General features: G+C 40.1%; 2 protein-coding genes and 1 long non-coding RNA gene across 3 annotated transcripts; 2 read left to right on the top strand and 1 right to left on the bottom strand.

Moving 5' to 3' along the window:
- Positions 1-597: 597 nt before the first annotated feature.
- TMEM151B (transmembrane protein 151B) lies at positions 598-21,151 on the bottom strand. The gene is made up of 2 exons (XM_087883090.1): positions 20,337-21,151; positions 598-3,841 (listed from the first exon to the last, which is right to left on the bottom strand). The coding sequence occupies exons 1-2, from the start codon at positions 20,430-20,432 to the stop codon at positions 2,405-2,407; spliced, it is 1,533 nt and encodes a 510-aa protein (XP_087739216.1). The 5' UTR covers positions 20,433-21,151; the 3' UTR covers positions 598-2,404.
- LOC117671844 (uncharacterized) lies at positions 20,733-36,512 on the top strand. Its single transcript, XR_004593025.3, has 3 exons — positions 20,733-20,839; positions 30,269-30,394; positions 35,401-36,512. It is a non-coding gene; the product is annotated as an uncharacterized LOC117671844 (long non-coding RNA).
- A 4,810-nt stretch (positions 36,513-41,322) lies between these two features.
- NFKBIE (NFKB inhibitor epsilon) lies at positions 41,323-71,846 on the top strand. The gene is made up of 6 exons (XM_034428067.3): positions 41,323-41,919; positions 64,087-64,189; positions 65,144-65,372; positions 65,485-65,573; positions 67,510-67,758; positions 70,083-71,846. Exons 1-6 carry the CDS (start codon positions 41,531-41,533, stop codon positions 70,149-70,151), a joined length of 1,128 nt encoding a protein of 375 aa, XP_034283958.2. The 5' UTR covers positions 41,323-41,530; the 3' UTR covers positions 70,152-71,846.
- Positions 71,847-72,089: the final 243 nt, after the last annotated feature.

Raw genomic sequence — 72,089 nt, 5'->3', positions numbered from 1 at the left:
TATAGACAGGGCTAGATGTAAAGCTGAGTTCTGTTATTTAAGACACAAAAATCTATTACTCGTACAAACTGTGATATGTAATACTGGCTCTCATAATAAAACCCTCAAACTTAGTATGTGTAAGATAGATAACATCCCTGAAAAAATTAGCATAGCATCCTAGTTATAATGTCCAGCTTTCTTTTTCCTCCTACTCTCAACTTTGTTACTTAATATTCAGATTGTAATATAGTTGTGAATAACTTGAATGTTTATTATTTTACCACATTTTAATTAGTCCTGGGAAAAATATTACTCTACTACTGTGTTTCCCCGAAAATAAGACATCTCTTGATAATAAGCCCAATTGGGCTTTTGAGCACATGCGCTAAAATAAGCCCCCCTTGAAAATAAGCCCCCCTCCCCAAAAATATTTAAATGCATGCGCAGCTGGTCCCCGCCATTTCCTCTGGTTAGGGTTAGGGAGACAGCTGGAAATAAGGTAAGATGGCAAGAGGAGCCCCGTCTTGCTCCATGCACCCCAAAATAATAAGATCTCCTCAAAAATAAGGGCAAGTGCTTATTTCGGGGTTCAAAAAAATATAAAATAGGGTCTTATTTTTGGTGAAACATGGTATGAATTAAGGTTCCTGAAACTTCGGATTTTAGACTAGTATTCTAAGCCACAGCAACAGTGGTTTAGAAACCTGAACCAGGATTCCAGCCAACATGGCCATCGGAGGTTCTGGGATTTGTAGCTGAATGTCACCAATAGGAAATGCTGATCTGTTCTGAGAAAGTGAGCTTTTGTAGAGAAATGTATTTATTATTGAATTTAGTAAATTATAGAGCACTTATGACCAAGATCACAGGCCTTGCTGTCCATCTTTCTTCCGTAAGATTTTTCCCCCAAAGAATAAATCACACACAATAAAATCGAAGAAAGATGGTGATAGTGTGGATTTTGACTTCCCAAGTTTCCTAGATATCATAACCATTATTGAGAACTCTTGTTTTTGGGGTCCCCATATATGGAGAACATCAAAGTTGAGGAAAACTGCATTAATCAAATCTTAGGTGTCACATTTTGTAGTGTCAAAACTGCAATGTGAGGAGTTGCAGTTTGCAAGATCAAAAACAAAAACAGGCATGTCAGAATAGACGTTCATACCACAAACTCCTAGCTCTGAAAAATCATCAGACTGGATGAAAAGAGAAATTCCACATATGATGCTCTATCCTAATATGGCACAAGTCAAACACATATATCCAATAGTCTGGGGGTATATATGTTTGATACTCCATCAAGGTATATACTTGGGAATGGATGAAGTGAGGGGGTCCTATAATAGGCCAATGACCATGTGCTCTTCACAAAGGAGCAGAAAACTGCTAGGCCCAACTGTTGGAATATCACTTACATATGGATTACCTCCCTTCATATTCCAAAGAACATCAGGAAGCAGAAAATGGATTCGATTTGCAGTAAAATTTACACAAATATCCATCAGTGTCACACTAATGAGTTTATCATTAAAAAAAACTGCAGCTGAACCTCTTAGATCCTTCCTCATCATCAAATTTCTTACCTGAGAAACTTCATGACAACTAATTTCCTCTCATTTAGGATCTCTTAGGACTCCCAGTCATCTCCACAACTTCTTGACATGCTTAAAATATACATGGTAGTTTCAGTGCCTTACTTTAAATATTGGGGCTTCTCTTGGATTTGAATTCAAAACTGCATTATATCAAAGTCCAGGTTTTCCTTGCTAATTTTCTTTTCTTTCTATTACCAGAAAAGAGTAAGTACTGTGAACATTTTAAACTTTACCCACAAGTTACTGATTCTGACATGTGAAACATCAGAAATTCTTAAGAACTCAGGGTCCCCAGAGCTGAGGACAATGTAACAGTCGAGGCATGGTCTAGAAAAAAGGAAGGACTGTAGCTTTTCTTTCAGGTTCCTTTGCTTGGAGAATCAGTGCAGTTACTTGTCTTGCTTGAGAGGAAAAGCTACACTGTCATGGATTCTTCTGATGAAATACAACTCTAAAAAAGTGAGTCAGGGATTGATCCAGCGAGATACTGTCAAGTTGACCTGGGCAGTTGAAGGTGGAACAGGAAAGAAAAAGCCCTAGTTATCTCCTCACCCACCCACCCAACCTTTATTTGTTTGTTTTTTTGCTTGTGGTTGTCAATCTGCAATTCTGTGCCATGGATCTGATGTTGGTGTTGATTGCTCCATATCAAATTTATTACATGAAGTCAAAAGCTATGGACTTGTTCAAGGGAAAATGTGAGGGAGGAATACTTTCAGACTCACGAAGATAGGTTAATGCCAGTATTTCTCTGCTAAACCGTCTCCTGCCTAACCCATCAGATCTGTGAGTCAGGGCACTTCCCTTAAGTGGTTTTCACACCTTTAGAGTGAGGTCTCCACACAGGATCCATTCCGATGGAGGTGGCGGTGATCATGGTTGAGGCAGCCCTCATTTCGATGTACAATAAGGACAGGGAAATAGAGGGCATCTTGGTAAGGAGGAGGTTCCTCCTCCTCCATGGTGACTTGGCTGGACAGGCGAGTCTGCTCCGTTGGACAGCTTTGCTCATTTAAGCTCTCGCTCCGACTTTGCCAAAGGCAGCTGCGCCGGGAGCCATACAGGCGGCCCAGAGAGAAGCGACTGCTGCTAAAGGGGATTCTGGGGCTGCCATTGCAGATGCTGAGAGCACTACGGGAGAAGATGGAAGAGCTACTTATAGTCCTATGGCATTGTTCACAGTTTTGCCTATAACTGCCATAATGGCAGGAGGAATAAGTAGTGCAACCAGACAGGCCTACCAAATCCATAAGGACAGCCTCTGAGTAGCTAGGCACCAATTGCTGGTTGGAGCGGATATGCCACTCTAGTTCTGTACTATCCACTGTGTTGACTCGAGGCATCCGTCGGCAGAAAGGACGCTCTTCAGCTGGTGTTACTGCCACATAGTCAAATCCAAAGAGTTTTTCTACATGGTAGTGGACATAAGAAGTGCGATACTCATTCAAGACTCTCAAGGGCCAGGACAAAGTCAAGAGAGCAGCCACCCAGAAAACATAGTGAGAAATATACCAAGGTAAATTGTCTGGGTCTGAGAAAGCCACCATGTACTCTTTGAAGTCCACATTCTTAAGATGCATGCCTTCCCTTGCCTCCATATAGTCATCTAGTCCCTCGTTCTCTGTGAAGAAACGGGCCCTCTGAGTTAGATAGGAGTTCTCAGATTCTACATTGGCAAAGCTGAAGCACTTGGTGAAGCGAAGCCGAGTAGCTGGGAAACTCTCCAAGTCTATTAGGTCCTTTGAAATGTCCTTCGCCCCACAGTTAGAATAATCAAATTCTGCTTCTGCCACATGGGTGTTGACTCTCTCATGGTAGACCTGGGTGGTAGTATAAGCGTCCCCATTGCGATAGCGGGTGACCTGACGTGTCCTTCTGACATAATGATAGCTGATGGCTTTCCACCAGATGCAAGGTGTGGCCTGCTGCATCCTTTGGACACGTTCATGCACACTGTCTACATCCACCTTGTACTGGAGCTCATTGCGAGTGTAGCAGTGCCAACACTCCACCAGGTAGACCACATAAAGCATCACCAAGAAGGCCAAAGGAATATAGATATAGCCATTAGAGCAAGGGCTATCATGGTACATCATGGACTTTCCCTTATAAGCACTATCAAATGTCAACCGGGTCACCTTTGTTACGTGGCACCAAGTCATTGCTCCCATGCAGCCATACATTAGGAAGGAGAGCACCAGGCACTTCCAGTGTGACTCTCTACAGAGCGACTTGCTGAGCGACTGCTTCACTGGCCGTTGCTGCTTTGCATGATGAGGAGACATCGTGGATATTGTGGATTTGAGGGGGGAGAGAGCAGAGAGAAAACAGAAAAAAAATAATTACTATATAGTGAAAGAAAGGGAAACAGAGAGAGCTGCATAACTGTCTTAATTAGCATTAACTACAGAATTAGTCACAGATGGGCATTCTCAGAGTCATGAATAGTGGTACTCAGGATAAATCCTCTCAGCTTGCAGGCATGAGGAACAGGAGAACTGAAGTTATATATGCATAATTGTTTCCCAGAACTCACATTCAAATTACTATAGCATCCTCAAATTACTACAGTAGAAGATTGTAACAATCCTCTCCCAAGCTCTGAGGAAATGAATTATTGGGACATGTTGATATGATCTTCCAGATCTGCCATCACCCTCTTTCAGTTTAAATGGAGAAGTTTTGTGATTCGTTTATTAAATATATTACATCTCACAGGAAGATGGAAAGGATTACCCCATTCTCCCTCTTTCCTAGTCACACTTCTGCCTTTACGGACATTTTTTCCTACCATTTTATTTCTAAAATATGAATATGCTCTGACAATTTGCAGTCATTTTTTGCTATAATTGTGAGACAATGGACCTTTCTCTTGTGTAACTATTTTCTGTCTTCACATTGAAAAGGTTCAAGAGAGGTTCAATACAAACTATTGGTATTTATCAAATAAGTTTATGGAGTAAGCCTAATTAAAGTCTTTTGCCTTTCTAGGTTTATGTATCCCAGGGGAATATAAAGAAATAAATATAAAGAAACAGTAAAGCCTCAACTACTTCTAAGGGGAAAATGGCAGATTTCAATCCTTCTTAATTTCCTTTGGTAAATAGACAAGAAATTGTACAATTCTGTTCCACTGAGGACTACAGTACTCTTTACAGGAGTAACCTGTCCAGGGCCATTTCTGGCACCTCATTTTCTCTCTCTTAGTCTAATGCAGGAGTGAGTAATCCTGATCCATGGAGCTGCATGCATTTTATAAACCTCTTTTTGAAGTTCTGATGGTGTTATAAAAATCTAGGGATGAGGCACCAAGTACTGAAATTGGGTGTCAGCCCTGGAGGCCATCTTTTACTTTGGATCTTCAGGGCTGCCACACTTGGTAGATGGGCATGCTGTGGGAAACAGGAGGGGGGGTGGATGGAGACAGGGTGAGATGTAAAGCCATAACAACATTCTTTTCTCTGGGAGTCAAGGACGTTCAGCCTGCACCTGGAGAAGTGTGACTGGGAAGCAACTCCAGTTGGGACAGGGACATGATTGGACCATGTGGTGGACACATGGGTGCAGGGGAAGGAACTTTGATTTGGGTGGGGAAAACCCGGAGGCCTTTCAGATTCGGGTTTTCCCAGATGTGCCAATATGACATCTCTAATAAAATGGAACTTGAGGAGAATGCCTGCCTTGGAGTTTTACTTCTGCTGGGGGTGTTACTTAGAACCCTAACACTGGGTTTTGTGCAATGTAATAGTTTATGTAGCTACACTCAGCTTGTTTAGCCTTACAATAGTAGACAAGGTTATCAATTTCTAAATTTTTAAAGTTTTATCTCCTTATATGATGTAAATGTATATGATGTACATATGGCTAGAAAAACTTGGCAACCCATGAAGTGTTGTTTACTGTCGCATTTATGGAAAAACATGATTTTCTTTTGTCTGACACAATTATTTGGGCTTCCTGGTTATAAACTGAATTTTTAATTCTTTTTTTGCATGTAAGCAGTAGGTTCAGAGATGAGTGAATGTAATTTATGGCTATACAGCCAGAAACAAAAACAAAAAAAAGCAAGACAGGTTTAGAAAATATTTCTGTCTATTTCCATGTCTCATTTATAGGAATGTGGGTGGCAAATACATGAAAAAGGATTTTGGAGTCTTTATCCATAGATTCATAAACACACGTTTACTGTAAATGACTTCTTTGTTAAAGCTAATAATCCTGCCCTATCTTTCTAGGATTCAGTATGTGACAGCAATGTAAAACAGTAAGGGGTTTATAATAAACAAAATAACATTTGTGAACATAGTCCCAGACAAAAAAAGGTTAAAACAAAGGGGAGACTTGAGAAGATTGTACTCTGAGGCTGAGCATAGATGGGAGTGCTCCATCTTCCTAGTTTAGAAGTCTGGATAAAAGGAAGCCGAGGCTCTCCACTTCACAAGGATTCAACTTCTATAGAAACAGGTGAATCTATCTAGGCAGGAAATCAGCAATAGGTTAATTGTTTTCTGTATGGTGTTAAGTCTACTTTTATTTTGGTACAAGCTAGAAAAATCGGGGTTTATAGTGATCTTGAATCATAGCTCAAGTAAGTGCAAGAAGATATATATTGTATATATTTTTACAATCTCCTTGCGATCACTAAAATTAATTTGGAATGCTCTATCTCATCTCTTTATAGATCAGAGTAGCACCATCTTTTGATCTGCCCATAACTTTGTATTTTCTTTTGAAATTCTTATTCTTAAATTCCTTTTCAGTTGCTGTTTCACATGGTCACTTGTTTAAATTACCTCTTCCAATATTGAAAGCTTTTTTCACTATTTAAGGTTTTTAAAAAATGTTTACATTTGGTTTATTACTTCGGAACTTAAGCTACCTTAAAGAGGCAGAAAAGCTGAATTCTCTAATTACATGGCTTTATGTTACATATCGCTATCTCATTTTTACATTTTTTTGTGTTTGTAACTCTTAATTATAAATATGGCAGCACAGGTTATGAGGACCCCATCAGGGGTTGAACGCCAAGTGAGATGGTGGTTGAGTGGGACAACTCACCATGGTCAACTCTCCACATCATGGTCAACTCACCACGGCCAACTCGCCACGGTCAATTCAGTGGGACAACACGACATAGCCAACTTGCCACTGGAAACTCGTGAGACGATTCAACAATTCAATTTAATTATTTAAAATTATTAAAAAATTATTTTTATTTTTGTCATTCACATTTATTTTCTCCATTCTTTCTTTAATGATTCTATTCCACTATTTATTTATTTTTTGATATTAGTGTAATTTTTGTCTCACAGTGAGTTGGCCGCAGCAGGAAATGGAAGCTGGGTGTGAAGAGTATTTGGGGAGAGAATGTCTGAAACCCTTAGTCCTCCGCCCTAAGGGCTCAACTGTCCACTACAAAGACATTTATAGAAAACATTTTCTATCTATTCCCCTGTCTTATTTCTAATATGAGGGTGGCAAATACTGTATGAAAAACACAAGTTTAGGGTCTTTCTCATACCCTACAGATTCTCATACAGATTCATATCCTAAAATCTTTCATTTAACTTAATGATCTTCTTGATTTATAATGATTCCTCCATATTTCACTGGCCATATTTATCTTGGGTTAATATGCAATATGAATGTACAATAATTAGGAAAATGCTTAAAAGTAAGCATCCTAACAGTCGTACAAGTAGTGCATATGCGTTGATAACAGCATTACAGATGACTAAAATGGAAATGAATTACAAGCCACAGTTTTTCTTTAGCTTGGATGGTGCGAGTTCTATTTTTGTATTTCTCACATTTTCTGAGTGTGATTATAGACATAGGAACATTGCTTTATAAATCTGCCACATTACCAGTTTGCAAGATGCAGCATCCTGGTCTAGTTGTTAACCACAAGATTTTTAACAAGATTCCTCCACAAGCTATTTGCCTTCAATTTTTAAGTAAAAAGATTCAAAGCATAATTTATATATTTGCTTTTACAGCTATCGCTTCCCATCAAATGTGTGAAGTGTCACAAGACCTTTTAAACTGTGATCTTACAAACCAAGCAGTGCCACTAAATCAGCCTCAAGGAAAAATAGTTAAAATAACTCTGAAAGCATAAGGCCATGTTTGACACCAGAAAGGGACGAACTAAGGATGAAGACCTCTTTTTAAGACTGTAGCTCTGCAGTACCATAATCCATCAGAAAGAATGAAAACAATCTGAACACATAAAGTGGAATGAGGAAAATGCATTGAAGTTTGTGATATGCATTTCTATCTCTTGGTTCAAACTGAGGATGATAGGAACCTTGTAAGACAAATGGGGACACACATTTTCAGATTGCATGCAAGACAGAAGATTGCTAGAACTGTGCAATCTTACAAGATTGCTAGTAAGTGCTGTGCAATAACTGGCATTTCTTCATTTAGACAATTCTTGTCTTTCCCTAGCTAAAAGTAATTTAGATATTTATGAAAGTGAACTAAGAGAAGGTTGCTGTTTTCCAGAAATACCCAAAACACTCAGGTTTAAATTTCTGCAGTTCAGAATATCTTAGAGAAATGTTCTCCTTCTGTTGGTCAAGCATTACTTCACCTAGGCCCAAATTATGAATCTGAAAGGACATTCAAGTGCTATGAAGTTTCAGTAACCACCTAAAAAACACATCTGTGCTTGGAGGGTTGGGGACTATGGATTGCTTTGTATGACCAGCTTAATATATTCAAATGTATCATGTACTAACCAAGCTATTATCTTGCTAGATTTGGATTAGGGAAACTGGGGGTCCAATCATCGCTCAATGATGAAGCTTAGAGGCTTATCTTGGACTAGTAACTATTTCTTCTAATGTGGAAGATATCTAGCACATTTTAACCAGTCAAATTGTCAGGTATCAGGGCTATCATTAATCCTTACAATAATGGCATCTTGGGCTGAGTTAATTATGTCTCTAAGCAACATCATTTTTTTTAGGAAGCAAGCATCTATCTCCATGGTTGATGGAGACTTGTGTCATATCAGAAAGTATACTGAAGGAGAACGAAACAGATGGGGAAGGCTACACAACACTTTACACGAGTGGCTGAACAGATCTTTGCTCAGCATTGACGTCTAGCTCAGGCTACCCTCAGCAGCACCTCTATCCTTTTTTAAATACCTAGAGAGGCTTTCCCCATCTTTTATTTCATTATAATGGGGTTCTAAAATAGTGATGCAGACGTCTTTCAATATAATGAGATAACATCATTTGGTTTTTCTATCCTTCATTCTCTTTTCCTGCATTTCTGAGACTATTGCCTACTCTTTAATTTTGGATTCCCAGTTGAATTTTAAGAAAAGCATTGGAGAACGTGCAGATGTGCATAAATTATGGTTAAGATAGGCAGCTGCATATTTCTCAGAACTTTGGTATCAATCCTCCCTGCTTCCCAATAACAATCATTATTATCCTTGTTCACCCAGGTGGCAATATTGAAGATATTTTCTTACGTTTTAGGTTCTTGTTATGTTAAGTAGGGACTTAACATAACAAAGACTTAACATAACAATATAAGTCCCTATAAGGGACTTATAGGGACACGGTGGCTCAGTGGCTAAGATGCTGAGCTTGTCAATCGAAAGGTCGGCAGTTCAGCGGTTCGAATACCTAGTGCCGCGTAATGGGGCTTCTGCCAACCTAGCAATTCGAAAGCACATAAAAAATGCAAGTAGAAAAATAGGGACCACCTTTGGTGGGAAGGTAACAGTGTTCCGTGTGCTTTTGGCATTTAGTCATGCCAGCCACATGACCACGGAGACATCTTTGGACAGCGCTGGCTCTTCGCCTTTGAAACGGAGATGAGCACCGTCCCCTAGAGTCGGGAACGACTAGCATGGGCTTTGACATGGACACTACTGAGTGATATGAACCAAACTTGCAATTTAATAGGTAAAAACTATTTTTTAATATGGTGAAGATGAAGTCTGACTTATTTTTCAAAAAGCTACTTTAATGCAAATATGTTTTTATCCTAATCTCCACTGCACATATTTATGCCTGTATCCACTGCCATGGATCCATCTTAAGGACACGAATCCAAGGAAGATGACCATGTAAAGATGGTCAAGGCCAACTTTCACAACTTTGAGGCCCACCCACAAACCCAAACTACTATCCAGCAACCTTTACACTGAGGTGTTTTTTTCTAGAATTTTCTTCTTTTCTTGCTGGAACTAACCCATTTCCAACTTAAAACTTTCTTTTCCTGGCTTTTCTCATCAAACTTAATTAGGTCCCCTACTGTTTTGGAGAGCTATTCCTGCCGACAGAGAAACAGATTCTCACCCTTTTTCACATACTTAATTTCTAATATTTTGTTAAGTTAGAAACACATTTCATTAGCAGTATTTGTTGGCATTCCAGTATAATGTTTCTGCATTTTTAAGATGTCATGAAAAGGAGCTTTCTTAGAAATAGTCTAGATAGTAGTAAGCAATTTCTTTCAAATAGCCCTGTTTGTTCACTCTAAGCTCAAATGGTGAAGTCAAACAGAAAAAAAATTCTGTCTAAATATGATTAAGAACTAGAACAGTATCTATTACAGTCTCTGGAGTTGGGCAGTAAAGAACTGGGAGCTGTGATTTCACATTGTTGTGTATAATAAACATCAAATAATAACATATGCCTCTCCTAGGTCCTTAGGAAGGATTTGATATGCGGATAAAAATCCCAGTCCAGCTATCTGACTGACTGTGTGACCAACCATAATTCCAAAGAAAACCAAGAATACAAAAAGTATCTGGTCAAGAAATATCCAAAAACAAGGAAGATCAAGGAAGCCCTGAATGTAATAAAGCATCAAATAACAGCTACAGCCAAGAAGTTCATTTGAGACACAAAGCTCAAATTGCACGCTATAGGCAGAATCTTCAATTTCAGTTGAATCAGAAACATTTCTACTGATCCAACAAGAATTTTGTCAGATGTGTTCTAAGCTCAGCTATGGAACAACCCACAGAAGTCCAACAAGAATAACAATAGCACTTAGACTTATATATCACTTCATAGTGCTTTATCATCCTCTCTAAACATTTTACAGAGTCAGCATATTGTCCCCAACAATCTGGGTCCTCATTTTACTGACCTTGGAAGGTTGGAAGGCTGAGTCAACCTTGAGCCGGTGAGGATCGAACTCCTGGCAGTCAGCAGAATTAGCCTGCAATACTGCATTCTAACCAATGTGCTCTAGAATCCAGCTTGGTTAAAATGGATAAGATTAAAAATAATAAACTGAAAGAACTTGTAATAACAGCAGAAATGGTGGGAAAAAGTCAAGAAACATCAAGAATTGGTCAGCACCATGCATTGCATGGTTTTAGGTTGGAATATCTGACTGGTTGGCACCCATTCATTACCAAGCAGTTTAACAACATGCTGCAAGATTAATTAACATCTAGTAAAATCTAACTGATACTAAAAGAGAAAAGGGCCAGCACCAGGCATCTCCAAGCCAATTAACTGCTTACCAACAACTTTCAAATTGCTAACTGGTATAATAGCTGATGCAGTCCAGCAGCATCTAATTGAAAACAAGCTCTTTTTACCTGCACAGAAAGAAAACTACCTAAATACTGGTAGCAGAGGAGCAAAAGATTAGCTCCTAATTGACAAAATTTGTTTGGAAAACTGCAAGAGAAGAAAGATCAATTTGAATATGAGCTTGGATTGATTACAAGAAGGCATTTGCCTCCTGCCACATGATTGAATAAAGTCCCTAGAAATAACAGGAGTCAATAGAAACATCAGAAGATATTTGTGCAAATATCAATAGCACAATGGAAGATATAGTTGTCAGTCAATGGTGATAGCCAGGGAGATGTTAATATCAAGAGATGACTCTTTCAAGGAGGCTCACTGTGGCCACTACTGTTTGTCATTGCACTGATTCCTCCATCAACAGAATTGAAGAAGTCAGGCCATGGCTATAAAACATCAAAAACATCTGGCAGGCTATCCCACCGTCTTTTACATGGACAATCTGAAGCTGTATGTAAGAACAGCATCTGAAATTTACTTACCAAATAGTATAGGTGGGTGTGAAATGTTGCAAATACACCAAACAGTTGAAGAAGAAAAAAGGGCATTTGAAGAATATCAGAAGTAGAGTGAAGAAGATGCACTGAAGCTAGTAAACCATGAAGGCTGACTGAGTAGCAAAGAGGCCAAACTGCCTATAAGAAAGACCAAATGAAGAATAGAAGAGACATAGCAAGACAAAATATTACATGGCAATACAGGGGGGAAAAAACATCAGGCAAAGCAGATCTGGCAAAGTCTAACAGCAGGAAAATTGAAGAAGGAGACAGAAGGGTTAATTCTGACTACACCAGACCAAATCTTAAGAACAAATACATACAAAGCCAGAATTGAGAAGACAGCAATAGGCAGTAAATGCCACAAATTTCTGCAAAATAACTGAAGAAACAGTGGACTACCTGGTTAACTGCTGTAAGATGATCGCACAAACTGATTAAAAAAACAATGGCATGGCAAAGTAGCAATGATGCTGCATTGGAATACCAGCAAGAAATGCCCTATGCCTGGAAGCAAGCACTGGCAGGACAACAAAGTAGACAAATAACAGAAAATAAAGCAGCTAAGATACCCTGGGACTCTGGAATTCAGACAGACACTTGCCACATAATAGCCCAGACTTAACAATTGTCGATAAGAAAAAAGTCTAGATAGTGGCCATGGCAGTACCTGAAGACAACAGAATAGGAGAGGGAGAATTGGAGAAGATAACAAAATACATCTGCAAATAGAAATAGAATGACTGCAGCAAAAGAAAGCAAATATAGTACCAAAAGTAATAGAGATCTTGGGTGAAAAAAAAGTGACATGACCAGTTTTCACCCTTAACGATGGTTGTAGCATCCCCATGGTCATATGATCAAAATTCAGACGCTTGGCAACTGACTCATATTTATGACGGTTGCAGTGTCCTGGGGTCACATGATCTTTTGTGACCTGACGAGCAGTTTGATTGATTTAACAACTACAGTGATTCAGGAGTGGGTTCTAAATTTTTTTACTACCGGTTCTGTGGGCGTGGCTTATTTTGTGGGTGTGGCTTGGTGGGGGGGGTAATGTGACTGGGTGGGCATGGTCAACTTTTTTTTTTTTTTTTTTACTTTTAAAAGCATTTTTTCTACAACCTTAAGAGGTTGCAGAAAAAAAATGCTTTTAGAAGCCTCTGACGATCAGGGAACTCAGCTGGGATCGCCAGAGGCTTTTAAAGGCTTTTTTTTTTCTACAGCCTCTTCGCCTGAAGAGGTTGTAGAAAAAATGCTTTTAAAAGTTAAAAAAAGAAAGCCTCTGATGAGGTGGGCAGGGTAAGTGAGTGGTGACCAGGCCGGGGACCGGTTCGGGGGCGTGGCCAGCCAATGTTATTACCGGTTCTCTGAACTACTACAAAATTTTTACTACCGGTTCTGCAAACCGATGCGAACTGGGAGCAACCCACCACGGCAGTGATTCACTTAGCAACTGTGACAAACATAGTAAAATGAGACAAACTCACTTAACAAATGTTTCCCTTAGCAACAGAAATTTGGGGCTCAATTTTGGTCATAAGTCAAGGACTACCTGTACATTTGCTTGCTGAAGCTACAAAAACATTTTGTTTCTTCCTTTCAGTGATAAAATCTCCAACAGAAAAAAATAATTGCTTCCCCTTTTCCTTCAACCAGAAAAATGTTACATTTTCAGAAAACTTATAAAGTTTGGTCTCTCCTATCAGAAGCTAAGGACGTTGTATTGCATATTCCATAGTCTCAAATAGTGTTAACTTACTACAAAGTTATTAGTGCTTCTAACTGCAGAAGAGATGAGTTTCTAAGCATCTGTTGAGACAGTAACATATGCTTCTCTCAAAGATTGTCAGTTCTATTCATGGCATAATTTGCACTGGAGAAATTAAAAGTGCACCAGGAGAGATACAATATTGGTGGATTCATTATAGACACAGCATGTGGAACTGCTTTTCTTAAGTGGCATTTGATGTTATTCTCATTTTCTTATCTGAAAATGTTGCCAATGAAATTTTTATCTAGGCAGCCATCAAGCATTGAATCTTACTCAAAGACCCAAGAAAAGAGGTGGAAGAATAATAATGATAATCTGTTTATTAAACAGGACAAAATCATGCAAAAAGAGAATTAAAAACATTGTTAAAGGAAACCAATAAGCTCTATTACAGAATGCATGCAAAAGTCCAACTTCATTCTTTGGCAACTCCAGAACAATAGTATAGATAATACAGAGCCAAGTGGACTAATATCTTGATTTGGTATTAGGTGGTTTCCTAAATCCCAATTTTTAAATCATAACTCATTAAAATTTGCAGCACTTGGTTTTACCTTGATAACATCTCAGCACTAGAAGGAATTTTGGGGGGAAAATAGCTGAATTTCTTATTAGCCTAAGAAAAGACTTACAAAAAAGCAAAATCAGTGTTATCACTATACAGTATGAAGTTTGTTAATCACTAGGAAAAGGATATAATGAATTAGCAATTTGAGCTTATTTGTTTTGATCTGGTGCGTACAAATAATATGATTAAGATACACTAGTAATCCTTCTGCAGTATTTATCTGACTTAAGCAATAACATTGAGGTTCCTGAAAAAATCAAAGTCATTTATAACAATTGGCAATACAAAGTATGTATCTCCCTAGGCAGGCAAAGTGACAGGAGCTACTTGTCAGGATCATTTTTCTGCTTCCCAGTTTCCTGAAATTATTTTTCTCCTTAATTTTTTTCGCACAAGAGACTAAAAGCCCTAGTTACTATCTACATTCAGTTAAGCAGGTTCTTCTGTAAAGTCTAATGAAAATGAGAACACTTATAAACAGAAGATCAATTTTCTCATTGTGCAGTACGGAAGCAATGCAAGTGATTACAACAGTAACTTCTCAATTTATTTATTATTCTTAGCCTTCTGCGTACAGTCATGAACTCAATATAGCTTTAATTCCAATATTATTATGGTTTCTACCCCCATGTTGCTCCAACTAGAAGACAGGCCTAAAGAACTCAAAGGTGTATGAGTATGATATAAAAGAGCTAATATGCCGCTGTACCTGGATAAATGATTGACTTGATAAAGCAAGGCTAAATATATAGTTGACCTGGTTACATTAAGAACAACCATATTTTGATTATATTCCAGTTTTCTTTGCATAGGCTGGCTTTAAAAAATCTTGGAAAAACACATACACACCACAGGGACGCAAATAATAAAAAAAAGAGCATTGGTCCTGTTTGGCTCAGAGTCACTATAGATGGGTTGGTGGGAGGTTTACCTGTGTGGGAGGGGGGATAAGGTGAAAAGTGGGGGAGGCTTGCCCATAGAAGCCTTGTTTAGGCTAACCACAATCACAATATGGTTCACTGGAAGGACAGTTTTACCCAAAATAGTTGCAGGGCTCTTAAAACTCATCTACCCAAAAGCTGAATGGGCTTTTGTGTCTGCACATTAACTCCATCCTTGACCAGATGTGTTATCTGTGGTAATAAAGCTCTGACCTTATCCTAATCCCTCCATACCAAGATAATTATCTTCTGTCCCAAAATCTGTTCTCAATATAACGGAAGTCAATCAGCACTTGAGCTATATTTTCTTGTGCTATCTTACATTTAAGGAGCCCTGGTGGTACAGTGGTTAGAGTGCAGTACTGCAGGCTACTTCTGCTGACTGCCAGCTGACTGCAATTTGGCAGTTCAAATCTCACCAGGCTCAAGGTTGACTCAGCCTTCCATCCTTCCGAGGTTGATAAAATGAGGACCCAAATTGTTGGGGCCAATAGGCTGACTCTGTAAACTGCTTAGAGAGGGCTGTAAAGCACTGTAAAGCAGTATATAAGTCTAAGTGCTATTGCTCTTAAGTAAGCACACATTCCTTTTCTCCTCTTTATAGAAACTGAAACTGGTGCCTTTGAGAAGCCTAGCTCTTTCTCCTAAACAAATTCTTTTCTTTTATATCAGCATGACCCAAATTTATATCCATGCTGTCAGACTATATGCTGTTTTCCACAGGGAAAACATGACAAAACAAAACATTATACTATTTTCTCATAGTCCAACCATGATGCCAGTTTGAAACACACTAAGAATTATAAACCTGCTGTATGTTGTTCATAAACTGCAAATCCAGAGAGGTTTAAATCCAAAACTTCACCAGTCATTGAATTCCTATAGAACATGAAATATCCTCCACTAGGAATCTATCCATGGGTGGTTGGATTTTGTGGTGGTAGAATAAGTCAAAAAGAAGTTGGATGTAGTAGTTAAATATAATTAAGGCATCAAATTAGAAGCCCGGAGACTGTGAATTGTAGTCCTGCCTTAGTCTCTCCCTTAACCATAGGAAGCAGGAAAGTGCAAACCACTTCTGATATCTTGCCAAGAAGCCTGTAGGCTTGGCAATTGCCAGGGCAATTTTCTCCTTTGAAGATTTGATAGAGTCACATATTTTTGGTCAAGATCTTGCTTCAGCCCAGGGTAAGCATAAATGTATCATTACAAAATGATCCCACAATTTGAAAATGGTTTTCATCTATTTACATTTTTTGGTCTGAATTGATTTACATAGACACACACACAAATGTATTTAAATATAATTTTATGGTGAAGAGGAAGCAGTGTTCTTATCTGCAGGGTCTCATAACTTCTAACCCAATCCTATGCAAAATACATGGACGCATAAATTAGTTAAATGGACACCCAAGTCTACATGAAATCATACTATTAAAATGAAAGGGTGAAAAAGATATAGTCAACTTCTAGTGGTTGCTTCTCATCTTAACTAATGCAATATTTTTCCTCTTTTTTTTTCTTTTCCTTCTGTACAATCATGTCCAATTGTCAAAGACTACTTAGAAAAATCCCAGCAGTTTTTTTTGACAAGATTTTTCAAAAGTAGTTGCTGTTGTCTTCTGTCTAGGGCTGAGGAAAAGTGATTATCCAGCTGGCCTTGTGCCTAAGGGAGGACTAGAACTTATGGCCTCCTGGTTTTTAGTCTGATGCCTTACATGTCAAACTCATTCATTTCTCTCATTACTCAAAACACAAGCTATTTTGTCTAATTTTCTAAGTTGGTTTTCTATCTTTCCAAGAGTTCAGCACATTCATCCTTGTTTGGAAAACCCCCCAGAACTTTATTCCACTTTTATCTTTCTGTACGCATTTATGATGTTATGTTCTTGCCAGTAACTATCATTCTCTAATTCTGTCACTTCAGATAATGTGAAATCTCTTGCTCTGCCATTTATTCATTTTTCCCAACTTCCCCTTTTCCTTAAATGGCATGCTAGGACACCTACAAGTTATTCATATGCTTATTTTTCTGAATCCCAACTCAAAATGTTTAATTCTTGTGAAGATTCTGACTGGCTTCACACAATGCATTACTGTAAGCTAGAATTTGTATTGAATAGAATAGAATAGAATAGAATAGAATAGAATAGAATAGAATAGAATAGAATAGAATAGAATAGAATAGAATTTTTATCGGCCAAGTGTGATTGGACACACAAATTTGTCTTGGTACATATGCTCTCAGTGTACATAAAAGAAAGATACATTCATCAAGATTTTTTTTTAAATCAATGATTTTTTATCATTTCTGCTTTTTATCCCCTTTTTTCTTGATATTTTATCTGTCAATATTTTACAGAGCTTACCGGTTAAGTTATATTGAAAAGATACTCATTGATGCTACTGAATAAATAATAACTGAATGCTACTGAATAATAATAACAACAGTCAGTCCTAATTAGGAGTTAGGGACTTAGGAGCAAAATTTTGTAGGGTAGTTATCTGAATGGAAGACTTTGTTCAATTCTTGATCTTTGTTCTGAAGGATGAACTGAGCAGTAAGCAGAATTAGACTCTTATGCGTGAAACAGCAACACATTCAGGTAGTCCTCAACGTACAACAGTTCATCTAGTGACCATTCAAAGTGAAAAAAGTAACTTATGACCATTTTTCACATTTGCAACCACTGCAGCATCCCCACGGTTCAATTTGGGTTCAATTGTGGTCATAAGTCAAGAACTACTTGTACATGATCGAAATTAAGACAGTTGGCAACCGTTTCATATTTATGATGGCTGCAGTGTCACAAGGTCATATGATCACCTATTGTGACCTTCTGACAAGCGAAGTCAATGGGGAAGCCAGATTCTCTTAACAATCGTGTGACTAATAACTGCAGTGATTCACTTAACAACTATGGCAAGAAAAGTCATAAAATGGGGCAAAACTCACTTAACAAATGTTTTGCTTAGCAACAAAAAATTTGGGTTCAATTGTGGTCATAAATCAAGAACTACTCGTACATGTACCGGTATATCTAAATGAAAGATTTGAGATTTTGAAATCAGAATTCAAAAATTCAGAAGAACATGATACAGAAAAAAAAAGTCATAGAGACTGGTGAGGGGCAGATGGGTATAAATCATTATTCCAGCAGGAGATGCTTTGGGACTGTAGCTCTGAGATTATCCAACCAGTAGGGAGGAAAAAATGGTCTGTAAACCAATCTTTATTAGCCAAATAATTACTTATACAATGTGGACTTCTAATCTGATTTTTCCTAGTACCTGTCCATGTGTGCTGAGAGCTCATGGGAGCTAAATTCTAAAACATCTGATTAGCACAGATTGGGGATTAGATGAAAAAAATCCTTTGATAATTTATGTTCAAAATTCTCATAAAGTTGAATTTATATAAGTAAGGAAACCAACTTGCACTCACAGAATTCTCTTGTGCCATGAGAAGATGCTTTCCAGATAATCCCTCAAAATTCTTTATTCTTTTTCATTTTTAGAGTGAAGTCTGAAGTGGATTTAAATGATTTCATACTTTACATACTGTATCTCCATTTCCTTCCTTGTTTTGTACTTTGTTTTTGTCACAGGAGTAGAAAACTATTTAGAATTATCCATAAATGTATAAGGGAAAAACTAGTTAAGAGCACTATAACTAAGACTATAAAAGAGTCATAAGAATGTTTCAAGAATGTTGAAAGTCAATGTCACTTTTCCCCAAAAATGAGGTGACTACATAGCACTAACTAGGTCATCAGTAAACTACATAGCACTAACTGGCCCCATGTACGAGTGGGTGTACCTAAGTGTGTACAGACATACAAGAGATGTCACAACTAACTGTGCTATAGAGAAAAGCATATGCCAAAGATAGCTTCTGTATGTGCTTCTTTCCTATACTTCACTAAATGAAGGAATGTTGAAATTTATGTCATTTGGAGCTGATCCCTTGCAGCCAGATTCTGTGTCAGGTTTGCCAAAAAGCATCCGCTGCATCTGCTATTTCCATCTGCAACCTATCTTGTTACAATCTTATCCTGATGCTCCGAAAGAAAGGAAAAGTTCACAGCAAAAAAACAAGAAAGAGTCTCAGTGCCAGAGCACATGCCTTGCACGTAAAAGGTCCCGGATGCAACCCAAATGTCTCAGAAGATGTAATCAGAAAAACCTCATTGCAAAAGCCTCGTTGCCTTTATCCAAAACTAATGCATGGATCCATTCAAGACAGCCATCTCCTTTTTACTTTCTAGCTACTCATTCTTCTTCCTGGGTTTACCTTATCCTCAAGGTTTATTCATCCTATAATGAACGTTGTGGCTTCCATTTAGCATTTATATTAACACTGAGCTTTTGCTGAAAAAGTATCACATCTTGCTCAAAGATTGTTAAGAGTTGGGCACTGCAGTCAACATTAACTGAAGCGAGTCGCCAATATCTGTGACAAAATAAGGGAACAGCAAAATGCCTTAATTCCTTCCACATGTAAATGTGGAACTACTGGTATAAACAACAATGAAATATGCTGTGAAGCCATTTTCCACCGTATGCCTCCTCCTCTACTTTGTTTTGTTGCCATGAAACTCACTATCCTTGGATGCTTCATTTGTCCTCAGGAAGAAACCATTACCTCACAGCCGATTTTAGAGGTTGACTCCTTTAACGAATTTCAGCCACCTTTTCTAAAACAGAATATGTAATGCTGGAACTGCACTGTTTTACCCCAAATCATAGGAGGCACGGTTTTCCCTTAGATGGATTTATCCAGCCTCATTAAATCCTATTACTTGGTTCAAGATCAATCCGACGAAAATATCCGGTTTCCTCTTTAGGGATGCGTTGTAGATATGGAAACCTCCCTTTCAGCAGCTCACAAACAGATAACTTAAATCGGTGATGCCATTCTCAAAAGACACAAAGGGGCAGGATTCTACGGTCATTGTTATTAGACCGGTTTATAGACGAAATGAATACTTCGGTCCATAAGTAGAGGATCCCCGGGGGCATAACATTCAAGGCAACTTACGACAGAATTGGAGAGAAAGGCGAGAAGAATCACCTTGTTTCTCCCGGGCGTTTTCGGGGGTCTACATGGGGAAACCGAGACGTCCCGCTACGGCCGCACTGGTATGTCCGCTGCAGAAGGAGCGGACCGGGAGGCACGGAGGGCAACAGTGCAAGCGGTAGATTGCGTACCTGTGTGTGCGCAAAACACCCGGCCCAGTTACCGGCGGGGTTGCAAAGCAACCCCTCTGTCGGAGCGGAGGGAAGCACAAGGCGATGCAACGAGCGTGGTCATGCAAAACCGTCACATGCAAATGGTTAACAACGTGTTTTGCTCCGGGCCGCCCGGCGAGAGCAGGCACCTCCGCTCCGTCCTCACCTCCTCTCGGACTCCCTCCGCCTCCTCCTGAGGCACTGAGGTGCTGCTGCCTCTTTCGCTGCTGCTGGCCGCGGCCGCCGAGGCTGGGGGGGACATGGCGCCGACCGGGGGGCCTCTCGGATGGGCGACCAGCAGGCACGGCGGCGGCGCATTATCCCGCCAAGGCGAGCCGACGAGCGCCACCCGAACGGCTGCGTCGGGGCCGGCAGCCCGGCGGCGAAAAGGCGGCAGCCTTCGGCGCCTCCATCAATCCGGGGGCTCTTCGGCTGCTGCGGCGAGGGCTTGCCCGCTCCGCGAGGAAAAGCGACGCGGCGTTTGCGGCGGGTCCAAGATCAGCGCCTGCCCCGCGGACTCGCCGGCTTCGCGCCTGAGGGACTCTCGGCGGAGCCTAAGCGAAAGCTCACGCAGCCCGCCGGCCGTGCACGCACCGCACGGGGATGGGCAAAGGGCGGGAAAAGGGGCGGGAAATGAAGGCGCTGGTGCGAGGCGAGGCAGCTGCTCAGGTGAAACCGGGGGTCGCGAGGTTCGGAGGGGGGGGAAAGGCAAAGGGCGGAGGGAAGGTGGCGAGGAAGGGGCGCCTCAGCGTCCTCGCGCCTCTCTTCCTCTCCTAATCCAGGCGCGAGTGACCTTGAGGCTCCTGAGGCTCCAGTCTCAGCTTGCCTCTCTCGCCCCCTTTGTCTGCCCGGCTCTCTGGGCGGTAGGCGAGGAGAGAAGCAGCCACAGCCAGTCGTTCGCGCTCGCTTCTTTAGCTCCCTCCTCCTCCTCCTCCTCGGCCCTCGCACCTCCCTCTCCCCTCATTCACAGCCTGGGAAGAGTCGAGCCTCTTTCTAGGCGCGCCAAAGCACTGAAAGGCTTTTCACGCGGGCCGAGGCACGAGCGAGTAGGGATGGGATGGGGGGGGGCAGTCCAGATTACTTTGCGAGACCACAAAGCCCCACCGCGTGGGACAAGCCTGAGTGGGCTCGATAGATCTTGGCGCATCCCTGTTTTCTTCAGTTCGCCTTCACTGCAGCCAAGTTTTAAATAATGCGTGGCTCCGGTTTTAAAAGAGGGCAGCCCGATTTCCTGCGCACGCACACACGCAAGTATTTCGGAAAGACTTTCCGAAGGAGTTTTATGGATGGGTACCAAAGCCTAATGCATGGCCTGTCTTATAGAATTAGCTCACTTGCTAAATCGGCTAGCCAACTCGCTGCGGACAATTAGAGTTCTTGTCAAAATAGATGAAAGGATGAGTCCCAAAGGCTCCATTAGTGGCCAAAATGAATAGCCACCCTGCCAGATGTATGTATAGACGCCGAAGCGGAATCTAGTTCTGAAAACTGTGAATCTCAAGCATCAGAGATTGTGTTTCAAAGATGCATGCAAAATGCCAGCAAAAGGTTCCTTTCAGCTGAAAAGGGTGGAGGGGAAGGGACTGTGTGGCTCTTTCTGCCTAGTTTTGAATCCCTATAGAAAGATTATACGTTTTTATTTGAAAAGTAAAGCGTGTAGCTTTTACAAACCCAGCAATAAGTTTGAAAGCTATGAGCAGGAAAACATTTTTGGAGTGGAAGTTGCATTTAGTGGTATGCAGCATGGCAGAAAAACCAAATGCATACATAGAACACTATTTAAAGAAATGCATATTTAATTGGCAACTCTATATTCTGCCTTCAGTAGTGATCAGCCAGATGCTTCTGAATCATAACAAAACATAGAAATCTTAGTGGCCAGGACAACACACTCCCTATCCCTCCCTCTCCTCCTCCTCCTCCTCCTCCTCATCCAACATTACTTATGAACCTTAATATATGGTATGTAAGCTTATGATATGTATTTGGTCTATTCCATTATAGATGCTTTCATTTGTTCATTTAACCCTTGAAGCTATCCACAGGCATATACAACTGAGGAAATTGAAATTAAATTTTTCGAATTGTTTTTCTAAATTTTCATAAAACTAGAACGCATGCCTCCAATATCAGTGGCAAGTAAAGAGCAATTTGCAAAGGTTACAACTGAAAGATACAAGAATGGGAGCACAATCCCTGAGGACTATTGAAACAAACCATCCAAACAAAAGGGAATCTACAGCAGATCTTTCCAAGCTGGACAGCAAGAGAAGATCTCAGCCAGAAAATTACTCTGAGGGAGCAATAACTTACTGAATACAAAAACAGAGCAGCATGCAACATGGTTCTGTTCTGTTCAGAAAAATAATTGGGTGTAGATTGTGCTTATTCTCTGCCAACAAGAAAATAGAAAGGCAGCACTCTAGGGAACTCCCAGAAGTGCAATAATTCAGTTCAGGGCACTTGGGAGAAAGAGCACGTGGGGAAAGATGCAGAAAAACAGATGGGCCATAGTTCACAGCATGATGCAGACAGAATTTCCTACTTGAATTTAAGATTAGCACCAAATCCTCAGAGCTCCCAGGATCTGATGCATCCACACCTGGACTCCCTTGCTGGAGGTCTGAAAGAAAAGTATTAGCTTAGTCCTGCCTGCAAAATGTCTGGTTCTCTCTGCTAGGTAATTCCATCAGGAATATCCCAGACCTAGAGTTGTTGGTTGGGGAATTCTGGGAGTTGAAGTCTACACCTCTTAAAGTTGTCGGGTTGAGATACTGCTCCAAACTCTTGTAGTTGAACTGTGGGTAGATAGCTGCTTGGGTATTTTCTTGCGGCTGTTTTGAGGTTGGTCACCAGGTTCTGTGGTATAAATGTTAATGTTATTTGCATTTGGGATAAGGAGGAGACATGATTTATCTCCTTGATGCATTTCTACATATTGATTTAAATGGAATTAGAATATGCTACATCTACTTTTTTTACAGAAAGGCCATATCAACGAGTTTTGTGAATTTGAATGCCTCCGTTAGGCTCTCCATCCTTAAAATTCCCTATTCAGAGCTCCTGTATTCTAATTCTGAGTATTCAAAATTTCAAGAATGGGGCATTTTCTAAGTCAGTAAAACAGTTTCCTATGTGGCTGCTCAACATTTGATTTTTCATTGTAAGCTTATATCCCAAAATGAGTAAGAATTGTTCTTTATTTTCATTTGTAATGGCTTGGCCCTCATATGTTGACAAATAACAGTTGTGTGTCTGCAAAGGTTAGTTTAGTCATGTCCCATTGAACACAAGAGGCGAGTAGAAATTAAGTGGAGATATTCTGTTTTAGAACTCCACTCAACCCTGAACGCTATTTGAATTCTGGATGACAATGTATTTCTTGAAGTTTCTTATTCAATCCTAGGGCATATCTAAATAGCCAGTCTAATGTGCTGTACTCTTTGAGGCAGCACAAAGATACCAGCATAAATATGCTCTGTGTATAAAGCCAATCTCAACTTTGCTTTGTTAAGGAGGCTGGTGAGTAGTGCTGTCTTAATAGTTTACTACAGGGCAAGATAAGATGCAGCACTTGCTAGATTTTCCTGCCAATGAGAAAAGCATCCATCAATTGTTCTCCCTGATTTGAAATGGGACTGTTGGGGATACAGGGAATTCAAGTAATGTTGGAATAGCAACGTGGGATTTAGCTGGAGAAATTACTTTGAAATAATCACAATTGTGTAATTTAATTTGATTAGAGTTACTTAGGATGTGGGTCAGAGGTGGGTTTCAGCAGGTTCTGACCAGTTCTGGAGAACCGGTAGTGGAAATTTTGAGTAGTTCGGAGAACCAGTAGTAAAAATTCTGACTGGCCCCGCCCCCATCTATTTTCTGCCTCCCAAGTCCCAGCTGATCAGGAGGAAATGGGGATTTTGCAGTAACCTTCCCCTGGAGTGTGGAGGGAATGGAGATTTTACAGTATCCTTCCCTGCCACACCCACCAAGCCACGCCCATCAAGCCATGCCACGCCCACCAAGCCACACCCACAGAACCGGTAGTAAAAAAATTTGAAACCCACCACTGGTGTGATACCTTCCAACAGTTCCTTCCAAGAAAAATTGTTTTTTTTTTTAAATGTACTGTTCAGCTTGCCCATTTCTCTTAAAAGGGATGCAAAGATGGTATTTCATCCCATTTCTCTAACTCCCAACTCTCTAACAAGTTGGTGTCTTTATTTCTCCCTGCTTTTACAACCTCTGTAGCAGAATATTTCTTTCAAAAGACTCTTTCATGAAAGAGAATTGTGAATCAGAAGGACTCCCAGATAAGGAGCTTTTAGTGCTATGGGTCAAAAAGTGTTATGAGCCAGCCTACTTTTTTCCATCCTCAGTGGATTTTCCAAGGTGAGTAGTAGTACATAATAGAGATGAGGGAATGAATGGAAAACAGCAACCTCTAACTGTCTTGTAATATTAAGTGAGTGAGATTGGGTAATTTCACAACAACAGCTTTTTATGATTGTGAGTTCCTTCCCTTTTCATATCTCAAGTCCAACAACATCAGCCACAAATTAGCACAAGCTTTTTGTAAGGAGCACTCTGCATTATCATTTCAAGGTTGTCATGGATAGCTGACAACTTCTCCTCTCCTCCAATCAGTATTTTTACAGAAACCCAAGAAGGAATTTTATAATTGACAAATACCAGCTCATTTTATGAGATTCTTAGCTGGTTCTAACAAACACATCCTTCTTGCTTTCCCTCATTGGACAAAAGGACTGTCGGCATTTTTACTGTGATCTACTTTATAAGAAATCTCACCATTAAAAGGAAGGTGGAGCTGGATTTCATTCCCAGTGTTTCCATGGGAACAATGGCAAGCTGGAGAAGCTTGTAGCAGATTTCTCAGTTTGCCACAGTGCCCCTTTCCTTCACCTAGAGAGACATAGCCTATGTCCTTTTGGGGTTGAGAGAATGAGGGAGGGGCTCTCTCCTTAATTGAAATGCATGCAACCTGAACTTGAAACACAAGAAGAATGTGGAAAATTCTTTTCCCTAGAATAAACATATTTTAAATTACATAAATATATGATGAAATGATTTTTGCAGAAGTGTTTTATTTTCAATGCCTATGCCTGAAAGCAAAGACAAATATATTTTTATAGCTACTTGATATGTGAATATTGTTGTAGTGTGAGGAAAGTGCTTATTCCTTTTCTGCTTCTTGTGGCTGGGCATTCTCTATATTGCAAACATTACAACTGTAGGATTGAACTCATTTTCCCCAGGATACACCCCGTGGCACTGCTTTGAGCAACAGAATATAGAAACAACCCAGAGAAAATAAGCTCCTGTATTGACACAACACTTAAAGGACAGAATAAAATCCCTTTCAATATCCAAGTGTCTTTGCTTCCCCTCTATTACAGGCATGGGATCTGTGAGCCATATGCAAACCATTGAATTCATCTTTCTGTCCCAGACCTCCCAATAGGATTATATTCCTGAAATGCAAAATGGTTATTGTAATAACTCTTTATAATTACAATTTAATCTGCAAAAGAAAGGTGTTCAGCCTCTGGGTAATGGGAAAAGCTATATTTCCTGGGGGGCCCAGTGCCACCCTTTTTGTAAAAAGTAAATTTCAGAGTTTCCTATATCATAGTTCATTGTGTCCACGTATTTACATTTGTTTTGTTCCTTCAGACATAATGTCTTTCTTAGAGGTGGGGCAGCAGTGACTCTGGCTCCAATATTACGTGAATGTTTATTAAGATAGTAATAAAATGTTGATATTCATGATAAGAAATAGAATCAGATAGAACAGGAATGCCACTTAGCAAATAAATCTTACTGTTGGTTTCATACCTTTGTGTGTCTCAAATTTTATACTAAGATTGTTGCATGGTTTCCTTAGTAACCATCTCATACATGTTATAGAGTTACATGTTCAAGTGCCTACTTTAATTGATGCATTATTGCTGAAGTGAATTTGCCAGTCTAAAGCCATTTGTTAGATCATTATGCAAACAAGCACTCAAAATATAATTGCAACTTGAGTTTTGTAGATATGGATCTTTATTTGTTGGCAGCAATAATTTTATAATAGCTGGTCAACTTCTTGAGTTGCAGATCAGGGCATACCCAGCATATAAGAATATCTGTATATGTAATAGAATCTACACAATTAAAGCTACAGGGAAATCAAATCATTGCTGTTGCTGCTGGTTCCAAGTAATAATTAATGCTAGCAGGGGAATAACAAAACTGGGGAGACAAATTACATTGCACACTGCAAGCACCAAGTACTAGAAGGGCTGCTCTGTTTCAAATTTGCCATCAGTGACTGGTACCTAAGGTTTTGTGTGTGGGGGGGGGGAGAACTTGGAGCTTAGATTCAGAGTTCTATTATCTGCTTCCGACTTTCCTCCTCAACATTGTGGTAGAGGAAATCCTGGGCTCCAATTGGGCTTCCAACTGTGTTCAGTCCAATTTAGCCCAGAATTTTCCCTTTGTTGTTGTTGTTAGTTACAAAGTCATGTCTGACCCATCGTGACCCCATGGACAACGTTCCTCCAGGACTTCCTGTCCTCTACCATCCTCTGGATTCTATTTAAGCTCACGCCTACTGCTTCAGTGACTCCATCCAGCCACCTCATTCTCTGTCGTCCCGTTCTTCATTTGCCCTCAATTTTTCCCAACATTAGGCTCTTCTCCAGTGAGTCCTTCCTTCTCATTAGGTGGCCAAAGTATTTGAGTTTCATCTTCAGGATCTGGCCTTCTAAAGAGCAGTCAGGGTTGATCTCCTCTAGGACTGACCAGTTTGATTGCCTTGCAGTCCAAGGGACTCGCAGGAGTCTTCTCCAGGATCATAGTTCAAAGGCCTTAATTCTTTGGCACTCAGCCTTTCTTATGGTCCAACTTTCACAGCCATACATTGCAACTGGGAAAACCATAGCCTTGACTATACACACTTTTGTTGGCAGGGTGATGTCTCTGCTCTTTAGAATGCTGTCTAGATTTGCTATAGCTTTCCTCCTCAAGAGCAAGCATCTTTTAATTTCTTGGCTGCAGTCCCCATCTGCGGTGATCTTGAAGCCCAGGAAAATAAAATCTGTCACTACCTCCATTTCTTCCCCATCTATTTGCCAGGAATTGAGAGGGCTGGATGCCATGATCTTAGTTTTCTTAATGTTGAGTTTCCCCTATTTGAACCCAACTCTGATCCTTTCTGCTGTATTACCCTCATCTTATACTTAAGATGGCTTAACAATGCTGGAAAGATGATGAAATTACTTTCTACCTCTTGGGTCATTTTCATATTTTATACAGCTTTCACAATTAATCAAAGCTACAATAATGTCACCAAAATGGGAGGAACAAAAATCTACAAACATTTTATTACCAGGATGGTGGATCATTTATAACTTTTATGGATTCTCCTGGAAAAGTTACAATAGGCTGCCACCTGTCAATCTAGCTCTCCTAACACATCCTAATATATTACCTGTTTACCAATGACTTCTTCCGCTAGCTCAGCTCTAAGAAAAATAGAAAAAAAGGTCCTTTGGAACTTCCTGCCCCCAAATCTTGAAAAACAGAACTTAACAAACCTAAAGAAGGGGAAATTGTGCAAGTGTAAAGGCTTGCACAGAGAGAAAGCTTTAAGGAAAAATGTCTTTATTAAACCGATGGAGCCAAATATGTAAATATAAAATGGAGTAGGAGCTTATTGGGAAAGAGGAAAACAGAACAGCAAGAAAGGACAACAGTGATAAATACATAATTTCAAATGAAACCAATGCAGCTTTGCCTCTTGTCTAATATTTGGGGCTTTAGCGCATGTTCAAAGTTGAGGATAGTAGGAGAAAAATAATCTAGCCTCCTTGAAAATTGCTAAGCAGACCCTTTGGTATCCTCTTCTGTACACTCTCCTCAGTTTTATAGAGTACAAATAATAAATAAAATCCAGCTTCTTTGAGGAAATTATTTACTCCTTTGCTCAATCAAGCGAAGTGTTCTATTTATTTTATTTATTATAACATTTATAGTCCACCCTAATTCATGGCTAGCTAGCAAATCAGAAAATTATATAGTGTCTGGATCCATTTTCCTAATGATCCTCGGTTTGATGGTAAAAATATGTCTAGCTTCATAAATTATGCTGTTATGTTAGAATGGATAATGGAAGAAGTTTATTTGGGAATCAGAAGATTAATTTCTTCAATAAGGCTAAGGTTAGTGAGGCTGGAATATGTTATTTAAACATATCTCAGCCTCCCAAGTGACCCATTAAGCATCCATTAATTCAGAAAGGGAAAGAAAGTATCCTAGAGTTTAAGCCCTAGAGTTCAGATATATAAGTCTGTGGCATGTTGGCATGGTAGTGGGAAATCAATTGTTGTATTTCAGGCTTCTTTCTTGTATACAATAAAGTTTCTACTCTTTCCAAGATGTATATAGAAGTTTTCAAGAGCATAACTAAGTGTATGGAGACATGTAATTTACTGCTTAGCTTGGGTGTGATGATTGACACTTCTATTCAGTAACCTGGCTCTTTCTGATAACTCTGTAATTGGCTGGATCAAATATATAGTAAATAAACATAGTGTCATGAAGAACGCTAACGAGATCTTTTGAAATCTTACATTTACACTATGGCCATACTGTATAAGGTTGTAATTTACTGTATTGAAATGGAACAGCCTAAAGACAATACAATAATCTGAATTTGATATCAGTAAATTCAGTAGAAGGCTTGGGGAACACAACCCAACTTTCACTAAAAGAGAGGCTATGCAACAGGATAGAGAATATAAGTACTGTCTGCTATCCCATTATGTAATTTTGCAGTCATACAAATTAATGATAGTCTGAGTCTGGCAAATAATTTGAAGGAAATCTCTCACAGGCAGAGGAAACTGAAATGGAGTAAGAAATTGATAGCATTACAGTTGCAATTCAGAGTGGGAAGAAAATACCTAACAAGCAAAGATAGTCTTAGAAACTCTCAGATTACTAAAAAAAATCAGGTTCCAGGATGATTTATCACCCAGCTTGTTCACCTGCCTTGCCTGTGAAGCTGTTCTTAATCTACTACATATGTGGAAGAAGGAAGAAAGTCCTTTAAAGTAACCAGGTTCTAGCTTTTAACATCACCTGTATTGTACCTGACTGTCCCCTCAAATTTTTAAAGATTAATAAAAAAGCAAATAGGAACTTGCTATATTAAAAGTAGGCTCTAACATTTATTTTCAGGAATGTCTCTGGGTTCATAAAGATATAACTGGAAGTAGAAGCATCTTTGGAGGCTAGTTTATCTTCTGATAAATGGGTTATTTGTAAATAATCTTGGTCATAATAGCAACTATTTTATAAGCAAGCACATTTCCCATACCAGCCATTTTGTGAGTGAGTTTACTACATGCTTCAAAATCAAAATGCGTCATCAGCCCTACTGCTTACCTTTGGACTAGGCCAGCTAGAATAATATTTACTTACCATAGTCTACTTGCAATCAAATAAAATCAAGTAAAAGTCCTAAAAGATTATTTCAGACAGCAGTATAAGGAAGGGGGGAGGGTGGGTGGGAGGGTGGGACGGAGGAAGGAAGGAAGGAAAGAAGGAAGGAAGGAAGGAAGGAAGGAAGGAAGGAAGGAAGGAAGGAAGGAAGGAAGGAAGGAAGGAAGGATATAGCGGACAGAATCCATTGAAGCATGAGGCCTCCTTCCACTTCCCAATGGGGCCAATTCATAAATATTCCATGATATTGTGGTCAGCAAAGAAGATACAATTTGGAGAATACAAACATCAGCTCCAGGAACAGCTGGTTACCTGGGTAACATAATCCAACTCATTACTTATTCATGGAGTTTGATGCTAGGTTCAGCTTTGGAGCTTCTGTCCAACCCAATCTCTTCTATACCTCTAGAGTTAGCAGCTTGTCATCTTCACAGCTTCTAATTCCATGTCAACTATTATTGCAAGAAGCAGATGTGCTTCTCCCTTTTTTCCCTTCTGAAACTGCTTCTTGGTCCATTTATGAATGTTTTATACTTCCCCAACCTTTACTGAAATTCAGAATCATTACTAAAAACTCCCTATTTGATTTAGGAAAGAAGAAATCATATGAAGCATTTGGGAACAGCAGCTGAAGATGGGACATAACTTCTAAAAAATGAACTTATCAAGTGGTAGAGCCACAGCTGTGTCATAATGATGCCTTTGCTTTTAGAGAAGGTAAGTATAGTGCACCAAAAAATAACGTAGAGTTTGGGATCCCCTGTTCTGTTAGCTGCATTGGTTGCCACTGTGCTTTTGGATGCAATTCAGGAACAACTGTTCTTCTTCCCAATTACCTCTACCAACTCATTAGGTTCAGCAAGAAGGATCCACTTCAAGACTCAACTATTACAGAGTGCCATCTGGTGGTGCCCAAAAAAGAGCCTTTCTATCATGACACATGCCCTTTGGAACATAATTCCCTCAAGGATTAAATTGCCCCTAATCAGCCCTCTTTAAGGCCCTAAGTAAAAGTAAAGATTCCTCCCACACCTGTCCAGTCATATCCAACTCTAAGGAGCAGTATTCACCTCCATTTCTTAGCTGAGGGAGCCAGCATTGTCTAAAGACACTTCCATGAACATGTGGCCAGCATGTCTCTACACCAAGGTTCACAGAACACTGTTACTTTCCCAACAAAGTGGTACATATTTATCTACTTGCATTTACATGCTTTCGAACTGCTAGGTTAGCAGGAGCTGTGGCAAGTAACAGCAGCTCACCTCACTGCAGGTCTCAACCCAGTTGACAAACTCAGTGTCTTTAACCCTGGAGCCATCAAGATATTGTTTTGCCATCTGGCCTGGGGATCCAGGTGTGTACCTCACCCTCTGCCACAGTTGTGCTCGTGTGTGGGTGATTTTCTACCTCAACTGTGAATTATGTTTTTTTCTTGTTTTGTGTTTTTTATGCTATTTTAATTATTATTAGATGCTCAGTGTCCAGATTTTGAGATGGGTGGCCATATACATTGAAATAATAATTAAGTAACTCCTCTTCAACTTCACACATCCAGAATAGCTTTTTGGCTAATGCAGAAAAAAGCATGTATTTCAGATGATGCACTGCTTTATTGGTAGCCTTTCCGTGCATGCTGAATGATGTAAGGTACTTCGGCATATTCTGACTACCTCTTTTGGTTGATATATGTCATCTACTTCCTTCAACTCGTAAAGGAAATTCAAAATCCACAACCATCTGAGTACCAGTAATACTTTTACAGAATTATCATCCTGGCAGTGTAATGTGAAGTAATTCAAAACTATCAGTCTAGGCTAAAAGTAAAATACTGACAGTCCCATTATGCTTAAGGCATATCTCGCTGCTAACCTTATTCACACAATGAGATCCCGAGTCAGTTGAAGTTAATGAACTGCACCAAGCTGTAGGGCTATGATGCCAGTTCCTGTTACTGTAGCTGTACAGATATGTACTGAGACAGCTGTGGACTAAATGAAATATCCTGGCCCAATTCTTTATGAGATTAGGAATGCAAAAGGAGCATGTCTGATTGGTGGAATCAGAATTCTTCATACGTCATCCAATACTTACAAGGGGAAAGCATTATGGCACCCACTCCATTTTGGCACCAAACACACAGAGACTATAGACCCGTGATGGCGACCCTATGGCACGAGTGCCAGAAGTGGCATGCAGAGCCATGTTGCCTGGCATGCGCAGCATTGCCCATTCCATTTCCAGGTTTCCGGTGCACGCATGCGCACCAGCCAGCTAGTCTTCTGGTAACTGGTGCACATGCACACATGACAATCAGCTGGCCTTAACGAGTGCGGCAGTGCCAGAAACTGGAAGATCAGCTGGCCAGTTGATCGACCATTTCCCGGTGCACGCATGGCCACTGGGCAACTCTTCTCAGTACATGTGCTCACCGGCCATGCTGTGGACGTCCACTTGCAGCCCCAGGACATCCATCCCCTTTCTAGCCACGAGCGCTGCCGCCAATCACTTCCCTGCATCTGCCCACTTGCCTGCCTCGTCACCGCCACCATCACTGTGAGGAAAGGCCCCAAAGCTGCCCTGCCCAGGATCCATGTGGGCTGCCGCAGGGGGAGGCCAGGCATGGTTGGCTGGATGCTGCCCAGAGCGCAAGGCTGGCAGGAGGAGCCAACGCTGCCTCTTAGCCAGCGCCAATGGTCTGCCACCACAGCCTGCCTGCAGCCACCCTCTCTGCTCCGCCGGCTGCTCCTGCCACTGCCAGGGAAGCTTCTCTCCATCCCCACCAGAGGCTTGGGGCCATGCAAGAAGCCCGCTTGGGCAGGGAGGGAGGAAAGCGTGCCCCTTCACCTCAATCCCAGCAATGACAGTTCTTGTACTGCTGCTTCCCCAGCGGCAGCAGGAGCAGCGGGCCAGGGCTTCCCTTCCTCCCCGCCGGAGGCTTGGGGCTGCACAAGAAGCCTGCTTGGGTGGGAAAGGAGGGGAGCCCTGGCCCATGTGTCCTCGCCACCACCACCCCCTCTCCCTGGGGAGCCGCGGCTGTCACACTACCACTTCCGGCTGGGATATTGGAGCAGCCAGGAGAAGAAGCCGCTGGCAGGGAGGCAAACTGCCCCAGGAGGCCTGGAGGAGAGCGCAGCTCCTCACTCATGGAGACCCGCCAGCCGGGAAGCAATTGCGGTAAGCGGTAAGAGGCATACTGGCTGGAAAGTGGTCATGCTCCCTTGGAAGAAGTGGCAGGAGAGGGTTGCACCAACCTTTGTAGGCGTGAACAGCCTGCCGCCATTCACACCGTCAAAGTTTGATGCAGGAGGCTTTCCAGGCCCAAAATGGGGCACAGGGGAGCGGGGCGCATGCGCGGGGGTGTATGATAAACTGTGAAAACTGAAGTTATCTTAGGAAAGGCATTGATCAGTTGGAAACAGCTTGATTCTCTCATTTGTTTTCACCAAGAAAGCAAGCAAGCATTAAAATATGCTACAATTGCTCCCCAGAAGCTTAGTGGTAGACAAGTAATAGAATTTGTGTGTATGTGGGTGGGTGCGCCCGCATGCATGTGTGTAGAGAGAGAGAGAGAGAGAGATTTCCAAGTCATCTAACTACAGAATAAAAGCCACTTTTAATTTATGGACTGCAATCTACCATGCTGATTTTTGATTTCCCAACTTAACTCAGTCAGCTGCTTATTTGGCTGCCTTTGATTAACAGAGTCATGGACATCTGAAAGTAAAAAAAAACCCCGTAAATAAAATTGATTGGAATGATCAGAACGTTTGCTAATTTCAGAAACATCAACTCTGACCATTTGCTAGGATAAAACGGGCAATGTAATAAAATGTTTTTAACAATTTCAATAACCCCTTTGCCACATCGGGTAGCACATTTATATCTATTAATATAGAAAAACAAGACTCTGCATGCAACAGTAATGACCACACAAACAATATTTGTTCTTGTAGACAACTAGATATATTCTTCATGTAAACGTTGATGGGATTTTTTTTCTGCTTTCCTGTCTTAGTGTGGATTGCCATCTGCTGGTAGGCTCTATGACTTAAACTATTATAGTTTTTATTCAAAAAAACAATAATAAAATTATGGAATTTGAAGGGACCACAAGACCCCTACTTCAACTTTCGAAAAAAAGCTATTTTGAACCATTTTGAGAGATGATTTATCCAGCCTTTTCTGAAAAACTCTCTAGAGACAGAGAAGCCACCATCTCTGTATTTAGACTGCCCCGTTGTGTAGCAGATTGCACTGTCAGGGTGTTCTTCCTAATATTTAAATGAAGTATAAATAATTTCAATTTATACATGTTATTTCTGATCCTAGTTTTTGTGACAACAGAAAAAAAAATCATGATTATTTTCCCTATTGCACCTTTTAATGTTCCGGAATACTATATTACGGCTCTCCTTCTCTCTAAACTATTGTCTTCCATTCCCTTCAGCCTGTTTGTAGAGCCTTTTAAATTTCTGTGGCATCTTTGTGGTCCTTTTCTGAACCTATAATAACTTGTCAATATCCTTCTGGAAATGTGCCCAGAATTGTATACAATACTCTAGGTCTGGTCCACCAGTACAGTTAGAGCAGAATGCTAAAAGGAATTCATACATCTTTGATGCAATGGCTTTTCTGATGTAGCTAACAACTGCATTAGCTAAAAGTCTGTAGGGATTCTCAGTCATCCAGGTCATGGTTATCCCAAAGAAGCTTTTTCAGGAGGCAACTGGACTTTCTTGTTTTTTTCTTTGAAGACATTTCACTTCTCATCCAAGAAACTTCTTCAGAAGAAACTTCTTGAATGAGAAGTGAAAAGTCTTCAAAGGAAAAAGAAAAGTCCAGTTGCCTCCTGAAAAAGCATTTTTGGGACAACTGCATTAGCTCTTCTAACAACTGTCTCATACCATTACCTCATGTGTAGCTGTTTGTCAATGATTATACCCTACGTAGTGGCTTGTGGAGGAGGTGTTTTTTAATAGCCACAAAATGATTCACAAAAGGAAGAATGGGGGCTGAGTGCTGGCTAGCTAGCTAGCTAGGTTTTTGTTTGCTTGTTTGTTTATTAACATCCAAGGTGCTGCTAGAGATTTTTTTTGCACATCCAAGAGGCAAGTAACAGGAACAGTGGTTGGAAGTATCTATAATGGGATGTAGCTACTCAAAATAAAAAGTTGTCAAATTGGGGAGTGGCTCTACAAGTTACAGTATCTGGAAAGATAAATCTGTACTTTCTCTAGCAGCTTGCTGAGTGAGGGGTTGGAGAAAGGGGAGAGGGAAAGAAAAAAATAATAGCAGAAAGAAAGTAGAGTTGGTGGCCCCCAGCCTTAGAGAATGTAACTCCCCATAGAAAATACTGTCCTAAAGAGAAGCAATAGGAAAATAAAATACCTTAAGTCACCAGAAGGAAAATTTATGACTCAGAATCACCAGAATTGTGTTCTTTGTGTCAATCAGCATCTCTCTCTCCCTCTTTCACTCTCTCCCCCTCCCTGATCTCTAGTTTAATGTGAGTTACTACAGAATTAACACTTCCTCATCCCATGAGGTAAGACCTGAAAATATGTAGGCAAATATCTGTCTTACTCTGATATTGGCCTGTTTTTAGTATATACTGTAATTCTCTAGCTGTCAGGTCACACTCATGCCTAGAATGATGACAATGTGAGCCAGCTACATCCCCCCACCCCCAATGCCATTTTCACTGCAAAAATTGTTGGTTTCAGGACAAGCTGCACCAAACAAAAACTGAGAGCATCCTCCAGGAGCTGAACTGGAGAGACATCAGGATCTCTGGCAGAAGTCATCTTCTCCTTGCAGTAGCTTCGCATCTCCTGCTTCTGGCATTTCATTTGTATTTGACATATCTAAATGGTATATTATATTTAACAGCCTCTTTCCTCTGGGAGATCAAGACAGCTTACAAGGTGGCCAGTCTATTTCTGCTTAACTAGCACTATGGGATAGGTTACACCGCATGGTGGCACAGTGGTTAGAATGCAATACTGCAGGCTACTTCTGCTGCCTGCTGGCTGACTGCAGTTCAGCAATTCAATTCTCACCAGCCCAAGGTTGACTCAGCCTTCCATCTTTCCGAGGTCGGTAAAATGAACCAGATTGTTGGGGGCAATATGCTGACTCTGTAAACCGCTTAGAGAGGGCTGTAAAGTGATATCTACAGTAAGTCTACATGCTATTGCTATTGAGAGAGATTGAGAGGTCCAAACTCCTCCACTATCTGATGGAACTTGAACCTGACTCTCCTAGATTTCAGTCAAAAATCTTTCAAGAACATTGGATTGCTCTCCAGGAGAGAGAAGATTTTTGAGAATTTAGGAAACTAACCCTAGCATAGAAATGGGAAAGACTCAGACAGAGGAAATTACATCTCTTTGAATATTGCGGATATACAGGAGGAAATAAAATTAACTAGATAATGGAAAAGATTAGAAGATTCTTAGCAGACATGATGGAGCCTGCAAAGATATCAGAAATGAAGGTGGAGAGATTGTTCCCAGAGAACTGACAGAAATAATACATAGAACTGAGGAAAGGGTACAAAACTTGTGAAGCTGTGCATAGAAGGTATCTCTACCACCAGGCACTGACAGATCCACAGGAAGAGAAAGGAGAGAAGTTAGCCTGGAAATGATGGATAGGAAGAGAAGAAAGGGATTAGCTCAGAAGAAGCAGCAATCTGAGAAGGTAAAACAGGAAAGAGCAAGATTTACTCAATAGTTACAAATGGCAAAGCTGTCAATTTATGAGAGCTGGGAAGCTTACTTATTAGAAAGAGGTAGGCTAAGAAGATAAAGAAAAATAAAGGGCAAGATCAAAAGATTACAAGTGACAAAACAATAAAAAAGGGAGGGCACATGGCATTGGTAGCTTGGCCAAAGTGTTTTCATTTGTGAATTTTTTATTTGATGGCTGGTAGAAGATTAAGGAAGAGACATGCCTCAGTGTGTGTCATCTGGGGGTGGATCATGGCTGACTACTGAAGAGGAAGAGGAGCCAACAGAATTGCATGAGCCATCAAAGAGGATCTTGAAGAGGAATCAAGCAACCAAGTTTGAGACTTTTTGCTTTGGCTGGGAGCATATTTGCCAAGGTAAGAGTTGAACTGTTTGACTACATACTGTATGTTTGAAATGTGTGTTTCTTTAAAGAGCCTTTCACTGCTGTTGGGAACCTGCTGGATCAAATTACCACAAAATCCTATGCTCACAGCTACCACATGGCAATGGGAGTTCACAAATCCTGTATGTACAGGTGTGGCTATCATAATATGATTATTATAAAGATAAAATGTATTATAATATTTTCTTATTTTTCATATAGCAATGGCACTTAGATTTATATACTGCTCCACAGAGCTTTACAGTCCTCTCTAAGTGGTTTATAGAGTCATCATATTGCCCCTAATAATCTGGGTCCTCATTTTACCAACCTCAGAAGGATGGAAGATTGAGTCAACCTTGAGCAGGTAAGAATTGAACTGCTGGCAATGGCAGTCAATAGAATTAGCCTGAAATACTGCATTCTAACCACTGCACCACTGCATATTTCCTACATTCTTGTGGGGTTTTTTTTTCATTTTGCACTTTTTAAAATATTTGTATGGTGCTTCTTGCCACCATAAAAAAAATAGAAGTTAGAATAAATGATTTCTAAAGTCTCTTTCAACCTTGTGATTCTATTATTCTTGTTCTATTCAATGATTGCTAGCTCAGAATCCAATCATTCTCTGCTTTTCACATAAGGACAGATAAATAAAAAAGTTTTAATGCAGTTCAAGCCTAACAAATTTCATCATTCCCTTCAAGTATTTATTTTAATTGGCTAACATGACTAATGAGCCTGTGAGAATAATTCTAGTCCTGAATTCCTTCTGATTTATCTGCTAATTAAAGAAATTTTAATGAACAAGTTATTTGAAGCCATACTTCTTATTTGGGAAATGTCTACAGTATACTTAGATTAATGGTTACTAACAGCCCTGAGAAAAACCAAGAAAGAACCAATGATCTATGAATTTTATGTTAGCTAATTTATTGTGGTCTGTTTGACTTCCACTTAGCATGTTATATGAGCAAAAACTGATGCAGTTTAAAACAATGATCTATGGCTTAACAAATTGTGATTCCAAAACATTCAAAAGCCATGTTTAAGTAGACCATAATATATGGCAATATGTGAACCTAAATCTTTTGCGATTAAAAAAAAATCATATATTCTTCTCCTGCTTACCTATGTTTCCCCACTTTTCTGGAATCTACCCATAGACAGCACCATAAGTAGAACATGTACCAATAATCTAAATTGGTACACACAGACATGCAGTAAATACAAGCCTATGGGGCTTCATTATTCAATGTCATTTATTTGACTTTGTATTAGAAACAAGCAATCGGAATAAATTGGGTATAATATGGCTCTGCCTCTGTTTGTCATTCATCAGCTGAGTAGCTGCACTCTGCAGGAAGGGAAACTTGTAAACAAGGCTTAGAGAACATTATAACAATTCAAATAGGAAATCACTAAGGTAAATTAGCCAAAGAAAAATATAGCAGAAGAATCAGCTGGAGCTACAAGTTGTCACTCTTGGCCACTGTGACTATTTGTGCCTCCAGTGAAAAAGCTAATTATGTGAGTCCCCTCCCTGCAAAGACTGTTGATGATTGCTTCTTCCTGACAATGGAACCCTACCCCAAACAAACTGTCTTCTGACTTTCTGGATGCAGAAACTACTTACAGTCTTCTCAAGAAACCAGTCTCATTATACTGGCCTTCATCAAATGTATTACTCACTCCAGCCAAGCCCTAGTCCAGTATGTGTCTGACTTCACTTGGTTTAGCTGAGGTGGATGGAGAAGCAATGCTGGGTCTAACTGCATAAAGTTTTACAAGGAGACATTGTAAACTAGAGCTGTATCAATCAAGTGGATCTTATTTATTTATCATATTTAAATACAGCTCATCTCACTCTCAGAGGGACTGAGTCTTGGCATGGATATCAAATTGTATCAAAGTTCTCCACAGAGTTCATGGGATCATGAATATCTTGTGGTTAAACAAACCCAAACCCTAGATTCTATTGGCAATGTTTGATTGAAAGAAATTGTTTAAGTATTCAAGTCTGTGTCTACTTTCAAGATACCAGGAATTAAATCCAAGAACTTCTGACCTCTCTGCCACTCAGATTCAATCTTCTTCCTACAGATCAATTTTATAACTTCAATTATAACACAGTGGAGACTCCAAGAAAAAAGTTGTACTGTTGTTGTTTTGTTTTGCAGTTCAGCACAACTATAGCAACAAGATCAAGGTCAACTCAGCCTTCCATCCTTTCTAAGGTGGGTAAAATGAGGACCCGGTTTGTGGGGGCAATAAGCTGACTTTGTATAAAATATACAAAAGTATGAAGGCTATTGCTTAACGCATTGTAAGCCACCCTGAGTCTCCGGAGAAGGGCAGCATATAAAAATAAATAAATAAAAATAAATAAAAACTGAAGCCATTTTATACTTTAAAAGCATATTTTAAGATGCCAATCTGTTAAACAGGGTCAAGCAATTTGTTTGTACTAGCTTTGTAATTCACATTATTGCTTTGGTGGTATGTAATTTTTCTTGCTTTAGTTGATAATATTGTGATGACTTTGATCAAGCAGACAGTGATGTCAGCCTTCCTCATAGTTCACTGAATCATGCTTACTCAGTTCACACAATTTCCTGGATTTATGTAACAGTGAAAATAGTATGTGGACCAGGTTCATTCTACACTCATGAAGTTAAAATATAGTTGTTTAGTTTAATTTATTTTGCTAGAGCTGGCTGCTGATAAGTCCTGGAGCAATCGTGAATTTCCTGTAGGTCCTAAGGCAGTGCAAAAATTCTTGTTGCACATTTTTTGTCTATATTGTTCCTGGCTGTATGAGTTTCTGGGCTGTCTTTTAAAATATGAAAAGAAAGGTAAAGAATGTTTCTAAATGGTCATGCAAGTTACAGATCTCTAGACTTGTATAAATTAGATCCTACAGAAGAGTATATATGAGAACATATCCAAGGCACCTACTCCTGGAATTCATTTACAGTGATGTTAATCTTGCTATGGCTAAAATGCAATACATAAAACTTTACAACAATTACATATGTAATCAAACAATTCACTTGGTCAAATTCATATATGTGCACAAAGTGTATAGAATGAGCAGTTTAAAAAAAGTGTTTTGATAAATTTTTGCCTGCAAATCTGTTGTTGTGACTTTAGCTTTATTCTGGTTTTTGTACAAATAAGGTAGTCCTTGAGGCCAAAAATTTTGTTGCAAAGTGAGACAGTTAAGTGAGTTTTGCCCCATTTTACAACCTTTCCTTCCTGATTAAGTGAATCACTGCAGTTGTTAAATTAATAATACAGTTGTTGAGTGAATCTGGCTTCCCCCATTTGCTGACTTTGCTTGTCAGAAGGTTGCAAAGGATGATCACCTGACTCCGAGACACTGCAATCATCATAAATACGAGTCAGTTGCCAAGCACCTGAATTTTGATCACATGACCAGGGGGGTGCTGCAACCATCGTTAAGTGTGAAAAATGACCTTGGGTTACTTTTTTCAGGGCCATTGTAACTTCCAAAGGTCACTGAATGAACTGTTGTTAAGTTGGACACTACTTGTATTTGCATACAGCATTGAACACATGAAGCGAGCTGAAAGAGAAATGATTCCTGAATGCATGCATTTGCACGTGCACATTTGTATAAAGATCACAAGAACTCAGGTTCTCTGCATGCTCTGGAACGCAGGTGGCAGGGCCGGCAAAATCCTTCTTTTCCTCTAAATAGGAATTGTCTGCTGTTTGCAATTCTATTGTCGCTGAGGACAGATCCGCTGAGGATCATACAGATTTATTAAGTTCAGAATCTAAAAACTGCCCCACATTTATTCATTCCATTTAGTTAGAGCTGTATGCATAGAGCTGTGTCTGTAGAGATTCTCAGTCATCCAGGTCATGGTTGTCCCAAAGGTGCTTTTTCAGGAGGCAACTGGACTTTCTTGTTCTTTCTTTTGAAGACGTTTCGCTTCTCATCCAAGAAGCTTCTTCAGCTCTGAGAGGATAGTGGGGAATGGAAGGATTTATATTCCTTGCAGACAGCTGGTAATCCTGTCAGAGCTGCCTCCTGAAAAGACAAATTGGGAGAGAGCTGTGTATGCAACAAAATTTCATTTTAATGTATGCCGATTAGTGTACATTCAAAGTGAGAATAAACTTATTCTGAGTCTGTAATTCAGTCAAGACTTCGGGCTGTTCCCACGTTAAGACATCCACCATAAATAAAAACGATAAAACGCCCACAGTCCATTATTAAATCGGGGAGGGAAAAATGAAATAAATCCACACCCGACCTCAAAATCAATACATTCCACCTCGATGACGTCGTCTCAACGCACAATTGCTCTTTGGAAGAGTTCCGTGTTGGCGTCTTCCTAAAGAGAAGTGTGACTTCAGGGCGGACGACGACTTCATAGGGCAAACAGTGGGGTGTCCCAAGGCCTGCGGAGGAGGAAGTCGTTTTCACTCGCGCCGCCAGGTGGCGCCTTCCCGTGGGGGTGGCGGAGGTGGGTGGAGAAGAGGCGGATTTTATCGCGGCTGGGAGGAGCCCGGGCGGAGCAGGCAGTTCTGCTTGCCGTTTCTTTTGCACGGGCTTTTGGTTTGCTATGTTCTCGGCATGAGCTTTCCGGGGTTTTCACTTTGTCCTCGTTTTCGGACTTTGCGTGTGCCGGTCTTCTAAACGCCAGTGCGCCCCGCGTCTTTCCTGGGGGAGAGTCTCCTCGCCGGCTTCCTGCGCTGGGGACCATGTCGGAGATTCGGAGCTACGGGGAGAAGAAAGAGATGCTGCTGGAAGGCGGCGGCGGCGGCGGCGCGTACCTGGAAGAAGGACAGTGCGACTCGGGTATCGATTTTATCCGTTCCCTGCATGGCCAGCCTGGGGAAGCGGAGCCCCGATCCCCGGCTGCCGGAAGGATCCCGCTGGATAAAATCCCTGGATCTCCCAGTCAAGGCAAAGAGGAACCGGCAGACGAAAGACTTGATTCGAGTTACGGCTCTTCCTCTATTGTGGAGTCCTTAACTGGGCTGCAAGGGGAGCCTAAGCCTGAGAAGGAAGAGGAGGAGGAGGAGGAGGAGGAGAGGCTCAGGCAGCAGCTGCTGGAGATCCTTGCTTTCCTATCCGAGGACGGAGACACGTGAGTGACTCCCGAGGCGTCCCTATGTGCGGTTGACAGCCGGACGATGTGTGTTTCGCGTTTGCTGCGCGATTCTTGCATCCGCGTCTGCTTATTTGGCGTTAACGAACCTTATTCCTGGAACCTGGAAGTTTAAGGGAGGGGAAACCGTTTGCAGTTTAATGGGAAAAGGGGGGGGGAAAGGTTGCTTCCCGCACTACATTTGTGAGTTGGCCATACAAACAGGGACCCTGCCTGCAATCACCCATGCACGTGTTTATCTGCAAGATGGAGAATACAGGAAAGACACAGGCAGGGTTTCAATACATTATGAGTTGGGTGGACTCATCTGTTTTTTTTAAGGTGACCCAATAGTTACATAGAACTATTTATTAAGAACTATTGTGTCTGCCTGGGGGTAAAAAAGAATAAGTTATGGTTTTTCACCCTGTATATCAAAATACATATTTTGTCAGTTCTCATCATACAGTAAGAAGCCTAGTCAATATATGCATAACTGTATTGAAACCACACACACACACACACACACACACACACACAATGAAGCTGAGGTTTGGAACAGATGATAGGAAGAGAAAAAATTATGAAACCCTGTTCCTCCTCTCACAACTTGCCATGTATTTACTAAATTTCTTGAGCCAGTGCTGGCTTGTGCTTCTGATAGGAGCTTGCCTATATGTTGTCAACCTGTCTGTATAGCTTGAAGTGGGAAAGTTGCTGAGGAACTCTACACAGGGTGATCTGATCCAAAACTCTCTCCTAGCTAGGCATCCTTTGGAGAGATGGATGGGCTCCTAGCAATAGTGAGTTGGGGCTGTGATTGCAGGTTCTTCTGACATTTGCTCCAGTTCCATTCTCTTACTGTAAAGAAGGAAATATATTCACTTTAATGATCATTGCCATTAATCCGCTGATATTTTTATACCCTTCTTTGTGGGCTAAGACCTGGGATTTGATAATTAGATCCCCTTTTCTTCTCTGTTGTTATCCTGCAGATTTGATTAATCTTTTTTCCCCTCCCCCTGAATGGGCCTGTTACATGTATTGCTCGTCTTGCATGCCTAGAAGATAGGGGGTTTTGTTCCTTAGCACATGGAAAATGCAACACGGGCTTCATTTTTGGTTTCCATAAACAGAACAAATAATGTGGTGAAGAATGGTATATTATTAAATACCTTTTTTATGTCACTTCCTATCCAAAAGCATTTGCACAGTAACAATACATTGAACTAATAAATAAACTACATGCAGCTAAATAGAAAAGAGAAACAAACATTTCAGAGACGATCTGAATGAAGAAAGAGCATGATAACTGGGTCTGGCATGATGTATAATCCCACACATCCGGAGGGTACCACATGGGAAAGATTGTAATACTTTCTTACTTGCTTCTGCCCCAAGTCTCTTCTCCTTTCCCTTGCCTGCTTAGTTTCCTCTTCCTTCCCCAGCATTGCTAATGTGATAAATGGGAGGGAGGGGGAGCTGAGTGAATCACAAATCATGAGTGGAGAAAAGCGTTGTGGGAAGAAAAAGCAGCTGCTGTTGCTTCCACGGTTCCTTCTTGCTTTATTTTCTCTACCAGGAAGGGGACCAAAAAAAAAAGCAAGCAAATTCCTTCCAGGAGTAAAATCAATGGGAACAGGGTGCAGGCAAAGATCATGTATCATAAGAGCTTCAGGCTCTTGTCCTCATCTTCTTTCTGCCTGAAATTCTTCCTAGGGTGCCTCCCTCTGCTTTAGACTTTCTCAGTGGCAGTCTGTGTCCTGAAATTCAGAACTAACTTTGCTTATTGCTTTGGGCATCTCTAGTTTTCCTAGTTGTGCTAACCTTCTGCAGTGCTTTTCTCTAGCTATGCAGAGTTTTTGATTGTGGCTGAGCTGGCTGGTTACAAGAAGTCTGTTAGTCAGCACCTCAGAGGGAGATCAGGTTGGGAGAAAGCTAATGGAAGAAACGGAAACGATGGGGATGAAGGCTTCTAGCCTGATCAGATATTTGCTCATGATGGGGAAACTTGGGGGGAATTTGCACTTTTCCTTCCTGTGGTCTTTCCTAGTTTAAGGAACTGGGACAGCTGACCTCCAGGAGCAAATATAAAAGATATTCTCATTATAAAAGATATCCTGCTCTGCAAAATGCGAGTTACCTAAAGTTGTGGGTTGCAGGGTCAGAGTTTGGGGGCGGGATGGGGGCAGGCTGGGCTTCTCTCTTCCCAGCCCAATGTAAGAGATTTCATTACTCCTTTCTTCTTTAAACTTTAAAAAATGTGTATGTGTGTTAAAGAAGTATGGGAGTGTGTGTCTTATTTCTCTCTGTTCCATTGAAAAGAGTAGCTGCTAGTTCGGTGGGTCTTTGGGCATCCGGCCTAGCAAAGCTAAGATTCTTTTTATTCACTATTTCACAGCAATGGACAATTATCACTTCCTCATGACAGTTCTAATGATGAAAGAACAGGAGTTTGTGGCTTCAGATCTCTAGTTCCTGTTTTCTTTTTAATAGTTCCATAATGAAGCTGGTTCTTGAAGACTAGTGTTTGCAGCTGATGTCTCTGGAACAGGTCAGCTACATAGCACAGCTGGCTGGGGAATTGTGGGAGCTGAAGTCCACAAGTCATAAGTTGCGATACCTTTACTTTAAATAATATTATTTTTGTATACATATGTGAATCAATCTGATTCTCACACATGTGTAAATGTCAGATGATGATCTTTATGTATGAATGGCAGATGGAAACAAACTATTTAGTATAGGTTTACACTTAGTTTATTTTAGTATGTATTCCATTGCCCTTTCAAAAGGTTTAAAGGTTATTAAATAGTTCCTGTGGAAAAGGGAGGAACTGCAATGGCAAGGCAAGGAGGCAAGTGAGTAGCCCTCGACTTATAACAATTCATTTAGTGACCGTTTGAACATTGACTGTTTTAACGGCACTGAAAAAAATGACTTATGTCCATTTTTCACACTTACAACCTTTGCAGCATCCCCATGGTCACATTATCAAAATTCAGACGATTGACAACAGATCCCTATTTATGACGGTTGCAGTGTCATGTGATCCCCTTTTGCTACCCTCTGACATGCAGAATCAATGGGGAAGCCACTTAACAATCGTGTTACTAATTTAACAACTGCAATGATTCACTTAACAAATGCGGCAAGAAAAGTTGTAAAATGGGATGAAACTCATTTAACAAATTTCTCACTTAGCAACATAAATTCTGGGCTCAGTTGTGGTCGCAAGTCAAGGACTATTTGCATAGTCAAAGATTGCCTTTTCAGGAACCATCCTGTTTAGTTTGTAGTAAGTGGCTTTCTCCCATAGACTTACCCTTTCCTATTAAAACCACAGAATTTTAATTTAAGGTATGTTAGAAGTATGAAATGTGGCTGATCACAAATTATTCTGAGCATAGAATCTAGAGGTTATCTTGCAAGCTGTTTGGGCAACACCACCCCAAGGCCAGTAAACCAGTTTGCCAGCAGCCATCTTCTATTTACAGCTAATAGTAGAGATGGCCATGTTCTTGTCTTAACACACTAAAACAAGTAAGGGAGCAGCAACTGAAAACATTGGGGAAAATATGGAAAGAAAGAATGCCATGCAGATATTTGCACGGACAGCATTTTTGCAGACTATTACAAATTGGTGAAATTGTGGAAAAACAATGAGAGTTACCAGGTAACCTTCAACGACAAGATGTGCAACTATGATTCAAACCTTGAGAGGAGACAACCGATTATAATTTTAATTGTAATTACAATGCCAGGATTCAGTGCGTGTGAGTTTGTCTTCCAACTGGATATCCAGTGCTTGTTGACCAAAGATATGGAAGACCACTTGCTTTTCTCCCTCAGAAATTTAAAGTCTTCGATCAACTCCAGGAAGGAGAAGAAAACCATGGACAGTTGTCCCAATGCCTGAGGCTAACAATGGAATTGGATCAGTGGTGAAATCCAATTTTTTTTACTACCAGTTCTGTGGGTGTGGCTTGGTGGGCGTGGTGTGACTTGGTGGGTGTGGCAGGGGAAGGATACTGCAAAATCTCCATTCCCACCCCACTCCAGGGGAAGGATACTGCACAATCCCCATTCCCTCCGCACTCCTGGGGAAAGGATATTGCAAAATCTCCATTCCTAGCCTATTCTGGGGCTAGCCAGAGGTGGTATTTGCCAGTTCTCCGAACTGCTCAAAATTTCCGCTACCGGTTCTCCAGAACCTGTCAGAACCTGCTGGATTTCACTCCTGAATTGGATACTCTCCTCTTCCTAAAGAGAGACCCAGAGAGCCATCTTAGTGCGGCTCTTTGCTTTGCTTCAGAGAGAGGATTAGTCCATGCAGCCCCCACTTAACAAAACATGGGATTCCCCCAACTAAGTAGTAATTTGAGAAGCTGCGTGGAAACTGTTGTAGCTATTTTGAATATGGCCTGAACTCTAGTGGGAGGAGGAGGTGTCAGGGAAGCCTAACACTATAGCGTGGGGTTTTTGTCCTATGCTCTGCTGACTGGTAGGAAATCACATGACTGCTGCTCTAGAATGAAGGTGGAGTAGAAAATGGGAAGGTGACAGAGTTTATTTAAATCTCCCTTCAGGGGCTTTTTTTCAGTTTTCATGTGGTACTTCCTATACATAACAGTACTTAAGGCTGATTTGACTTCTGTGCACCAAGTGGAACATATGGTTGGGAGAGATGTGCACGGTTTTACTTAGCCTTTATGGTAAGCACATATTCCGGTTAAATACTTATTTCCATGATATGTTTGTGACTGAAATAATCCTGACTACCTTCAGTGAATCCCTTCGTTTTTCTAACGTAAACTAAGCATGTTACTTCTGGGGAAAAAATTAGCAATCTTCTTACAGTAGTTGAAGTTGTCATCTGGACTTAGCTGAGCAAGCAGATAGAAACCGTGATGTATGAGCACCAGGTGATACCTGGAGGTTTCGAAACATGACTGAAAGTTACGTGGGGAAGATTGTACCATTCATACTCAAATTCTGACCATGAATGTGAAGAGGGGATAATTTTGGGTAGCTGTCCCCCCACCCCACCCCACTGCATGTTTGACTCAAGGAATTCTTCACATTACTGTCAATGAGAATGCGCTGTTCTATGAAGAATGCTAATATGCTAGTATTTACATGCATATTTTGGTACATGTCATATGTAGTCTCTTCACATGGCTAATAAATGTGTGGGTGGTAAGAGGAAAACTCTAACCTCACTATATTTTCAGTGCATGAAGGATTCATGTAAAATCCTTTAGAAATTCTCAAGTCATGTATACAATATGTTTTCTTGACTGTGCAGAAAACTGAGCAAAATTTCATAGTACTGTAAACATTATAACTGGTTGGAGAAAATCTGTGTTGGAGGAGATTAGTCTGTGGGGCAAAAAAAAATCAGAAATCTAGTGTTACTTTTCTAACTAACAAATGTTATTAAATGAAATAAAGTTTCATGAGTTACAGGTTACTTCGTCAGATGCACAGAGTGGCTACACTAATGTAGGATTTAAATTGGGTTGAGATGGGGAAGAAAAAGGGGGAAGACAGGATGAGTATGCTGAGGCAGGTTACATGTGGTGATCCTTATCAATCAACAACTATAATGAATTAAAATTGTTGGACTGCTGGCTCTGGAATGACCAGACCCATTGATTAATTGATTAATTGATCGATTGATTGATTTAGCATATGGCATATCATACATGGACTAGCAATATGAATTAACATTTCAATTAGATTAGTAGAACCCGATAAAATATAAAAAGATCTATGTTCAAATACCAATGTCTAGGCCATCCAACCATTGAAGTGCAACATTGTTTATATATTTTTTTAAAAAACCCAGATACTGGAGCAGTATATGCCCTCATCTTACAACCAGTTACAGTTTGATGCGGGATGCCACAGTCACTCTGAGGAGAGGACACTCTGCCCCATTTATACAGAGAGTCCCGGTAGGTGCCATGTGAGATGCAAATCCTATTCAGGGTTGTCCATTGCTAACTTGGTAGTTCAAAGCCTGGCACCTTTTTGGTGGGGTCATTTATACATCTTCCTGACCAGATTGGTATGGTCCAGAAGAAGAAGTTTGCCTGGAGCTAGAGATGGCTGGATTGACAGACACATTCCCTCTCCCCCATCTGTGGTAGCTTTTGCCTGTTGCACATTTTCTAATTCCATTTCAATCTAGCTTGGATTTTCAAAGATCCTGGTTGATGAATGATCCTTACCTGGAGGAAGATGGGAATGTAACATTGCTCTGTGTTATATTATATTGATAAATGTGGGGTGGCATGGCGACATAATAATTTGTTTCTATTTGAAAGATTGGTTTCAAGAAAAAAGAAAATATAATGTGGCTAGTAGCTTATAAGAGTCCATTAAATTCATTTTATTCTTCATAACCCTATAGTATTATATGTAATCACCGGTTTCCAACATATAATACTAGCATAGTGGATAATATTATACAAAACTAAAAATTTGCAGTGAGATATCAGCAGATGATATTTAGCTCTATTGTTATGTATCATGATAGTTAGGCTATGCAAGTGCCTAGATTTGGGTATGATTAGGATCATAAACATTAATTAAACAAATGCAACAAGACATGCATATTATATATGTCTATGGAGATTCTCAACCATCCAGGTCAGGTGCTTTGCAAAAGACAACTGGGCTTCCTTAGTTTTTTCTTGAAAATGTTTCGCTTCTCATTCAAAAAGTTCTGACTGAATGATGGGGAATGGAAGCATTTATATTCTTTGCAGTCATCTGGTCATTAGCACTTTGAATGTCAGTTGGTGGTTAGCTCTCTGAGAGTTGCTGAGGCCACTTGGGGGTTTTAACTATATCGTCAGGGTCACCTGAATCTGAGTGCAAATGGGTGTGGAACAGGGGTGGGTTCCACTTACCTTTACTACTGGTTCGCAATGGGATCGCATGCACAGATCACTTCTGATGACATCAGGGTCAGTGGGCGGAGCCTCCCACCAGTTTTACTACCAGTTCTATAGAACCGGTCTGAACTGGGGGCAACCCACCACTGGTTTAGAACCTTCTTGATACTGCTGAAAGGGCTGTGTTGTAGACAGGAGATGGGTGGTGTCATATCCTTCCCACTCTGTTGAGGGAGGACTGTTCATGGATGGTCTCTTTTATCCCTCTTTTAAAATAGTGGTCCTCTCTGTCTATAATGTGGACTTTGTTGTCTTCAAAAGACCTTTGTCTTTCAAATGCTTTGTTTTTCAAGAAAAAAGTTAGGAAAGTCCAGTTGCCTTTTGAAAAGCATCTTTGGGATATGCATTATAGTTAGTTTATCCTTGAAAGCAGTGGTGGAATTCAATTTTTTTTACTACCGGTTCTGTGGGCATGGCTTGGTGCGCTCGGCGTGGCTTTGTGGGTGTGGCTTGGTGGGCATGGCAGGGGAAGGATACTGCAAAATCCCCATTCCCTCCCCACTCCTGGGGGAAGGATATTGCAAAATCTTCATTCCCACCCCACTCTGGGGCCAGCCAGAGGTGGTATTTGCCGGTTCTCCAAACTACTCAAAATTTCCATTACCGGTTCTCCAGAATCTGTCAGAACCTGCTGAATAGCACCCCTGCTTGAAAGAGCAAGGGACTCCCTGATCAGCCTTGAGCTCCAAGTAATAACTGTGGCTTATTGTGTGTTCTATCAGGTGGGCTGATTACAATCATAGCTGCCAAAGGACAGTCTGGCTGGACTATTCCAAAGCTTAGTGACCTCTTGAGTGGATTACTGTAGGGAATAGTCACCTGCAACCTGGAAGATGCATATAGCTCTTGAGACATATTTTTAGCATCCAATCCCTTTATAGTCTACCCTTGCAGATCAGTCTGGAAACTGGTGCTACTCCAGAGGGTGGCTGTCAGGATTTTAACTGGACAGCCAGTTGGAATCATTACATTCTAACTGAGAGCTTCAGTGGTTGCATGTTTGCTCCCCACCCCAATTCATGGAACTGGAGCTGGTGCTCGTTTCTAAAGCCTAGGTGGTTTATGGCATCATTATCTGTAAGCGCTGGAGTCTTCATGCCCACCTAGATTCACTTTTGGCGAGATGGCTGGGCATATAAATTTAATACGTGCTCAACTCTTAAGAACATCTGGTGATGATTATCTCCATGAATTGCCAAAAGGAGCCTGATAGCAGCCTTTTGGATTAAAAACATTTACTAAAAGGGAAAAGCTTTTATGAGCTGCAGCTCACTTCATCAAATGCAGCAAAAGTTATATTTTTTAATAAACCATATTACCATAGTTGGAAAAGGTGCTATCAGGTTCCTCCTGTGTTTTTGGCCACCATAGACTAGCACAGATTTCCATCTACAAAGTATTGCTATTGACCAAGGCGGGAAGATTCCTTTTTGGGCCTCTCACATGATAGATAGAACATCCTTCCCATAGAAATATGATTTGACTAGGCAATCTTTTCAGTGCCAGATTTATATTTTTATGTTAAAAGCTCAGTGGTCTAAGCTACATTAGATTTACTTGCATAGTATGTTAAATTGGGTTATATTGATTAGACTATACAACAGCCTTTAAAATTCTTCAGTGATCCTTGCATGAAGAGTGTGTAAATGCTTTTAGTTTACATTATGTTTTAGTATACTTAACTATGTAGTCATGAGAATTAGTTTGGTGTAGTGGTTAAGGCACTGAGCTAGAAACCAGGAAACTTAGACACAAAGTGAGGTGGGTAATCTTGGGCCAGCACCTCTCCCTCAGCCCTAGGAGGAAAGCAATGGCAAATCACTTCTGAAATGTTGCCAAGAAAACTTTTAGGGACTTATCACCAAGAGTTAACATTGACTCTTAAGCAAAACACAAACAAACAGACTCATTTTACACTCTCCTGCTATTTACAAGGCTGGTAGAACAACCATTACCACCATCTGCTACTTTTATAGGCCTGCTGCATATACCACTTCATCTCTTTACTTGTTATACAATTGGCAGTGACTCAGCGAGAAAACTTACTAAATTCTCACTATTCCCCATAAGGCTAGAGAGATGTTCATTGTTGACAATATTCAGTAGTCTGATTGCATGTATAGCAGTTTCCCAGAATGTAATGTGTAGTATGGTAATATATAGTGATATAAGCCACCCAGGGTTACTCTGTATAGTGAGACAGGTGCCATGTAAATTTAATAAATAAATAAACAAATATGAAAAAGTAGGATACTCCTGAAAACAACAACAATAAATCAAATATGATACTGTTCCTAAACCTTTTATCTCAAGTTCCTTCTTTTCACATTACCCAACAAAGATGCAGGCACTTTTCATAAATATTTATTTCTGTGTTTAGCCTCACTAGAACTTCACACCAATGTGTTCTTTGCTAAATTTAATGTAAGTTTCCAGAATATGAGAAGGATATTGGATATAATGAACAGAAATTGGTTGAAATAGTTTTGACATTTGAAGAACATAAATACGTTCATCAAATGTACTGTTGACCTAAGGTAAAAGTAATTTTCTGATGTATTCACCTTCAGATGCCTGTATTCTAAAATGCTATACATCTTGTTAGTATGAGACTCTCTAGTTATTTATTTACTTAGAAAGGTGTGTAAAACTCTAGGAATGCTGCAAAACCTAAATAGCAGGGAGCAGCCTGTTGATTAGGATATAAGATTTTATAAATACTAAAAATATTGCAAATGTTACTACTGAAAAATAGCATTCCTTTGCAGAAGAGGTCAGAATGATGACCTTAAAAATTAACACAAAGGAAGCATGGAATTCCCCTTCTGCCTTTTTTTTTTTTTTTTTTTTTTGAGAGAGAGAGAGATGATTGTTGAAACAACAAATTCAATATTTCCTTCCTTTTGTTTTCTTACTCTTATTGTTAACAGCTCAAATGTTAGCATTGTCCACTTTGGGGAGAATCACATAGTATATTCTGCTTTTAGTAGTGTGGTTTCTTGTATTTTTTAAAGTTTCTGATGATGCAAGAATATGATTTCCAACATGAATCCCTCCAGATTGTTTGTCCTACATCTTCCATCATCCTTGACAATTGGCCAAACTGGCTGAGGCCAATGAGAATTTAAGGCTAAAACAACCAGGACAGTGGTGGGTTTCAAAAATTTTTATTACCGGTTCTGTGGGTGTGGCTTGGTGGGCATGGCATGGCCTGGTGGGCGTGGCAGGGGAAGGATACTGTAAAATCTCCATTCCCACCCCACTCCAGGGGAAGGATACTGTAAAATCTCCATTCCCTCCCCAGTCCAGGGGAAGGTTACTGCAAAATCCCCATTTTCTCCCGATCAGCAGGGACTCGGGAGGCAGAGAATAGATGGGGGCGGGGCCAGTCAGAGGTGGTATTTACTGGTTCTCCGAACTACTCAAAATTTCTGCTACCGGTTCTCCAGAACTGGTCATAACCTGCTGAAACCCACCTCTGAATTACGGGCATATATGTCGGGAAGGCTTGTATGTACTTCTAATCTCACATATATTATTAAGCCAACAGAATTCAACCAATTCAGAAGTGAGCCAGTAGAACATTTATCTTGCATCCAAAACAATCTGAATTTAATGCTCAATCATTCTAGTTAGGGTGAAATAGTAGGTAATAGAAAAAGCTGTGTCTGAGGTCCTAGAAACCATTTGCCAGTCAGAATCAATAATACCTGACTTACTATAATATTATTTTGTAAGTTTTTAACAGAATAAGTGAACGCTCCTGATTAATCTCTCCCAATTCTGCACATATTACTCTAGTAATCTCTAATATACCAATCTCCAGATGTGTTTGAATTATTGCTCTCAATATTTTAAGCCCTGTGTTGTGTAGCCCAGACAATAGGCAGTTCTGCACAGTTGATCCCTTTTGCCTTAAGGCTGCCTTCCTCTAATCCCAGTGCTATTACGAAGAAGTTGACATTTCTTGCAGACTATTCAGTTGTGAAATATACCATGCTGTACAAAGAATTGCTGAGCTACTGTCTGAATATCAATGCTAAAGGCACCTCTGCTATTTTGTAATCTGAATATTAGTGAGATGCTTGTTGGTCGATTGTCTTAGAAAGGAAGGGTACAGAGGAATATATGGGGCTTGGAATCCAGCCTCAATTGAATTCCAGTCACCTTTCATAAATTTGGAGGCTTCTATCTTTGCCAGCTTTTTGATCTCTGAGTGATAACATTGTATCTGATCTACAGAAAGCCTCTGGCAATTTATTGAAACTACGATGGATGCCGTCCTACTTTGCCTGTTTCATTTAGATGTTGTTCTTGGATTCCATCAACATGGATTCCATACCACTAGACTAAGGAAATGAAAAGCGATGAGAAAATTATACGAACAGCTTTGCATAGCAAAGAGGAGCTAATAGTAGAACTGGGCTCCTCTCCTGTTCTCTCATCTCACTCAGCCAATTTGGGAGGGCGGAATTACAGCTTCAACTTTGGCTCGGCAACTGGGTTATTCCCTAGCCTAGCAGGTGTACAATAGTTCCGCTTTCTTCCCACTTCACAGTGTAATATCCAGGGCAAGGTCAAGTAAACAGCAGCTGAAGCTTCACTCCCACCCTTCCTTGCCTCATGACATGTTTGATCAGGGGCTTCCCGCTTAGACACGGGAACATTCCCACTCACTGTCTTAGTGTAAATTTGCGAATTTTCCACAGATGCACTTTTCCCATGAATTTTACTCGTACAACAAATGTCCTCTGTTTTGGATAACAGAGTTTGGCTAACTGGAGTTGTTCTCCTAGGGGAAAAAAGTATTTTGAAATCAGATAATTGCGCATGTGAGATATTTATGTGCTTTTATCCAGTTTAACATTTTTATTGAGTTATAAAATATTGTAAAGTACAAAAGTAAACAGAAAAGCAGTAGGGAGGAAAAGGGGAAAGAGAAGTGAGGAAAGATAAGAGAAAAAGAAAAGAAAAGCATTGACTTCCAGCTCTCTCTGTTACAGTAAAATAAGGCATTAACATCAAATCACAATTTTTTGCTTTTTCATAATAATATGAACAAGCCATTTCTGTAAAATTCTATCAGTCTAATTGGTAAAACCCAAAATCAAAGTTTCATTCTTTTCCACATCAAGCACAAAGTTCAGAAGTGGTCTCCATGTGGAAACAAAAGTACTTATGTCCTTTTTTTAAAAATCAAAGTAGTCAATTTTGTCATTTCAGCCAACTCCATCAACTTCTGCAACCATTCATCCGTAGTAGGAATCAAAGTGTCCTTCCATTTTTGTGCATACAATAATCTTGCTGCTGTCAATATATATAATAACAAAGTTCCAGATTTTTTTTCTCCAGTTCTTTTTCCATTAGGCTCAAAAGGAAAAGTTTATGTGCTTTTAAAAAAAACATGTATCTTTTGCTTTTGCAAATCACAGAGAGAAGTAAGCAGCTGGGTAGTGCGGCTGTTTTTCTAGTGTATTGGTGCAGAGTGCGATCATGCAAGCCATACTGACTGCCCAAAGAAGGGCACATGTAACACACTTGCTCTGCCAACTGCACTGGGTGCCGGTTTGCTACCGGATCCAATTCATGGTGTTGGTTATTATCTATAAAGCCCTACATGGCATAGAGCCAGGCTTCCAATGGAACTGGCTTTGCCCCATCATATCAGCCCTTGTCACTCGATTAAGCAGGAAAGGTATGCTGGAGACCCCATCAAAGAATTTTGATTGGCAGGGTCTAGGACAGTGGTGGGTTTCAAAAAATTTTACTACCAGTTCTGTGGGTGTGGCTTGGTGGGCGTGGCAGGGGAAGGATACTGTAAAATCTCCAGTCCCACCCCACTCCAGGGGAAGGTTACTGCAAAATCCCCATTTCCTCCCGATCAGCTGGGAATTGGGAGGCAGAGAATAGATGGGGGCAGGGCCAGTCAGAATTTTTATTACTGGTTCTCCAGAACTGGCCAGAACCTGCTGAAACCCACCTCTGGTCTAGGAAGACAGCCTTCTCTGCTACCGCCCTGCATTATGGAATATCCTGCCCCCCACCCTGATATGAGGCAGACTCTCACTCTTTTGGCCTTCTGCAAAGGGATCAAAACTTGGCACTGCGGCCTTGCTTGAACCCATACCTGTATTAACTAATACTCAATGTCCAACTTGGAATTTTTGTACCTTTTTCAAATTTCATTTATAATTTTAAAAATGTTTTAATCTTAAATTAATTTTAATTAATTAGGGAGGAGCCATGATGGTGCAGTGGTTAGAATGCAATATTGCAGGCTGATTCTCCTCACAGCCAGGAGTTCAATCTTGACTATTCCTCCATCCTTCCAAGGTTGGTAAAATGAGGACCCAGATTGTTAGAGATAACATGTTGACATTGTAAACCATTCAGAGAGTGCTATAAAGCACTGTGAAGCAATATATAAATCTAAGTGCTAGTGCTAAGTGCCGTTAATATTTCAATGTTAATTTTATACATTGTATATATTATTATATTGTATGCTGCCCAGAGCTACTCTCTGATGGACTGGGTGATTTAGAAATAGGAAGTATAAATATATATTTTTTTTTAATTCTGCTTAGCCCTTTCTCTCTCCTCCATCTGATTTTTTACTAGTTGATGCCAGACCAATATTCAGTCCTGCCTCTCCTGCCAATTAGAATCAGAAATATAGAGATTTTTTTTCTTTCTTAGTGAAAGATTCCCACAATTTATTTTGTATCTTGAAGAAAATTTTGGGCTTTATGGAAGACACATTTTTTTGTGCATGTGAATTGGCACTTATGAAATGCTCTGTCCGCTGAAAATACTTGGAATTTAATTATCATGATGAATAGTTGGAAATATACTGTGGTCAATGTTTGCTCTGTATTCTTTTCAGAAGAAGACTGATGCTTCAGTGGACAGTGACTATTCTAATGTGGATTTCATAGGCCTGAGACACACATTGTCAAATGATAAAGTGGAATCTTAAGATGGTAGAATAGCATTCTAGATTTCTTGTTCTGCTTTTTGTTTAAGTAAAGAAAACATTATTGATTGTTTATTTTCAGAGTCTGAATATAGATTATTTCAGTATTTCTCATCCCTGGCAACTTGAAGATGTATGGACTATAACTCCCAGAATTCCCCAGTCAGCAAAGCTAGGTGGGGAATCCTGGGACTTGAAGTCCACACATTTTCAAGTTGTGCTGTGCTGACTGGAAATGGTAGAAATTGTAGGGCAACTATTTTTAAAGAACATGTTAGTGAAACCATTTGGTAGAGTTACATGAGATGGGTTTCTGTTCCAGAAAGACTTGTAATTTAACCAGATGCTTGGATCTCATCTTTTCCATTCATCCTGAAGTTTGAGAAAGAGGAAACATGTGAAACCTATGCATCTGCATGGATTCCATATTTCTCAATTACTTGTGTGATGAGAGGAGGGGGGAGAGGAAGAGAATGAATATGCCACCAGTGACTTTGAAGGATGAAGAGTCTCCAAGGCCTAGTTTACTTACAGATCTAACTACTTGTAGTCTTAACTTCTATAGCATCACATTGACTTGTTCCTAACCTGCATCCCCTTTAAATCCCCCCAAGCTTGCAATGGGCCAGTCTTCTTTTAAAATAGAGCTGGCCGGTCTTGCTAATTGAGTGAGTATGCTCACTCAAGAAGTCGTAGAATCCTGTTTTTCTTGCATTGCATTGTCAGATAAAGGAGGCAGTGGTTAAAGTTCACTTCAAATTGCTTTGGAAATTCCCTGCTCTAATGGACATAGAATTAGAAAAAAGTCAAAGGAACTTTGTTTTTATATAACTGAGGTGTAGCAAGATTATTATTTGCTTAAGTGTGAAAAGGCTCAATACTATCTACAAGGGAGGAATGGTTGGTGAAGATGATGGAACTAGCACAGATGGCTAAATTAACTTCTTTGGTTAGAGAAGAGACAACATTTATCTTTACTGATGACTGAAAATGCCTTATAGACTTTGTGCATGAAACAGAAAAAAATGAACTCATGGTTTATGGTTCTGATGATTAGGCAGGATAGATTATCCAAAGAAGAGAGTTATGTTATAATCATAGAGTAAGAGGTAAATTTATAACTGTATTTACAGTTTCCATTAGTTAGAAGCCCAAACACAACTACCTGGTATATTTTTTCTTTCTTTTCTATTTTTCTTTCTTTCTTGCACTTTTAAATTTGTTTGATTTTTCTCTCTTTTCTTTCTCTTAGTTTATATCAGCTTTAACCTTACTTCAAAAAATGTTAATAAAAATATCTAGCTATCATCCAGCTATCTAAAAAGGAACATCCATATCTAGTATAATTTTAGCTTTGAATCTGTTTGAGAATATTTTAATGCAAAGCACAGAGTCCTTTTTTTATGGCTCCTTAAACTCCCTCCAAAAGCACTGCTAAATATTAGTGGTACAATTACTGAAAACCCAAGATCATTTTGTCTTACCATTGTGGGATGGGAGACATAAGTACACTTAAAATAGGCTTGGAACAAGCAAATCAATGATCTAAAATTTTCCTTCCCCTAAACCCCAGAAAACCCCAGCTTCGAGCATGTGCATAATTCAACCTTGCTAACTTTGCATAACTGCTCTGTCCATTTCAGTCCTTGCCTCCTCCTAAATAAGAATGTGCCCTCCCCAGTCACCCCTGTTCTGACTAATTTAGTTTCCTAGGCTGTTTTTAGCTCTGATAAGTCTCTGATTGACACAATATGCTGCTGGGGTATTAAAATTTCTCATGTCAATTTTGCTCCTATTTGTTTCTGAAAAAGCTGCTCAGGGACATTGTTGAAAATGGGTTATTGCTGTTTTAAGAATGTCTGTTTTATATTAGTTTTTCCTCCATCTATAGTTTTCCTTGGATCATATGATGGCGAGCCAAATGATTCCTATTATGATAATGGAACATTGTATGAAAAAAACCCCCAACCCCAATTAGGTCAGTTCACGAGACTTGAAGATGATCTAAAAGATGAGTCCCCTTTCATGGAGATATACACACTTATGCCATCTTGCCTCTGGTTTCAAAACCTGGTTTTCCAAACATATTTTTCTTTTCCAATATACTGCCAAAGCTGTTTTATTAGACTCAATGGAAGGATTCATTCTGCCTGTCTGCCTGCATTATTTGAAAGACTGGACCCGCTCAAATTATATTTACTACTTGAACAAATAATAAATACATACAATACAAGAATAAGAGACATAATAATTGTTCTTTGTCCTCCCCCCTCCCTATCCCACTGTTACTTCCCTATTTAGCCCTAAAATTCTTTGATGAAGTCTACTAAGTTGGGAGAATGACTGATCCCAGATCACCAGGAGACTTTATAACTGTGACCCTCAGTCTTCACAGTTAGAGCAACTTTATTTCAACCATTGTCTTCCTGTTTCCGGTGTCATTTCTATCCCTGTACTGCTTCTGCAGTGATTAATAATGGTAAAAGCATAGTGTGATGTTGTAAATTACTGGTATAAGTCTATGCTGCATGTCATCCTGCTTTTCAGGTAAACAACAGATTAGAAAAAATGATCTGTAAATTTAACCTGTGTGCTTCTTTGCTATATTTATTTAAGGTGTTATGTAGCAGCATGTTTGAGAAGTTAGTTGTTCTCATAAAGGGCTTGTTGATCTGGAAAGCAGTTTCAAAACTTGCAGATGGTATATGTGGGTGAAGCTGAGTTGTGGTTTTAAAAATGTTTTCCTTTTGGCAATTTCTTTCAGCCAAACTTGTAAATGGCTACCTGTTTGTGGCTACCTAGTCACAAAAACTATAAGGGTGGACTCTTTTCTTTTCTTTTTTCCTTCCTTCCAAGTTTTCAAATGATAACATAGTAGAGTGCCATTATGTTAAGTATTCCTATTATGTAGTAAATTAACCTTAAAGCTAATTTGAGAAGTTGTTCTTAAAACTAAGGACTTCTATGCCTGTACAGTTGGTGATGACTGAAGAACAGAGCAATAATGGCCAGGAAGATTAGATCTAGCCCAGATTCCTTCAAATATGTTGGACTACAATTACCATGCAGCATAGGAGAGAGGAATGCTGGCAGAGAATTCTGGGAATTATTGTCCATCTTCTGGAAAACTCCAGATTGAAGTGGGTTCACTTAGCTAGGAAAGCAATCTACAGGAGCTTCGTTTTTACTACCCTGTTTTTTTATTTTATTTTCTTAGTTTTCCACTGATCATCTGCTGGTACTGCTTTACATGCACTGAAGATCACTGAGAGGACTGGCAGACCAGTCCTAACACATTGGCAGAACAATTGGAATTGCCAACTATTAATTTTTTTAAAAAAATTGTTTTTATTTTTATTCCTTTAACCTCAGAGAGGCTGTCCTAGAGACATGTGTAGCTGTAAGGCAAACACTGAGCTGTGAGGAGAACACAAGCTTCTAGGGCAAAAGACAGTTGTTGTTGTTGTTAGTTGTGAAGTCGTGTCTGACCATCGTGACCCCATGGACAACATTCCTCCAGGCCTTCCTGTCCTCTACCATCCTCTGGAGTCCATTTAAGCTCACGCCGACTGCTTCAGTGACTCCATCCTGCCACCTCATTCTCTGTCGTCCTCTTCTTCTTTTGCCTTCAATCGTTCCCAGCATTAGGCTCTTCTCCAGTGAGTCCTTCCTTCTCATTAGGTGGCCAAAGTATTTGAGTTTCATCTTCAGGATCTGGCCTTCTAAAGAGCAGTCAGGGTTGATCTCCTCTAAGACTGACCGGTTTGATCGCCTTGCAGTCCAAGGGACTCGCAGGAGTCTGCTATGCAATAATAATAATAAAAAAAAACCTAAACCATTGTCTATGAAGGGAGGGTTAATTTTTCAATGCAGTCTTGTAAAAACCTCAGCACCGCCAAAGTAGATGCCACTGACAGAGCAAAGTAACCTGTCTCTTCCCCCAGCGATTTGTGTCGGCTGGAAAAAGCAGCTGTGCATTGGCTGCTTTTTGGCCTCCTTCCCTCCTCATCCTGTTGCTGAGGCAACTGTGTGGGCAAGGAAATTCCCCACACCATGTGACTTTGGGCTTCCCCCAGGCTGGTTGCCTGAACTGCAGTCACTCTATTTATGGAGCAGAGCATTCATGCTTGGTGCTCAAAAAAGAAAAGAAAAAGCCCATAATATGGCCACACAGGGGACTGCTTGTGAGACTACCCTCCTTCTTTCCAGCAACTGCAAATAAAGCTTCTCAGCTCCTTCCCCTGGTTCTATGGAAATCCCCACCCCCCTTTTTTTACATGCCTTGGACACCAAAGGGCTTAAAAATCTACAGTAAAAACGAATCTTTGATTTTAAATACCCGCTTGCAAGTGCATCCTGATCTTTGTAAAGTTGGTTAACTTCCGGGAGAAAATGTTATATTAACCAAACTAATATTAGTGTTGTTTTTTAAATATTGCATCTTGCATTGATTCTGAAATTATTTCTGGAGAAAGGAAACAATTGTGATTTTTAAAAATAACCATTTTTTATAAAAAAAAACGGACTTGTTTTATTTACCCACTTTAGCTAATATTTGGTATAATGTCTATACTAACAAGATTACAAAGTCCCCCCCCCCCCGAATATCTGATTAGGCAGTAATTTAGTTCTGTTTCATTTGTAGTCATTTATTTCTTCTGCTGATGACTAAATACTCAGTTTCAAAAAACTGAAAATATTAGATATCACATAGATTTTTATTAGCCATATTAGGCCCTTCTGAATCTTTGTGCAAGTCTTGTACAGTGTATTGCTTATCATTTTCTTATTCAAATAACTATCTTCTAATCTGCAGGTTTTGTTTATGTTTTTTTTTTATTCTTTTAATAGCAACTTTCTCAATTTGTGGCAGGGGTTATGTTGGAAGAAATATCCTTCTGGGTTCAGTTCCAAGTGGGGAAAAAGACACTGGGTTCATGGAAGTCGCTTGGGAAAAAGGTTTATTGATGAACAGGATCACATGGCTTGAGTTCCTGAGCAGAAAAAGGGCAGAGATGCTGAGACTGCCTTGGTTTTATGCCCTCTGTTGGGCTTTGAATTTGAGCTTGTATTCTGATTGGTTGTCAGACTCCCATGGGGCCATGCAGGGGTAACTCTGCAGGTTGTCTTTTGACTTCCAGGTTTGGTTGAGCCTTGCTGGGTGATGCAATCTGCCCAGGTGCCATGTGGGGAGATGGGTAAAGGACTAATCCTATCATGTCCTGAGGGCTGTGGTGAAATCTGAACCAGTTTATTACTGGTTTGCTGGCTGCGCATGCGTGCCGCGCGCTAACTGTATGCTGTGCACGTACATGCGCAGTACACACCAAACACATGCTGCGCACATGGATGCACAGTACATGCCAAAAGGAGGCTTCAGAAGGTAATTAGAACAGCTGTGGGGGGAATCAGCTGTGGCATGCGAGCTTGGGAACCTTTCTTAAAACTTTTTAAAAGCATTTTTTACTACCGCTTCTTCAGAACTGGTAGTTAAAAATGCTTTAAAAAGTAAAAACAAAAAAAAGGTCTGACGATCACACGTCGCTCAGCTGATCTTCGGAACTTTTTTTTTACCTTTTTTACTACCGGTTCGGCAAACCAGTGGCATTTTTTACTACCGGTCCAAGCGAACTGGCCCAAACCAATAGCATTTCACCCCTGCCTGAGGGCCATGTCTTAATCCCATCACATTCCACATGTTTCTCCTTTTCTCATCCAGGAAGGTATAATATTCTGCCTTTTTAATATTTCCTAGTATATTTCATTTTTCTAGGATGGGTGGGTGCTAACTTCCTACAGTTACACATTGTATATACTTCAGCTGAGTTTTCATGAGTTCAGTTGCATGTTAAATATTGGAAAAGTGTGTTTATAAAAGGATATTAGCATTCAATATCTACAATTATAATGACTGTTGGTACCTTACGCTAAGAAAATTAACAGAATTGGCTTTAAACGGTAAAGTATGTATATAAAATGGAAATTTTATATATATAAAATAAATGTCAGCATTCCAGAAGAACCCAACTCCAATTAAAAACTCCAAGACAGGCATTTTCTCAACGTTCCCATTTATTAGAGTAGGTATACTAGCACAGCTGAGAAAACCCGAATCTGAGAGTTCCGGGGTTTACCTCAGTAAATCAAATCCCCAAATCCAGCCCTTGCACCCATCATTCCATCACATGATCCAATCACCATCTGTCCCATCTTGAGACAGCACTTCAACCACTCTTTCTCCAGATGCAGGACTGCCTTGACCTTGGCCAAAAAGAGGAATGCTATTTTGTCTAACTACATCCCTGCTACTAAATCCCCCCTTCTAATTTCCCACGCACAAGAAAGTGGCAGTGTGGAAGCTTCTGGCGTTAATATGGCTTCCAAAGCTGACAATAAATATATATAAATCAAAGTTGATTTTATGTGTGTATATGTATATATACGTTTTGCACTTAAATCATACAATTACAATATACTTTCTCACCCTGTTGAGTTACACATATCCTGCTCAACCCCCATAAAGGCTTGGTCCAATTGTCTAATAATTGGTCTATTCCAAAATGGTGCCTGCTTCCAGGGTGGCACAAATAGCCTCTCTACCATATAGGAAGGCAGGGAAGGCAGTTTGGAGGGGTATAGAAGCCAGCTTTCTTTCCGAAATGCAATCTCTAGATAACAAAATGAAGCATCTATATCTAGGGACACTCTGTACCAAGTGTTTTGTTTGTTTAAAAAAAAAAGATAGAATAGTACAACAACCATCATTTGGTCTTAATACATTGATACCCTTGATGAAGATACAGCGTTTGCTACTGCCTTTGTCATCTGCCCTTCTTTGAGTAATTATGATAGAGTGGGAAAGCCAGAATTCCTGTAAAGCTTTAGAATCCAGCCTTGTTACAGTACTTTGACTGAGACTTCTTCCCTGTTCAGCTATTTTACAATAACTGGGAAGTGTAGATGTGTTTGTACCACCACTTCTTCTCTTGCCTTTTCTCATTGGACGAGAGCTTGATGTCGCTTGTATGGCAGTTGAAGAAATCTGAGTCCCTCCCACATATGTCTTAAACCAGGTGTCTCCAACCTTGGCAACGTTAAGCCTGGTGGACTTCAACTCCCAAAAAGCTTTGCTGGCTGGGGAATTCTGGGAGTTGAATTCTGGCTTAAAGTTGCCTAGGTTGGAGACACCTACCTTAAACCAATCCAGGGCTATAACCATTTTGCAGTTTCTTTTTTTAAAGAAAAGGTTTTTGTTTTGCTACTATAATTTTGGGAAGACTGAAATTTTCTCTTGCATTTTCTCTTGGTTGCAGTTTTAGCTGATTTTATTGTTGGGCATGTTAAAGGATTTCACTAGAATAACTGGTTTCTGTTATACCTCTTTCCTTACTCTGAAGTCTCCTGGCTGGCTGCTCAATCAATTTCCCAATCTGAAGAAAAGACCATTCATTATGATTTTCTGTTGAAATGTAATTACTAAACAGTAATCAGGAAAGCTACAGACCACCATAAAGACGATTTACTATGAAAAATCGGCTATTCAAAAATACTCCTTAGCTATGTTGTTATTCCATAAGTGCAAGAATATCAATCTTCACTGACAGAACTTTCACTAAAAAAATTTTCTCCTTTGAAATGAAATCCTCTTTTAGATCAGATTGACTGAGATCTATTTGAAAGAACGTAAGGGAGCCTTTCCGCATGGCATTACTTAATTTTGCTGCCTGTCTTTGAACCAGGAGGTTCTCACGCAACCCGCCCTCCTTATCTGTTTGTGTGCTTTAAAAGCAAACAGATATTTGGCTTGCATTTTGGGTTTGAATATTGATAGCCCTGTATTTATTTTATGGCAATTTCAGTTAAGTTGGTGGGACAATTGTTGAGAATGCGTGCCTCACTTTTTGATGGATTATTATGCATTTAGAGACATCTGTCTCTTCTTCTTAGTGCTCACCAGAAAAATGAATGGCTGACACCTTGCAAAAATAGTAAACTTCTTTGCTATGCAAAGTACATCTTGGCTTGTGAAATGGTGTAACATGGAAATTGTTATACTACACATGCATAAGTCTGACTCAATTTTCCAATAAGCAAGTCTGCTAATGTACTTCTAAGAGCTAAACATAAACCAGTAACTGTGGCTTTGCTACATAGGAATGTTTTCTTTGCTTGAAGGGAAGTCATTCTTTATTTTTACAGGTTGGCATGACTAATCTTTTTCCCTCTCAGGTTACTACACCTGGCAATCATCCACTGTATGCCATCTATCGCATTCTACTGCATTGCCCAAATGCCCGTGGAGGATTTGGAATTCCAGAACGATTTGTTCCAAGTAGGTGGTAAGAGACGTGAAGAAGGATCAGGGTTTCTTCTATTCTAGCTGGAGGAGGGCAAGTTGCAGCGTGGTAATAATCTAAGGCTGGGAGTTAAAGCAGGGGTGGGCTGCTGGGGGTTTGCAGGGGTTTGGGAGAACCTCTAGCTAAGTTTCTGTGCAGTTTGGAGAACCCCCAAATCCCACTCCCGGATGGCCCCACCCACCCCACCCCACCCCTTCCAGGAGTCCCCATGCAGCCCATTTTGGATGCAGGTAAGTGCAGGGCATGCATGGAGGCTCGGGGAAGGTGAAAAATGGGCCTGTTTCCGGCCTCCAGAGGGCCTCTGGAGCCTGGGGAGGCTGTTTTCGCCCTCCCGGAGGTTCAAGAAAAGCCTCTGGAGCCCAGGAAGGGCTAAAATGCCCCCCTACCATGGTGCAGGAGGCTGACTAAGCCACACCCACCGTGGGCACGCCCACCCAGCAACCGGGAGAGAACCCCTTGCTAAAATTTTTGAAGCCCACCCCTAAGTTAAATAATGATGATAAATAAATATTTTTGTCTATATTCTAAAAGTGATTTAAACATAAAGTTCTATTCTGCTTCATTGTAACATCCTTGGAACTTTTGTTGGATTATTTCTTATGCCAAGAAGCTGATGATCTCCTTCACATACCAAAAGCATTCTGTTTCGATGTTTTTAAATATCTTTAGTATTTTGAGTGCAGCATATTTTTTTAATTGTAAGCCACCCAAAATCATTGGGGGGGGGAGGAGAATTAAATAAATAAATAACACAACAACTTGCTAAACCTTGCATCACTGCTGAATTTTATATTTCCCGTGATGCAGTTAAAATCCAAGTGAATCCAAGTTTGTTTGTTTGTTTGTTCCATTTATTTGCATACCTGCCTTGCCTCTCCACTCTTCTCCAGCCCACATTCCTCTTTTTTTTTTTTTTTTGCCATTTGCAGACTCCGCTTCACTTGTCTGTGTATTTGGAGCAGTTTGAAGTGGTGAAAGCATTAATTCTGAAAGGGGTGAACACAGCACTGCAGGACCGGAATGGAAATACTGCTCTGCACTTGGCCTGTGAGCAGCAGAGTCTGGAATGCGTTGAGTTGTTGCTGCCTCTGAAGAAACCAGTCTCTGAGATGCAGACTAGAAAAACTGTACAAGATCTGCAGCTCCAGAATTGGCAAGGTAAAGGAAGGTGTGGAGTGATTGTGTCTGACGAGTGTTAAAAGTCAGTGCTTAAATGCTTCTTTTGCAACAGGTTTCTTGAGCTATTTGGGTTTTATTTTTCTCCTTCCAGGCTTAACGTGTCTTCACATCAGCACCTTGAAAGGGAACCTTCAATTGATGGCATTACTGGTGCAGAATGGAGCTGACATTAATGTGCAGGTAAGTTAGGGACATCGAGCAGAGCTCCATCTCTGATATACTGTATGTCAATTCTGAAAATTTCTTACTGAGCAGAAAATTTGGCAGGCTGCAGAATTTAAAAATTGGCTTTATATAAGAAGTAGATGCAGGAGATGACCCGGCTGAACCCAACGCGTCAAACGTGTCATAAGTCACAATGTACTCGCAAGCGATCTAAGTCCAGCCCACCTTCAAATGCCTTTCTTATCTCCCACTCATTTCTCTTAACCATTAGTCGGTCAGATTCCTGTAGAGAATTTAAGCTCGCAATAAATCTTTATACTCATTTGAATTGCCTGAATCTCCTGATTTCCAGGGTGCTTGTCAGTATTGGAATGGCTAAATCTAATACTAAAAATATAGGGAGTGCTACTCCAAAATTGCCAAATTGGGGAAGAGGGCGGATACAGGAGAACTAACTTACCTATGTGAGAGCCAGTTTGATATAGTGGTTAAGGTATCAGGCTAAGAAACTAGGAAACCATGAGTTTTTAGACTTGCCTTGGGCACAAAACCAGCTGAGTGATTTGGGGCGAGTCACTTTCTCTCAGCCCTAGGAAGGAGGCAAAGGCAAACCATTTTTGAAATTCCTTGCCAATTAAATTTCAGGAATTTATCGAGGAGACTCTGAGAATTGGACACAATGAACAAAAGGAAAAAAACAAGCTGTAGCTTTGCCCATCTTCTCTTTCTTTCCTTTGTGCAAATGAAACAGGGATAACTTTTAGAGAGGATTCAGAATATTATGAAATATGGAACAAAATGTACAGTTGACTCAAAAATAGAAATCAGAACAAGAAATGTTTAACTTAATATTTAAAAGTTAAAGTAACTGACAACATTAAATAAAGAGATGTAAATCTAAATGAATATAAATGTGTAGATAAGAATAATGACTACTATAATGTGTGTATGTATATATATATATATATATATATATATATATATATAAATGATAGAATAGAGTACTACAAAAACACGTAAGTTGATACAAAATGTTGTAAAATTACCATTAATGTTATGTAATGTTCAATACGTTATGTTTTGTTTTTATATATGTGTGATTGTTTTTTGTGTTGTTTTTAAAGACAAACTGTTTAATAAAAATTATTTTAAAAAAAGAAAGAAACAGAGATAACTTTTAAACTTATAGGATAAAACCTTTAGAATGAAATTTGGCTTTAGTTAGTGATTATGTGCCATCAACAGAAGATTGATTTTAGAAAGCTAAACAGGGTCAGACCAGGCTGGGAGGTTGGCTGGCTGTGGAGATGACTGGGAAACAAGCAAACAAATCAACAGCAAGAAAGAAATGTCCTGGAACAAAGCAATAAAAAAAGTCAGTTCTGCATTGCTGCTAACCTAATGACATCCACATGATCATATTTCCCAGAAATCAATATCAATTCCAAGGAGTCATGACCATTTCAGAATTATGTACAACCCTGATTATTTCAGAGCTCCTTATTCAGTTTTTGCATCTTCAGGAAGGGAATGCTCTTACTCTGACTAGGAACTGCAATGCCAGTGTGATCCCCACCCTAGGCTCCTCTAGGTTTCAGCAATTTGCTTGAATCTCAGGTGCACCATGGCCCAGAACGGAACTTTCTCTTTCTCTTATTTTTGTTTGAATCTCTCAGGTGCACCATGGCCCAGAAAGGAACTTTCTCTTTCTATTATTTTTGTTTGAATCTCTCAGGTGCACCATTGGCCAGAACGGAACTTTCTCTTTCTCTTATTTTTGTTTGGAATTGGCTTTCACTGCTGTCTTTTTTACTCAAAGGCCAAGAAGTGGCAAGCTTTTGCAGTAGGAAATCTTGGTTTCTTACTGTATCTACACAGAAAGAGGTACGTTCTGTGGAATTTTGCTCATGAGATCTTGTGAAATAACTGACCCCGTCTCTTGCTCTCTCAGGATGGCACAAGTGGAAAGACACCCCTACATCTGGCAGTGGAGAATCATGATGAGATGGCTGTGAGGCACCTCCTACAATTGGGAGCCCAGGTGGATTCGCAGATGTACAATGACTGCACCCCACTACACCTGGCTGTAGGCAGGAACGATGCTGTCATTGCTGCAATACTGTGCGATTCGGGAGCAGATACCTTATTGCGGAATATGGAAAACGAGACAGCTCAAGATCTGGCAGATGGCAATGATGATGTGAGAGATTTTCTGGAATGACTTGCAATAGATCAGGCTCTATAGGCAAGAGCTAAGTAATCTGATTCAGGTGCCGAATAAGGGTGGGAATCGTTTTAAGAGTCTGGAAGCCAACTTCAGTCTATCCATTTTCTAGTAGGCAAGAAGCCATCCAGTGACAACACAAAATGGAGTATTTAAATATTTGGTCTGTTGAAAGGGATGTTAAGAATTGGAAAGGGGAACTGGTCATTTTTTAGAAAGTAATTTGGAGGCTAAAGGGTTTAAAAGCAGGGGCTAGCACCACCTAACTCTGAGAGGCTTTCCATTCCCACACTAAACACCATCTCCAAGGCCAAAAAATGGAAAGATTTTAAAAATGTAAATTTTGAGTTATATTTGAATGGTTTTCAGAAAGGAAATAGAAGCAATATCCTTCCTAGAAGGTTCTCAATCTCAATGTTAATTGCAAAACCTCTCACCTTTAGAATGCAGCCATTTTGACCCTGAATTTCATCTGCACACTCCCAGGATGCTGGGAAGCTAATTAGCTGTAGGTTGCCTACTCCTGATCTGAAAGTAAGGCAGAGATACAAGTTGTATTGTGTAATTCTTAAGATTTAGCACACGATGTTTAGCAAAAAGGCAAGAATTGGCAAGAGTTCTGGTAACTGCACTTGTCTCTGTTTCCATGATGCTCTTTGTATCTTTGATTTGCCAAATTGCAGTTCACATCCATCTGATCTTAATCTTAAAGGCTACGTGCAGGGAGGAGCTGCTAAACTGGCTAATCTGCCTTGGGGTTGCTACTGCTTTGGCATCGTTGCAACTTCTTTCAGTTCCAAGCAGCTACATAAGGCAGGATAGGCAGACTTCATCAATTATGCTGCAATGAATCAGGATGATAACTGATGTCCTTCCTACATCAGGAAGATGAGGATCTAAGCAAACCAGAGCTCCATGTAGGTCAAATTGAGTACCAGATTTTATTCTGAAGTCACATAGTGTTTGTCTTCATTATTAATATATAGACAATGTATAATTGTATATGTATAATAATATATATAGAAATCATATATAATAATATATATAGAAATGGAAATCAAAGGCCATTGGGCACCCTTAGCCTACATATGCAGATTCCTGCTATGAATCCCAACCCAGTGCAGAGACCAGGGCCATTCTGGTGTCTTCTATGATAGAATGGGTAGACTTCTGCATTGTACTTAAGAGAGCCGGATTCCTGTTACTTCCGATGGTGACCTTTAGCTATTTGCTGTCATATTGCCTGATTTACTTCACCTCTTAGGTAGTTTAGGGAAATAAAACATTAAAGCCTGGTCTCCTTTAGGAAAGAAAGGATATCAATGCATAATATCTTATCTTCCTAACATCTTAGAACAATATTGTTCTTTCTTTGCATAATAAAACTCATTGTCTTGATGTGGAGGAAGTTGCTAGATTATCATGAAAAATTAAAAAAAAAAGAATATTTTTATATATTAGGACAGAGTTCAAACTAGTGTCCTAGTCACTTGTCTCACTTAATAACTGCCCCAAACTAACAACACACTTTTCAGGCTCTGTTGTGGCCATATGTTGAGGACAGTGGTGGGTTTCAAAAATTTTTACTACCAGTTCTGTGGGCGGGGCTTGGTGGGCGTGGCTTGATGGGCATGGCAGGGGAAGGATACTGTAAAATCTCCATTCCCACCCCACTCCAGGGGAAGGTTACTGCAAAATCCCTATTTTCTCCAGATCAGCTGGGACTTGAGAGAATAGATGGGGGCGGGGCCAGTCAGAATTTTTACTAATGGTTCTCTGAACTACTCAAAATTTCTGCTACCGGTTCTCCAGAACTGGTCCAAACCTGCTGAAACCCACCTCTGGTTGAGGATTACCTGAGTACCTATAGTCATGAAGCCAGCTTTGTTTGGGAAAGCTTGGGGTGTTCACATAGGTGATCTGTTTTCTTCCATGAGTTAGTCCTGAAAACACATAGAAAGAGACCATATATAGTAAATTAACTATGAATATTCTGCTCTTCATAGGAAAAATATCACAAATTATCTTCCTGCATAATGGGTAAAAAGGTTTAACCGTAGATTTTATTGCTCTTTCTGACCACACTAGATAGCTGACAATCTTTGCAAACTGTTTGTGCTTTGTGTTTCTGTCACTCATTGAAGTGATGATCAATTACTCACTGTCAAGTTATCGAGTCAATGTCGACTCTTAGCAACCACAAGGATGGATTTTCTCCATGATAAAGTGGCAATGCTAGCTTTTTTTGTACGCAGCCTTCTTGACTGGTCACTGTATCATTATTTCCCTTTGGTTGACAGATCCTTTTGCCTTTTGATGACCTGAAGATCTCCGGAAAGCCTGTGATGTGCTCCAGTCGAATATCCTAACATCCAAATGGGAAAGTTACTCCTTGTGAGGAGTATAACATTGCTGCTTGAGGCTGACAGTGACACACCTGGCCATCAATGAATCATTCTCTTTGTTGTAATATGAGCCTTGGGACAACCACGGATGCTTTTTTTGAGACTATAGAGCCAGTGTGGGAAAGGAAAACTTTGTATGTTGACTTTAAATCCTGAATGAGAATGTGGAAATGCTGCCTCTTTGAAAAGAGACACAGGTTTGGATAGACTGGGCCCATGCTTGCTCTCCCTGGTTTATCTAAATTTGGAGAAACTCCTTAAGAATTGTGTTCCAGACCGTATTGAGGATATTTCAGATTTCATTCTTTTTCCTTTTCTTCTGTTGCCTAGACTATGATGAAACATGCCAGTTCTCTTTGTGTCTACCAAAATAATTTCTTTTAAAGGTATTTTTTCCTGAATAAAATGCATTTTTTTCTACTACTTAGCCTGATCTGCTTTCTTCCCTAGCTAATTCAGCCTCCACTGTTGCTCAGGATCCTAGCTGAAGTGTCTAGACACCAGATTGCCCCACTTCTCCCTTTAGCTCTGATTTTGCCTCCCATGAAGGCAGGACAGAGTTGTCAAGACCAGAATGTTGTGTTGTTCCAGCCGGCAGCTTCTGGGACTGACAAACATGAAGACAAAGCTCATGGGGATAAGTAGAGCTCTAATCACTTATTCCTTGGAATAATCAGAGTGAGAGCAAAGGCCAGTTTCTGTTCTACTCAATTTGTTAGTATTACTGTAAAGGGAAGTGCCAACTTTAGACTTTTACTTGGGTAGCTTTATGCTGGGCACTTCACCTTGCAACTTTGGAACTGAGTCTATAGTTAAACTTACTGAGTAAGGGAGGGTCTGCCACCCTTCCTTAGAGACTGAAAGTTCCTATATATCTCATCCTTTTTTTTTAACATAGGCTGCAAAAGAGATGTTAATGACTGGCATGTGGCCATATTTTTCCAGTTTTAATTGATGGGAGAAAGATTATCAGACATCAGAATTGTTTCCCACATTTTTAAGCTTAGCGTTTAGTTGTGTTCAGTTTATGACTAGATAAGCTAGCATCAATCCATGGCTGCTTAAGATTTCTTCTGCATTTTAAACAGGAGCTAAGGTATCACGATCATGAAAGGACTGCAGAACCACTGTGGACTGGAAAGGCACGACCTGTGAGATCTAAGCATTTGTTGGGGGAGAGCACTGCCCTTGCTGATTGTGGTCTCCAATCTGATAACACTTACTTTACCATAGATCATGCATTTAGTGGGAAAATCATTGGGACCATCAAAACAAAGAGATAAAGTTTCTAATATATAAACTTTAATCTGAAGCAGGGAAATTCCCAGCTCCCTCCCTCCTACTGTTTGCTGCTTGGGAGTGGCTGTCTGTAACTGTGGCAAATCCTGGATGGCGCAATGAACTGGGATGTCCCAGGGAGAGGCTTTGGGTTTTCCTCCCCCCCCCCATTTTCCAGAGAAGAAACTACTTCCAAAAAGAAATGGCAGTTTTGCAAAACATTTTCTACCAGAGAGGTCCTTGATTTTTAAATCCTTTTCTAACTTGAGATCCTTGCTTCTTACTTTCTTTTCCAGTTGTTTTTTTCTTTTTCACTTTTGCTTTTTAATGACAAAATAAAGTTCTTAAAGTGAATAAATATTCTGCTTTTATGTGTTGGTCTAGATCCATTTGTGTTTTTTTTTTCCACTTTTGGTTTTCACTGACAAAATAAGGTTCTTAAATGAATAAATATCTTGCTTTTATGTGTTGGTCCAGAAGATGCATTTTCTTCATGTAGTATATTCTCCACCTGGGAAAAACCTTTCAGCTGGAATTGCAAGGAAAAGTACAAGTCAGATTTTAACCACAGTGCATGAAGAATCCCCTGCCATGAATTTCAGGGTCAGTTGGGCTGGTGAAGGG

Source organism: Pantherophis guttatus, chromosome 1, assembly GCF_059756535.1.
Source record: "Pantherophis guttatus breed Tessera chromosome 1, ASM5975653v1, whole genome shotgun sequence".
Taxonomy (NCBI): Eukaryota; Metazoa; Chordata; class Lepidosauria; order Squamata; family Colubridae; genus Pantherophis; species Pantherophis guttatus.
Note: the sequence above shows the minus strand (reverse complement) of the source record. Positions and strands in the feature narration are given on the sequence as shown.

Bases quoted from the DNA above. Each gene is read 5' to 3' on its own strand.
- TMEM151B (XM_087883090.1), bottom strand. From the start codon at position 20,432: ATGTCCCCCCCAGCCTCGGCGGCCGCGGCCAGCAGCAGCGAAAGAGGC. The intron at 3,842-20,336 runs GTGAGGACGGAG...CATGCAAAGCAG, and splicing joins CGGAGGGAGTCCGAGAGGAG to CAACGGCCAGTGAAGCAGTC.
- NFKBIE (XM_034428067.3), top strand. From the start codon at position 41,531: ATGTCGGAGATTCGGAGCTACGGGGAGAAGAAAGAGATGCTGCTGGAA. The intron at 65,373-65,484 runs GTAAAGGAAGGT...TTCTCCTTCCAG, and splicing joins GCAGCTCCAGAATTGGCAAG to GCTTAACGTGTCTTCACATC. The intron at 65,574-67,509 runs GTAAGTTAGGGA...TTGCTCTCTCAG, and splicing joins GAGCTGACATTAATGTGCAG to GATGGCACAAGTGGAAAGAC.